The sequence below is a fragment of the Leiobunum rupestre genome, chromosome 6 (assembly GCF_980474605.1).
Source record: "Leiobunum rupestre chromosome 6, qqLeiRupe1.1.hap1, whole genome shotgun sequence".
In the NCBI taxonomy this organism is placed as follows: domain Eukaryota; kingdom Metazoa; phylum Arthropoda; class Arachnida; order Opiliones; family Sclerosomatidae; genus Leiobunum; species Leiobunum rupestre.
In genome coordinates this window covers 54543506-54615594 of record NC_143389.1, presented here as the reverse complement: position 1 = coordinate 54615594, position 72089 = coordinate 54543506, and the positions used below count along the sequence as shown (strand labels likewise).

The window sequence follows — 72089 nt, the reverse complement described above, 5'->3', positions numbered from 1 at the left end:
GTAATATTTAATTGTAAATAATTTATTTCACAAAATTTTTATTAAATAATTTGTTAAATAATTAAATTTTTATTAAATAATTTGTTAAATAATTAAATTTTTATTAAATAAGTTGTTAAATAATTAAAACTTATTAAACAATTTATTTAATAATTAAAACTTATTAAACAATTTATTTAATAATTCAAACTTATTAAACAATTTATTTAATAATTAAATTTATATTAAATAATTTAATAATTATTATATTTTTATTAAATAATTTAATAATTATTATATTTTTATTAAATAATTTCATCATTATTATATTTTTATTAAATAATTTCATCATTATTATATTTTGATTAAATAATTTGTTAAATAATTAAAACTTATTAAACAATTTATTTAATAATTAAATTTATATTAAATAATTTAATAATTATTATATTTTTATTAAATAATTTAATCATTATTATATTTTTATTAAATAATTTAATCATTATTATATTTTTATTAAATAATTTAATCATTATTATATTTTTATTAAATAATTTAATCATTATTATATTTTTATTAAATAATTTAATCATTATTATATTTTTATTAAATTATTTAATAATAATAAATAAATTATTTAAATCGTTAAATATTTTGATTAGTTAAATATCAAACAAAATTACAGACAAGTTTGTGATGGTTGAACACGCAGTGCCTACTCGCGAAAAATTCCTGGCGGGGCTACTAAATGATTATCTATATAACCTTAGATACAATAGGAACACATGTGGTGAGAAAGTTGTGGCGCCATCTAGTATATGTTTTACAAACACAACATATTATTATTCCTAACCGGTGTTTACGTATTACTTGAATCGCGTGGGACTTGAATAATTCAACCTGCTATGTAGCCGCAGTGGTACGGACAAATTTCCTGTACTATAACTACTAAACCTATTGCAAAATATATTTCGGCTCTGTATACGCCACAGTCGGCAGTAGGTCTTGCAATTCTTCAGACAAACATGTGTTTACGATATGTCGTGAGCCTTTTAGCCTGTCTAGGTTGGGTCACGGTTTTAATGCAAAGATCGAATCTCAGTGTTTCGATTCTGTCCATGACCAAAAATCGCCATGCCCAAAAGTTGAAAGACATTGGCACGTGCATAGAAGCTACCAGTATGGGGAATGAAACTGATTTCTATGATTTTGCGGTGAGTTTATCCGAGCTACATGTCACGTCTATATTTGACCAAATTGAAAAGCGTATTTTCCTTGCAGAATGGCGAATTCGATTGGGACGAATACACGCAAGGAATCGTTTTGGGTTCCTTTTACTACGGTTACGTCCCGGGTAATCTCATTGCAGGGCGTCTCACTGACTCTGTGGGCTGCAAAATATCTCTCGGAGCTGGAGTAGCATTGACGTCAGTTTTGTCGTTATTGACGCCCGTGGCGGCTCGCTGGAGCTACAAGGCTCTCGTGGCATCGCGGTTTTGGATATGGCACCCGATTTCGCAGGTAGCTAACGAATTAAATGCCAGGATGATACGGAAATGATCTTAACTGGGCCATATTATATTCCAAAGGGACATTATCAGGAATTTGCAGCGCGGTCTACAGTGTTCAAGGCGTAATATCACCCTTTGTCGTTGGGATATTGACGCAAAATAATGTACAGTATCGAGGCCCACCAAAAGTTATAATAACGTCCTTTGATGATAAGTATGAACGATTAGTGAAATCAAGCCACAACCGTGTTTCAAAGTTTAGCTACATAAAAGTACTGATATTTTTCGCGCCACGGTCTATTCGTTAAGTGCCCTTTTGTCGATGATAGGTTGCGTGTGCAAATACCAGCTCTGACCTGGCTGAAAAGTTATCATTTTAGTTTTTAACGTACATAATTATGTACTTTAAAATTTAATTTTGTGAGAATTGCTGATAATTTTGTTTCTATACATTATAACGTGTTTATTAGTTGTAATTTTCAGTTTTCTTTCTAAAACAAAGTACTGTAAAAAATACAGCTCCATTTTTTTCTTCGTCAAAGCGTTTTTTTTTCTGTAGATTTTACGGAAACATTGCAGGCACTAATTATTTATGTATATTTATTTGACTTGTGAAATAAAATGATTTCGAACTTATTCGGAAGTTATGGCTATTTATCATAAGAGGGGCGCCACTTCCTTTTAAAATTCTTTTGGTTGCCTTAAAGAAGTACTTTTTAAAATAAATTTATTGCCACAAAATTCTATATTTAGCGCAAATAATTTAAAGTATATATGTAATCTAAGTTTAATAAGTACTTCAGGGGGAACAAAAATGGGGCGAGGGGCCGATCCTTGATTATTAGGAAACCCTAGTATGATTAACATCAAATCTGTACCTTTGGCAGTATAAAACTTAAAATCGTTAAATAATAATTAAATTTTTAGACATGATTATTAGGACGTTTTATAGTATACCACTCAAAAAGTATTTATCCGTAATTTTACAGTGGGAAATCGGCCAACTTTACATGCAATGTTTGTTAATAAATGAAACAATGTTTGTAATAAAATGGTATTCGTTGTTCAACCCAATTTCATTCTTGACCAATACTCGCAGTCACTGTCAGCTTACCTGTAAGTCTATTTGTAAAGGGTATGAGACCGTTCCCTCCCCGCGTTCACTAGTCTCAGATAACTCACAAACACAGCGCGTAACATTTGTACTTTTTTAATACGTTTTGTAATTTGTAATACGAAAATACGTTTTGGTTTTATTTATTCGTATTTAGTACGTTTTAAAAATTTATGATATAAAAATACGTTTTGTTAGTTTTTGGCATATATTTAGTACTTTTTTAACACTTCAGTATCCCTTTAATTTATTTTTTTTAAATTCAAACTTCGCGCCAAATTTAAAAAACAACGAAAATTTGTTACATAGATGGCGCACTAAGCGGAAATCGAAAAGTACGTTTTTCCAAAAAAAAAATACTTGGAAAGTACGTTTTGTGATTGGAGGAAGTACGTTCAAAAAACGGCCGGAACAACACGTTTTTTAAATATTTTCTCGGTAAGACGTTAACATAGTAAAAGCATCTCCTTCGGTTCCATTCGGTTCCATTCGGACGATAAAAAGTTCTAATTTAATCATGGCTGATAAAACGGTAAGTAATTTATTATTCTATTAGTCCCTTTAGTTCATATGAATACGAATATAAATTATATAATCTACGATAACAAATTAACTTTGGTTTTTCTTTGTATTTCTAAATAAATTAAAAAAAAATCGCGTGCCGGTATCGAAGATTTTTATACATCAAAAGCAATGATCTAAATTTACGGCTGGCTTGGATATACTACGTTAGTACATGATATAGAAAACAAAAATTTTAATTTTATTATGTAAGAATAAGACCTATAGTGCCGATTAGATCAGATACTGTTTTTACATTCACCGCCAAGTAAAACCTGATATTATTTCACAAAAATATACCAAATTCTATACGATTTCATAGAAAGTTTTGTACGACGGGTTATAAAATAGTGTTAAATGTTTCTAAATTTAGTTATAAAGGCATGTTGCTATAGTGGGTGAAATATCTATCCCCCTTATGAAGTGAAGACACACCCCTAATTCGTTTTTTGTTCCATTATCTCGAGCTTAAAGGAAAAGTCCAGGATGGTTTATTTGAAAGATCATGTTTAAACATACTAAAAAATACAAGCCTTATCTTATCTTTTTTAATGACGATAAATTAATTTTTAAACGAGCCAGGAAGAAAGGGGGTGGGGAGAAAGTCTGGAAATTTAGTTTGTTTTTAGTTTTTTATATATGGTAATAATATTTATATACTTTATATTTTGTTCTTGAGTTAATATATTACGTAAAATGGTCTACATGGCTAGTTTAATAATATTGATTTTTTTTGTAGATGCATCGCAAGGATCGTCCCAGAAAATCGCACCGATGTTAATACAAAAGTCACATTTCTGACCCAAAATTTTTTTTCAGTTTGAGTGGATGTGATTATAGAAATGAAAAATAAAATGGATTTTGTAACAAAAATTTAAAAACCAAATAAAACTTTCAGTATAGTATACTCGTTGTATTTATATAAGAACAAACAATTATTAACAGAATATAAATCAGTGAAATTAAAACAGCTCAAAGCTCTGAAATGTACTATAGTTCTGAAAAAACGTAAGAAAAAAACACAAACACATGTAAGAAATGCAAAGAAAAACAAAATTTATAACTGTATCAGTAAAAACCACAGAATAACAACACAAATAAAAACAATAAAATTTACAGTTGTTTCTGTCAAAAACACAGAATACCAACACAAATTAAAACTAAAATTTACAATTGTTTCTGTCATAATCACAGAATACCAATACGATAAAGACAGTCAAATGTGCATTTGTTTCTGTAAAAAAAAACAGAACACCTACACAGATATAAATGGTAAAATTTACAGTTGATACTGTAAACAATACAGAATACCTACACAAATATAAATAGTAAAATATACAGTTGATACTGTAAAAATACAGGTTTGAAAAACAGAAGCCCACAGTAAAATCTGTAGTTGATACTGTAAGAAATACAGGTTTGAAAAACAGAAGCCCACAGTAAAATCTGCAGTTGGTACTGTAAGAAATACAGGTTTGAAAAACAGAAGCCCACAGTAAAATCTGCAGTTGATACTGTAAGAAATACGAGTTTAAAAAACAGAAGCCCAAAGTAAAATCTGCAGTTTATACTGTAAGAAATACAGGTTTGAAAAACAGAAGTACACATTAAAATCTACAGAACATTTTCTGTAATTTGGAAAAAACGGCACATCGGCTTATTATACAGTACTTTTCTGAAAACTCTACTAGCAGTCTTAACAGTAAAATTTACAGAAGTTTTCTGGCATCACGTGCTGCCAGAAATTTTCTGTAATTTTAGCAGAATTTTTTCTCTCAGTGTAATAAGGGAGTTTAATGTATTTTTATATTTCAAGTATGTTTGCTTGAGATTTTCATAGAAAGGTTCTTTTTTTTAATTGTTTTCTTAATTCTTCTCTCTTACCAATACTTGTGATAAGACCGTTCGAGATCCAAGGTTTAATTTTATGGATTTTTTTAAATAAGACTTTTTTTCTTTTCGCTAAATTTACGTAAAAGTTCATAGTTTTAATGAAGGCATTAATGGCTAAGTCGACATTATTACATTGATAAATACTGTACCACGGTTCAAAGCCTAATAGCATTTTTAATTTATCATAATCTATCACGACCGTTTCATAATTTCTTTCTTTCTCTATATGCGATTTAACGCTTTTAAAGTCTATACCTAAAACCGTAGCATGGTGATCAGTTATATTCGTCTCCAATGTACAGGAATTAATTTTTATACTTGGTATCGATTTTATAAAAATGTGATCAAGACAAGACTTAGAGTCACCCGAGTGTCTAGTGTAATCATTTATGTAATCAGCATAGCTGTATGAATTCAGAATGTCTAGGTATTCATTTGTATTCATATTAATGTCACCAATTAAGACTACATTTTTTACCATTCTGTAAGATGAAATTTCGGCTTCAAGTCCAAGAATAAAATTTTGTAGGTTAGAGTTTGGAGATCTATAGATAGCTAGACACCAAAAAGAGTGACTCCAGTCCGTTCTAGAGATATCAAACATTAAACAAGATACTTCCCCAATTTTAATTTCTACACAATTAACACTAAATGAATTTTTTATGAATATAAGCAATCCATCATTTTGATTTATAAATACCGTTGTATTATAAGAATTATAGCCAGGTAAGCTAAAATAACGGGGGTCCTTACCCTCGAGCCAACATTCAGTTAATATTATTATATCAAATTGTTTTTTTAATGGAACAAGTGTTAATAAAAAGGTATCAAAATTTTTTGTTAAACTTCTAATATTTTGCTGAAGTATAGTCAATCTAGAATCAATATTAAGTATCTTAGAATATTCATCAATTGTTAAAGTTTTAGTAAGTTTTGTTATAGGATCAAACATGTACATATATTTTTTAAACATTGTTTTTTCCTTTTTTGAAATAAAAATAATGTTATTTCAATACTTCTTCAAGTGCCTGCAAATTTTTTTATCCTGAAAGCTCGTTCTCCTTCTTTTTTTCTTAAAAAAACCTTTCCTCTTGTAATCCAATAAAAACTAAACTTATTCTTTAGAGCAAATTGTTTTGTTTCATAAAAAACCTTTCTGAGGGCTGGAGTTAAATGATCATTTACATATATTTTTTGATTTCCCAATTCTCTATGAATATCTTGAGCTAATAGACCTTTAGATCTTATTTTTTTAAAAGCGTCAACAATAAGATTTTGAATTTCTTCAGACGAACATTGTACAACAATAATACGTGGATTTTTAATTTCAAATTTTGCCGATGGCTTAAACGGGTATCGATTTATAGTTCTAAAGTCTTTTTTATTGGCCTGCACTCCTAATAACTCTGATATAGCTAGGACAATAGATAAGGTTGATTCATTCATCGTTTCTTTAACACCAGTAATATTAAACGTGGATGAACCTCCAATAAGCACTTGACAGTAAGTACAAAGTAGGAGATAGACATTCACCTTTCAAGATGAAAACATGCCAACTGTTTTGAGCTAGATACCTATAGGGGACCTATTTGGACCCAGAACCATGTTAAAAAATAATTAAATTAGCTTTGCCGAAATTCCGGGTGGGGACCAGTTAATGTAACGCAAATTATTTTAATGGAATTGGACTTGAAGGATCTTGTACGTATTCCAGGAAAAGAGCGGTATCGATGGGTCGTCCTGACCAAATATTCTCAGAAGTTTTGCAAATAATGACGACGACAACAACTTACGACTTTTCAATGAAACCAAGACTTCCACTTTGAAATATATTTCAACTAGCCGGGCCCTCAGCTAGTTGTGTGTTTCGAGGGACCCTCCCCCTTTTTCCCATGCGATAATTACCGTAGTACCCTTTTCCCCACAAAAATTACTCAAAAACTCGACGTTATCTCATTTCCAAACCCCCCAGCAACGCACCCCTCCCCTTTTCCCCCATGCCAGAATTACCGGGGCACCCTTTTCCCCCGCAAAAATAAAAAAAACTCGCCTTTTTCTCTCGTCGCAAACCCCCTAGAACCCCTTTAAACCCCCTGTACCCAATGGTAGATTTGCTCCCTACCCTCATGACGAACAGAAAAAATTAGTCGAACCACCTCAGTAACGAAGCGAAAGGCAGTCACGGTTTCCCTCTGTTTCGCGGACCGTTAATTTCCGCCCCCTCCGACCAACCCCCTTAAAAAGTCTGCTTTGCTAGAATCACACATGTTAAATTCAATGGGCTAGCACTTTGGCTAGGGCTTTTGCAACAGGCCCTTAAGCTGCAAAGTATGGGACCCATAGGGTCAGAATCTCCGTCTTGCCATATTCTTAGTACATAAATAAATTATTGCAATAATATGATTCATGCAGTTGTTAATAATCCATGTTAAATATCTGGTGTAAGAAAATACCAATTTAATCACCAAGATAATATGAAACTCGAGAATGACATATTCTATTAATTTCTGTTCTGAAAAATTACATTAATGGGTATTTTATTTTATGAATTTCCGAATTAACATTACTTTTGGTGCCTAAACTACCCAAATGTTTGATATACATTTCCTAAAATAAACACCTTTGAATCCCAGTTTAAGAATTTCTTTAAATCTTATTTCCACTAATTTGAATAATTTAAAAGAATTATGTTCGTCGTGTTTTGCTTACCTATTTCACCGTTGATACTTTCCGTCTATCAGTCTTTTTTTTATCTATTGCGTGTGTGTTTAGCGTATTGGATTTCAAGGGTAATAGTTCATTTATGAAGAAAATATCGAGTTGTTTACTTAGTAGTCTGGGTTTTTAACTGGGTCGTCATTACTTCGTAATTTATTTTAAACCTCTTTTCGACGGATTAAGATGTTTAATGCAGTTCATCAATTGGGTTCGTTTGTTTTATTTTTATATATTCCGTCTACGGTCATTTATTGACATACGAGCTGTCGTTTAGTCAAGGGGCTTTCTGTGCTTTGTGAATGATAAGTTTTTCGCTTTTTGTTAATTCATTTTTTATTGGTGTGGATATTTGGACATCTACGATTCCTAATGCCGTCATTGATTTCCTGGGTGTGCGAGTCATTATGTGATATTGGAAATTGGAAGGTATTGGTCTTTTTGATGCGGCATGTGTCACAACGTCAACAGGAAGTCTACGAGTCGTCCACTACCAGATGTCGAATATAGCTATTCTTAGGGCGAGTGTTGAAATAACATAAGCGTTAAAGATGCGGCAAGTATTTTGTAAGCGAGAAAAATACAAATACCCTCTGTAGATATTTCTTTCGTTAAAATTTGCTTCGTAATATATTTAACTGATTAAATTTAATTGTTCATTGTTTTAGTACGTCTAACTCGCTGTTGTAAATTTATATTATTCTGAATAAATTAAACTCGGTTGTTTCGTCTCAATTATTTTAATTAAAATTAAAATTTTATACCGGGCGGGATTGAACTGGGGTTACGTTTATAGTAAATAACTCTGAATTGCGGAGATATCTTTAAGGGTCATCTCGAGAAATTACTACCACAAGGGACAATTCTTCCGAAGAGAGGTATATTTTGGCTTGCCAACTTGTTTATTTCTCATTTTGTTGCTTTGGTAATTTCATAACGTTTTGGGTCTAAAGTTAGTTTTTTGTTCTATTGATATTGAAAATTTTTTTAATGCAATAACATTTATAATATTTTTAATTAAAATAAAAAATAATCTACTGTTCGGGATAGCACCGGGATAACATTTTTTGGAAGACGCTTTTGAAGGCGAAATATCATTGAGTACCGTGTCCAGTAGTTAATACACCCAAGGGCAAATTCTTCCGACGAGAGGTATATTTTGGCAAGCTTTCCAATATGTTCTAGTTACCTGGTTTTTGGAAATAAGGTAGCGAAACGCGAACGCGTTTATTTAAATTAATTTTCACTCAAGCCGAATTTTTAAAGGTGAAAGGTTTATTTTGTGGCATACAGATAGTACGCCCTTCAGGATCAGGGCGGCCCATTAAAGGAGCGCAGCTGTACACTGAATTTATTAAAATATTTATATATATACATCACTTACAATACACCGAAAGAAAGGAGAACTTTAATAAAATTAATAGCATAATAAATGTAGCATAAAAAATTAAATAAAAATTGACCTAGACTACCATGAATCTATTTGGTAGTTAACCATATTGGTGACCCCCACAAAACAATTCATCGTATTAGACTCAGGTAAGAGAAGGAAGAGCCAGAACCTGAGGCAGTGGTGACATTATGGGCGCTGTTTCACCAGCTTTGAGTTTATCTTCCATTTTGGTTCTCCACACTTAAAAGGTGGACTCCAATTCCCTAGCTCTACTAACCGTAGAACCTCCTCTATATGGGCCGATATACATTCTTCTCGCGTCAATCAGTGGGTATGCCTTCTACCACAGTTATAGGGCAATGAAAGATGACATGGTCTATAGTTTCTTCCGGGCAACCGAATAGCAAGCAGACAGCAGAGGACCCGTCGAGCTCCTGGCACCTTGTCCGCGCGAGAATTGAACCCGTACGGGCTCGAAACAGAAGTCCACCACAGCATGCCACTTTGGCTGGCTTAGACTTGTTCTTAGCATAGATCTATCGACTTTCGCACGGGCTGAAGGTACGGTTCTAATCGGCCCGCACCGAAATATTAAAAAATCGTTCTAGTTCTCTCTCCAATTTTTATGGTTATCTCTCCGATTTCTATGTACATTGAACCAACTGATTCTTTCTTGAAATTTATAACAGAAATGAACGAGGTTTTTGACACAAGTTTTAAATTGCCCTCTTACGTTACAAACGTTAAAAGGAATGTAATCTGCAAAGCAATCTTTATGGAAAACCCCTTCAATTTTCCAAATTACCCCGTACAATGGCGCCAAACATTTCTAAAGCCAAAGGCCAGAGCGGCAAACGATGGTGTTCCACATCGAATACTTGAGGTTATATTCCCTTTAAACGATTCATCACGCGGATAATTGATAAGTACTCTGTTTTCAGGATTCTGAAAATTCAGAATGCGCAAGTGCCCTCAAAAAACCAGATATAGACCACGATTCAACGTTAAATCACAGAAAAGATTAGACCGAAAACTGTTAAAAATACAGCACTAAATTAAAGAAAAAAACAATTGATCTGAAACTCTTTTAATTTAATAGTTGTTTAAAGCATGACTGATACTTCATGGTATTCTTGATTTTATTAAAAACAGTTAAAATTTACATGTTTCCGAAGCTTTCGGGTTCGAGACCCCTCGTCAAGCGGTATTTTGAAAACTGAATAATTTTACAGATTGAATTACAAATTGTGGAATTTTCGATACAGAGATTAACATTTCTCATACAAATAAGTTTTTTATGATTTAATTTTTAGGTCTCCCCAATTTTTAATACAAATTTTACCCTTGTCTAAATTTAATTCTCCCATATTTTTAATTGCTACTGCCTCTTTAAAATCTCTTTTTAAACCACCCAGATATCATAAATAACAATCAATTTTGGTATAGATTTATGGATGACATATTATGTTTAAAAAATAAATCTCTATTGATTGAAAAATTAACTGAAATAGCAAATTCTGTTGATGAAAACATACAATTCACAAATGAATCAGAAATAAACCAAACCCTTTCTTTCTTAGACATAAATATTAAAAGAGAAAAAAATGATTTCCAACTTTCGATATATCAAAAACCTACACACTCTAAAAATTATTTAAATTACAAGTCATCCCACCCAAATATCATAAAATTAAGCATTCTAAAAAGTCTAAAAGACAAAATTGAAACAATATCAGATAACCCCATAAAAGATAAAGAAATATATTCAAAACAATTAGAAAAATGCGCATACCCAAAAAATCTAATCGAAGATATCTTTAATTCACACATAATAAAACAACCTAAAATACCTAAAAATTATGAAAACATGCTAATCCTCCCATATGTAAAAGGAATAACAGAAAAAACAAATAGACAATTAAAAATATAAATATAAATTTAAAAAGTAAAAAATCAGAAAGAATACAGTCAATCCTTATAAAGAATAAACCTAAAATAGATAAAAATAACGAAACCGGTATTATATATAAATTAACTTCCGAATGTAAAAAATCTTACATAGGCCAAACTAAAAGAAAGTTTAAAATAAGAAAGGATGAACATAAAAAATGTATAAAAATGGGTGACAAATATAACGGAATTGCAAACCATATATGGGCGACAAAAGGGCGTAATATGGATTTTGATAACTGTGATATTATTTTTAAAGAACAACATTATTTTAAAAGAGATTTTAAAGAGGCAGTAGCAATTAAAAATATGGGAGAATTAAATTTAGACAAGGGTAAAATTTGTGTCGTGAACAGCGAAATAAAAGACGCGAACTTTTCCGACATAAAACCGGTAAACCTTTTTCCTCTTATTTCAAAACAGAACTGGCCGTTAATTTATTTTTACACGCGCAAAAAATAACACCTTTTTTAACAGCAACCAAAAACTCACTTTCACGCGCGCGTGCGCTATATATATATTTGAAAATGTTTCTCGTGCTCGTGTTGTATTAGAAGTTCTGTTAATTTGCTCTGTCTCGGTAACAGTGCCGGATGCCTTTGTTCGTATGGTAAGTTGGAGTGGCAAAGTCTGCCACCAACTCTAATAATCCCATCTTGATCGATGTACGGACGCATCGAAAGGATTTTACTTTTCCGTGGTAATTCTTTGTTTTGTTTAAGGCAAGCTATCTCTTCGTTAAAACTGTTGCTTTGGACGACCCGAATCCAATGGGATAGCGCCTTTTCGTTCTCTTCCTTCGATAAAGGTCCAGTAATCCTCAATTCTGTCGCATTTCGCGAATTGAAGACAAAACGTAGAATGTAGGCGGTGATATGAATGAGTTTTTTAAGCGCTGAAAATTTGGAAAGGAGCGTGAAATCCATTTGATGATGTGTTACTAACGAAATAATTCGTCTTTCCTCGGATAAACATTCATTTGGCTCTGAGAGTTCATGTAGTTCTTGCGTTGTTGCGGCGAAAATAAAGCACTGCGGTCCATGCCACCAGAGACCATGATTTCCCAGTTCGCTAGCGGATATTCCTCGAGAAGCGCAATCTGCAGGGTTGCTGTCTCCTGAAATGTGATGCCATTGCGCTCTCGGTAGTTTCTCGTGGATTTCTGACACTCGATTGGCTACGAACGTTTTCCAACGTTGCGGTGGAGCTTTCAGCCAAGCTAGGACGATTGTTGAGTCCGACCAGCAATGAACATCAGCTATATCCAATCTCAATGACTCCCTGATCAGTTGAATCAGAGAAGCCAAAAGTAATGCACCAGATAATTCCAGTCTCGGAAGTGTGATTTGTTTGAGCGGAGCGACTCTTGTTTTCGCAGCGATCAGTTGTATTTTGATTTGTCCGTTGTTATTCACCGTCTTCAGGTATACGGCAGCTGCGTACGCTTTCTCCGATGCGTCACAAAATCCATGCAGGCTAATGTCTGTAGCATTAGCTTGCGAAATGTGCCGTTGAACCGTAATGTTTTCAATTTCTGGTAAATCGGTTCGAAACGACCTCCATTTAGCTTGAAGTGGTTGGAGAAGTTGCTCATCCCAATTCAATTTTAGCTGCCACATTTCCTGTAACATCAGTTTCGCTCGAACGGTTACTGGTGCCAACAGTCCCAGAGGATCGAATATCCTTGCTGTATCCGAAAGAATCGTACGTTTAGTGATTGAACTTCTTGACGCTGGAGAAGTAACCATAAACGAGAAATTATCAGCCGAAGGAGTCCAATATAGGCCGAGAGTCTTGACTGATTCGTCGTTCTCGATGCATAGTGGCTTTTGTAAATCCTTCATGTTGGCTGGTAGTGTATCCAATAATGCAGCTTCATTCGACGCCCATTTCCTTATTTCAAATCCTGCTTGAGATGTAGCTTGAATGATTTCTGACTGAAGTCTTAAAACGTTCTCAATCGTTTCGTCGCCTGTCATTAGATCGTCCATGTAGAAGTCATTTTGTAAAGCCGAAGATGCCAACGGAAGTGTCTCTTTCACGTCATGGCCGAGTTGCTTCAAGACTTTAGTTGCTAGGTATGGCGCTGATGCGGTTCCATATGTAACCGTTAGCAAACGGTATTCGAGCAAGGGTTCGTGTGAGTTGTTTCGCCAAACAATTCTTTGAAGATCGGAGTCGTCTGGATGTACTCTAATTTGACGAAACATTTTGGCAAGGTCTGCTTTCATTACAATGCGATGTTGACGAAAGCGAATAAGGAGATTGACCAAATCATCTTGATGTTTTGGCCCCACTAGCAGATGATCGTTTAGGGAAACTCCAGTTGTAGATTTGGCAGAGGCGTCGAACACCACACGAACTCTCGTGGTGGTACTGTCTTCTTTGAATACCGCATGATGAGGCACGTAGTAAGATGGATTGGTTTCGATTTTTATTTCATTCGAGGGAATGAGTTCCATATGTCCAAGTGCAATGTATTCCCCCATGAACTTGCGGTACTCCTCATAGAGATTCGGGTTAACACGTAGACGTCGTTCTAAGTGAGAGAATCGACGGATTGCCATTTGTTTAGAATCTCCAAGTTTTGGTGCATCGTTTATCTTTGGTAATCGTACAGTGAATCTTCCTGTAGAGTCACGTGTATGTGATTCTTCAAAGTTCTTTTCACATTGAATTTCTGTTGGAGATAGTATTCTTCGAGGCTGGATGTCTTCTAGCTCCCAAAGATGTTTCAAATCTGCTTCCAATGTACAATGGTGGACCTTTATTTTCGAACTTCTTCCGGCCATCAGCAATGGACCGGAAACTGCCCATCCGAAAAGAGTATTAAAGGCACCAGGAAGACCTTCTTTCCCCTTGCAAATGCCATCTTGTAAGAGCTCTAGATACACGTCAGCACCTAGTAAAATATCCACTTGTCCAGGGCTATGAAAAGTTGGATCAGCAAGTGTTAAGCCTTTCAAGTGTAGACAATTTCCAGGATCGAACGGACTGTTAGGTAAATAATCCGTGACCTTTTTCAGGACGATTGCCTCGACGATGACCTCCGACGTGTTAATGATATTTGACTGAATATTCACCATGACACTGCCTTGAGAGGTGTTCATTCCGGTTGCTCCAATTCCGTCAACTGAGACGTTGAAACGTGTTCGCTTCAATCTTAGTTTCCTCGTGAATTGTTCCGTGATGAAACTGGCTTGAGAACCCGAGTCCAGAAGCGCTCGGGCTGGATAAAGTTGCTCGTCAAGTCCCTTGACTTGGACCATTGCGGTTGCCAAGATAACTTGGGTTGATCCAATTATTTCACGAGATGGGCATGAAACTACACCGGAGGTTGCCTTCGTCTTCGTTAATTCCTTCTCTTGATGTAGAAGTGTGTTATGTCGTGCGTTGCATTTCCTACAATGACCAGATTTGCAGTCATTGCTTTGATGACCGGTTCGTAAGCAATTGAAACACATGGCACTCCTCTTGACCATGTTCCAACGCTCGTCCGAAGATGCATTCAGAAAATTGGTACATTTGTATACCGAGTGTGTTTCGTTGCAAAAGTGACACGTCTCGCTCAGAGCACCATGATGAGCCTTTGTACTCGGTCTCTGATGTAATGGAGGCTTCGACTTGATTGCAGTAGTTGTAGGCGGAGCTGCTGCTAAGGCTCTGGCCCGTTGTTCAAGAAATGTAACGAGATCCTCGAAAGTTGGTCTTTCGGTCCCCCTCAGGGAAAGTTCCCATTGTCGGCGAGATTCTGAATCCAGTTTTTCCTTTACAAGATGAAGTAGTATGGAGTCCCAATGTTGTACTGGTTCTTTGAGAACCTTGAGCGCCCTTATGCATTCGGCGGTGGTATCGATGAGCGTTCGTAAAGCGGATGAAGATTCTTGGATGACATTAGTTTGACTGAAGAGACGTTTTACGTGTGCATCGATGATTTCCCGGGTATTGTTGAACCGATTGTTTAAGATATCCCAAGCTTCCAGATAATTAGCGTCAGTTACCGGAATAGATTGAACTAGGAGCGCTGCTTCGTTTCGTAATGATGACTTCAAATACTGAAACTTCTGAGCTCCGGTGAGCGATTCGTTGTTGTGTACGGTGGCCGTGAAGAGATCATGAAATGGAAGCCAATCGACGTAACCACCGCTGAATGAAGGAAGTTCCAGCTTCGGTAAACGTACATCACTAGCTGGTCTGACTTGTCTCACTGGAATGTTTGCTGCTCTTTCATTCGATTCAGTGACGAGTAGGATTGTCAGATCTTCGAGTCGAGCGATTAGGGGGTTGTATTCATCTTCGTGATCCGCGAAATCGTCGTCGTCGGGATCGACATTTGCAACTACGGCATCTTGAACCTCATCCAAGTCTTTCGAAAGTTTTTCCACCTTGTCTACATACAGCTTCAAGGCGACGTCAGATAGATTCGTTGCTGTTTGACCCACCGCATTTTCAATCCTGGTGATCTGTCCCTTGATAGCTGCTCTTCTCCTCACCAGAACATCCATGATGACTTATGTTGATTCGTTTACGATCGGGATATGATCGATGGTTTAAACGGTTTCCAACGGAGAATCCACGCTAATTTTCACTGTCTCTCACGGAAAGATAGCCGATTCGATGATTAGATGAGGAACATAATCAAGTTGACGAATGTATCCGGCTCGACGGACCAAAAAATGTCGTGAACAGCGAAATAAAAGACGCGAACTTTTCCGACATAAAAACGGTAAACCTTTTTCCTCTTATTTCAAAACAGAACTGGCCGTTAATTTATTTTTACACGCGCAAAAAATAACACCTTTTTTAACAGCAACCAAAAACTCACTTTCACGCGCGCGTGCGCTATATATATATTTGAAAACGAATATAGGTACCTGTACTATACAAAATTACGATGTGTACAACCGAACAATTTGTATTAAAAATTGGGGAGACCTAAAAATTAAATAATAAAAAACTTATTTGTATGAGAAATGTTAATCTCTGTATCGAAAATTCCACAATTTGTAATTCAATCTGTAAAATTATTCAGTTTTCAAAATACCGCTTGACGAGGGGTCTCGAACCCGAAAGCTTCGGAAATATGTACATTTTAACTGTTTTTAATAAAATCAAGAATACCATGAAGTATCAGTCATGCTTTAAACAACTATTAAATTAATATTTTAAACCATGGTAAATAAAAATTTTAACTTATACGATTGAAACTCTTTTCTTAACCTTTATACCTGTGATATTTATATTGTAACGAGTGGATTGTAGAGCGACGCTTTCCCGGACGTTCGCGCTGTCTCCCGAGACAAAGCTCTCCCCTCACCTCCCACATTTAGATTGTGGAATGACCGCTTCTCCGAGAGCCGCGCTCCACCTATAAATACAGAGACGTCAGCCGACGAAGAGCAGACCAGCTCACACAGGTGACATAGCTCCAAGATTTCTACAAGATCTCTCGAACACCAACGAACTCGTTCCGCTGATCAATCCCGAACCGTTGACGCCGACCGTTGCAGTCTCGCTCCCGCCAACAGTTACAGACCCATCTCAGCCAAGAACCGCCGTATCAAGTCCACGTCCAATAATTCCAAGTCTGAGATATCATCTTCGTCCACGCACTTGTAAACCAAACTACCTTTGCTAAACAGTTACCGTAATAAAGATAATTTTACTTATCAACGCAAAACCTGTCATTGCACTGGTGGAGGCGCCGCTTCGAACCCAGCGTTACCATGCCGCCCACTACAACCCTTCCGAAGACCAGCAATTAACAATTAATGTTAATAAACAATTACGTTGGGATATTTTTTAAGGACTCACGATTAATTTACTCTCTGGTGAAAATGTGATATCGCAGACCGTGTTCTAGTAAAATATTTTACCATAAATGTATTTATTTCCACTTAAGACAAAATTACTATTTAAAAACGACACAAAAAGTTAGGGGGGGGTTGGAAGAACGTAACTGGCGTACGCTTCAATAGGGCCGGAAGACGTAAGTCTAAGCAAACCAATCAGATACTGGGTTGAATTGGTTTCTGAGGAGCTTACTTTTAGAGAGCGAAGTGGATTTGGAGCGGCACTAAAAATGGTCAGTCTTCCTAAGTGTAAATAAATATCCTCTTGACTTTCTTTACGAAGTTAGGACGAGACTATACGGGCAAAGATCTTTGGCAGCCATTGTTCTGTTCCTCAAAGATCTCTCCCTGAACTCTTAACTTTTCAACCTCGTTTTTCAGAGGGGCTTAAGCTTTTTTTTTTGAGGAAAACAAGTAAGGCGTTGGATCGTACGCAATCCTTAGACGCCCTGCACCTTGAATAAAGCTATAGAAGTAAGAGAGAAGACTAGAGAAGGCCTACAGAAATGAGGTGAGAGAGGGACACTGAACGGGCCCGCAGCGATGCCGGAGGATGCACGTGGGTAAGAGCTGGAGCTAAATGAGAGCCACTAGGATGAACCGGAAGACCAATAAGGCAGCGTACTAAAGGGCCGCGATGAGCCGCTAAGCGGGGACACGAAAAAAGAAAATGTTCCAGGTCTCCGAGTAGTGCACATGCTGAGCTGGACGGGGAAGGCGCACGATCGAAGCGATAAAGCACGGCAGGAGTAGGGAAGCAATCTAACAGGGCCAAGAAGAAAGGACGCTCTACACCCTTAAAAAACGGGTGCTTCATAACACCTTTTTCTTCGCCACAAATATGACACCTTCCAGATACTTAATGTACACCCTTTCGCGATACAAAGTACACCTTTTGAAACGAAAATACTCCTGTTCGCAATAGAAACTACACCTTTAAATGTATGCAATTGCACCCTTTTTCGGCAGTAACTACACCTTTAAAATTATACAATTACAATGTATACCTTTTGGCGGCAGAAATGACACCTTTAAAGAGTCATTTTGCACCTTTAAGCATTAAATCATGCCTTTAAAGGTGGCAATACGCGTATTAAAAGGAAAAATCAAACCCGTGAAGGAGTTCAAAACCCTTTTAAAGAGTTATAGAACACCTTTAAATAATAAATGTACACTCTTAAAGGTGTAATTTGCACCTGGTGAGAGTTACATCTCACCTTTAAAGTGTACAATCAAAATTCAAAAGGTGTAGATGCACATTTTAAAAGATAAAAATTGCACCTGATAAGAGTTGAATCGCACCTACAGAGGTGTAATTAGGTTCTTTTAAAAAGTAAAATCACTCTTTTAAAGGTGTAAATGCTCACTTTAAAACAGATAAATTGCACTTGGTAAGAGATAAATAACACCTACAGAGGTGTAAATACCTCTTTTTAAAGAGTAAAATCACACTTTCAATGGTGTAAATGCACACTTTAAAACAGTTTAGTTGCACCTGGTAAGACATTAATCACACCTTTAGATTTTTAAATATGCCCATTTAAGTAGTAAAATCACTGTTTTATAGGTGTAAATATGCCCCTTGCAGAGTAAAAGCACACCTTTAATAAATAAATTAACCTATAAATCTGTTTAAATGACCTCTTAAAAGGTACATTGCACCTAATAGCTCACTAACAATTGTAATGGTTTTAGTATGCCATATTAAAGTGTTCAATAATACCTTTTATTGGTTTGAAAAACACCATTGAAAGATTGTTAAAGGAATTGTGTTTCTAATAAATACTATTTTACCAATAGAAACAGTGAAAATACAAAAAACTAGTGTAGTTGAACACAAACTGATATTTTTTTTAATTAATATATATATTTTTCATCTCACATGGTTTTAATTAAACTAATTCGAAGAAGTTGTTTTTCAATGAAGAAAGTGTTAAAGTTTACAGCACGGCAAAGTGATCGAGACCGTTTTTAAAAATTTCAGAATTACTAAAGCAACACAACAACGAACCGGCTACACCTAAGACGTAAATAAAACCTTGGAGGAGAGAAGTATTCTGGAGTGGAAAAGTCGGGCGCCACCTGCGGCTTTGTAAAATTCCCATCATGCACTTTTTGGTCGGACGTCATCAAGCCAGAATGATGGCAGATAAAGCTGACGTCCGACCAAAAACCGGGGTAGTCTGGGTAATTCTAACAGCAATAGGCGGGAAAGGACGTTCTTATTACCGCTATGGGATTTTCCACTCCAGAATACTTCTCTCTTCCAAGATAAAACTGCGACAAGGAACAATAATGTCAGGGTGTTTTATACCGAAAACCAAACGTGTAAAAAAAGGATTCTTATCTTATAATAATAATTTTATTTCATCGGGTAAAGAAAGCTATACACTTATTGTGCCCTGACAGGTATTGAACAAGCAATGGACAAGTAATTGAAAGTAATAAAACACTAGAGTTTACAGGCAAAAGTAAATAAAAGAGCAAAGATTACATAGACATAGCTACCCAGTACCCAAACAATATACACACACACATTAGCGCCATCCGCGAAACTTATCTAAACGTGCCTTAAAGGCAAACACCGACGATTTAATTTTAACGTCCGACGGAAGACAGTTCCAAGGGTTAATAACGCGTTGGGTAAAGAAAGTACGCCGAACCGTACTGAGGCACCTTTTTTTAATAATGGTGGGAGCTTTGCGCCCTGTCCATTTGAGGTCGAAAAATTGCGCTGCAGACACGACATAGTGACCATAGATAATTTTGAAGGTTTCTACAATGTCCGCCCGAAGACGTCTATCGGCGAGCGACATAAGGTTCAGGCGCTTGAGGCGATCGGGGTAGGAAAGACCGCGTAATCCAGCTACAAGTTTTGTGGCCTTTCGCTGCACACGCTCGAGGTTATCTATGTCCTTCACCAAATGAGGGGACCAAATACTGGAGCAGTAGTCGAGGTGGGGACGTATGTATGTACGATACAGGATTCTAAACGATTTAGGACTGAAGTGTGAGAAGGAGCGTCGTAACATGTATAGGGCCTTCATCCCACGAGCAGAAGCCACCTTACTGCGCGACGTCCCCAATAGATGGCCAGAGAGCATGACTCCGAGGTCACGAACAACAGCCTGGGCTTCAATATCTCTACCTCTCAGCCGGTAATGAAATTTTTGATTTTTCGCTCCACAGTGGAGCACCATGGATTTGGCAGCATTAAAGCTCATACCGTTTGAAACCACCCAGCAGTCAAGAGCGTCAATATCGCTCTGAAGAGCTTGTGCATCCGATAGTGAGGTGATCTTATGCCCAACCTTGTTGTCATCCGCAAAGAGTTTTAGGAGAGAGTCACGAACCACCGAGGGCAGGTCGTTAATAAAGATAACGAACAGGGTAGGGCCGAGAAGAGACCCCTGAGGCACCCCGCTAGTGACCTTAGTCCAGGAGGAGCTAGCACCACCAAGGACCACGCGTTGAACCCGACCACTCAAAAAGTCAGCAATCCAATTAAGAAGCATACACGGAACTTCAATAGCTTCCAGTTTACGAATGAGCAGGAGTGGGGGACGGTGTCGAAGGCCTTCCGTAAGTCCAGATCAACCGAGTCTCCATTGTCAAGCCATTCAGTTACCTCCTACAGGGTAGCAAGTAGGTTGGTAAAACACGACCGTCTTAGGAGAAACCCATGTTGGTCGTTGGAGAAGAACGAGCGCTTATCGAGGAAAGATACCAGTTTGTCCCGAGCATTTGTTTCCAGTTCTTTACAAGGGAGGCATGTAAGACTAATACCCCAGAAGTTGTCATACGCACTGGAGGCGGGTGATTTCCTGATCGCCGTAGCACTGGCTTGTTTCCAAATCGTAGGCAGGCGACCGGACTCCAGGGAGCGCTTGAATATGGCGAGGAGGGGGGTGGAAAGTGTAGACGAGCCCTCTCGCAAAAGGCGTGGATGAAGGTTGTCTGAGCCCAGTGATTTGTCTATTTTCAGACGTCTGAGATACTTACGGACAGTGGCATATGTTAGGCCAAAGTCCTGGGTGGTTAGTTCATCACGGCCAGGAAGGGTTGACATCTCGAGTTGTGAGAAAAAGTCACCCAGAAGAACTGCTTCCTCGTGAATTTCGTCGACAAAAACCGACCGGAAAAAGGCATTGAGTGTTTCAACAATCGCGGTTGGATCCCGAATAGTGTCCCCTGCTTGATCAACGACCACCGCTAGGGGTATTTTAGGATTAAGTGAGCGAGCCACATGAGAATAGAGAGCTTTGGGATTGGTTGGGACTAAGTCCTCCAGTGAGGCTTCATATATATATTTTGCAGCTCGGATGTGCGAAATAAGTTTGTTGCAGTGTTTAGAAAAGTTCTGCCGAGCCTCCAGCGAATTGGACGTACGGTACCGTCAAAAAGCGGCCCGCTTAGCCCATATTAAGGCCTCCGATTCCTTTGACCACCATGGTTCCCTGAGCAGGCCGGACTTCTTAGAGATCGGCATTTGCACGAGGGGAACGCTGACATCTCTAGCGTCGTTGACCAGTGAGAGGATCTGATTTACCATGACATCCAGGCATTCAGCTGAACGAATACTGCTCCAGTCCTTAGTCAACAGGGCAGCTCGAAAGAGATCATAGTCCCCACGGTTAAAGGAAAAATGAGCTGGAGGGGGGGACTGGGCCGGGATAGCGTTTTGGAGGCCGAGTGAGAACGAGAGTACATCATGTTCACCCTTACCAAGAGGCGGAAGGTGGGACAGAGCGAGCCCAACATCCCAGTCAAATGTGAGAACCAGGTCTAGGAGGGAAGGCTGGTCATTACCCCGTCGTCGAGTTGCGGACAAGACATGCTGCTGCAGTTTATAAGCGGAGACAGTATCCATGAGTCTTCGCTCAACAGAGCGCACCCCTCTTTTTGTAGTGAAAGATGACCAGTTTATGTCCGGCGCGTTAAAGTCGCCTAACACAACCAAGTGAGCCGCCAACTTGCTAGCCCTCTCAATTGTGCCAAGCAATTTTTTCAGGAAATCGAGCGAGGCGGATGGACTACGGTAACAGCAGAGTACTAGATAAAGGTGGCCATCCATTTTCAGCTGACATACTAGTATGTTAGGGGAGGTGAGGGAGCGATTCAGCCGGTGCCTCCGATATTATTAATACATTAATTAATAAAATTAATAATATCGGAGGCACCGATTCAAGGTAGCAGCAAGGGTAGACCGAAAGTACAAAACACAGCCCCCGCATTTGGTTGTGTCACAGTCAGCGCGGAAGGAATCAAACCCCTGAATTAGGAAGAGTTCGGAAGCGATGTTAGCGTTGAGCCAACTCTCTGTAATAGCTATACAGTCCGGAACGAGTTGCCAAGCAAGAGAGCGAAGTTCGAGAATTTTACTGATCAGCGACCCCGTATTTGTAGATAGGAAGCGGAGCGAGGCCCTGGAAAAGGGAATAAAGACTGGTGCACAAGGGTTAAGTAAAGTGCACGGAAGCGGAGCAGGAATTGTACTAGGTTGACTTCAGCAATATTGAGGTTGATTCGATGAAGCATGTGGCCAGGACGATGGTTGTGGCTGCCGTACCATCGGGAAAGAAGCGGGGTGTTGGTAGTTGGGTGACGAGCGTCTGTTAAAAAACCGAATGAAGGAGAGATAAAATATGTATAAAAAACTTATTGATAGCTTAAGCACGAAAAAATATCTTTATCGTATTTTATTTAACTAATCACCCTCGATGAAGATATTACTTGAGGCGTAATTGCTGATCATCTCGGACCAGCTCTGTTATATAGAATTCACGGTTGTTGATACGCTTTGCGCAATGGGGAAATTTGGGGTTGTGGATCATTTCATTGGCCCAGGCGTTGTAGATTTTCAAGCAAGAAGTCAAAAATTTACACTAAAGCCCAGGTTGGACTGAAACTTTCGACTTAACGTGATAATAGGTGTCACTATCAATCAAAAACATGATATTTATTGGTCATTATTTCTTCTTTAATTCGCATTTTATAGAAATTTTAACACTTCTTGCTTAAACCAATAAATTAAACAATAAGATAAATGAAAATTCCAATAACATTTAAAAACAGATAATTATTCACAAATATTTACAAAATATATATATTTAAATAAAATACATATATTTTAAACACGCAATTAAACATTTTGGCACGGTATGCGTTAATGAATATGCACATTATAAAACTAGATAGTTATATGTGCAATTATTTCATTTTTGATTGTAATTTAATCCATTTTTGACAGAAGCGTTATCTTTCTAGGAAAACCCTTCTTGGGATTAACTACACCTAACCGTGTAAAATGGTAAACAATTACACCATGTTTTAGTTAATAAAGAATTATGAAAAATCCCTAGTTAACGATGTGCTTAAACGTGTAGTATTAAATGTGTGATTTAACCCTACAAATGGGCGTATTAACACGTTTAAAGGTGTGATTTAATTCTTAAAAAGGGTGTATTAACACTTTTAAAGGTTCTATTTTACTCTAACAAAAGGGCGTATTAACACTTTTAAAAGTGTTATTTAACTCTTAAAAAGGGGTTATTAACACTTTTAAAGATGTGTTTTAACTCTTAAAAAGGCGTATTAACACTTTTAAAGGTGTTATTTAACTCTAACAAAAGGGCCTATTAACACCTTTAAAGATGCTATATAACTCTTAAAAAATGGCGTATTAATACTTTCGAAGGTGTTATTTAACTCTAACAAAAGGGCCTATTAACACCTTTAAAAATGCTATTTAATTCTTAAAAAAAAGCGTATTAACACTTTTAAACGAGTGATTTTACTGTAACAAAAGGTCTTATTTACACTCTTCGGTGTTAATTTGGATCCCGAGAGGTGTTAATTCAGATCTTAAAAAAGGCGTATTAACACTTTTAAACGTGTGATTTTACTGTAACAAAAGGGCTTATTTACACTCTTCGGTGTTAATTTGGATCCCGAGAGGTGTTAATTCAGATCTTAAAAGGTGCTAATTAGAACATAAACGGTGTAATCTAATCTTTTATGGGTGTCACTTCGATCTTCAAAAGGGTGTTTTTAACAGTATAAAAAGAGTAACTACACCTTCCTAAAAGGTGCTTCTAATACCATTTATGTTTCAATATTCGTAGTATATGGTGTAGAGTAGAGGTAATCCATTACAAGGGCGCTTTTAAAGGTGTCCCTAACAACCTTTTTTGTAAGATAAAACATCTTTATTATATGATCTTTTAACACCATACTTTTGCCCTAAAGGGTGTAGTGTAACTACCACAAAAGGTGTAATAATGGTGTTTAAACCTATCTCACTTCTTTATAACACCCTTTGGAGACTTTTTTCATTCCTTAACAAGAGGCTATACACCATTTTCACACCCCTTTCAAACCATTATAACACCCTTAAACACCTTTATTTTTAAGAGTGTAATGATCGCCACAAGCGGAGGTGCCAAATGGCTGGGTACTGCGGAGTCGGTTGGACCGAATACAGAAAACGTCCGGTAGATAGCGCAGAGAAATGAAGTGTCCAGGAGGTCATCAATGCACCAGAAAGAGTCCTGCGGCATTGTAAAGTGTCAGCAGGTGATAAAATATAAGGTGATACCAGGGAAGCAGTGGCGCCTTTAGCAGCTCTGTCGGCTAACTCGTTACCGGAAATCCCTACGTGCGCTGGAACCCACAGAAGAGAGAAACGGGCAGTAGGACAATATCGAAGCCGAGAAGCAAGTGGGAGTAATAAGGGATCGGTGCCGTCTGCGCGGCTAAGTATCGCAAGAGTAGAGCGGGAGTCTGAGCAAATCGTAGCGTCATAAATGCGATGATCCAGTAGCCAGTTAGACGCGGCAGATGGACAACTCAGAGGATGTGCGGAAAGAGTAGGTGACCTCCAGGCTAGGAATATGAAAAGCCAGCCCAGAGTACATATCATTATGACGACGTGAGCCATCGGTAAACACTACACAGTGATCCAATGGATAGAGAGACAATCGGCAAGAATATTTATCAGCCAACTCCATTGGGAAAGAGGATGCTTTCGTCCCCTCAATCCAATCCCCGTCAACATAGAACGGGGAACTGATCCAGGGGGCAAAATACGAAGCAAGGGAGGCACGTAAGATAGAGCGGTAAAAAATGTCGACCTTGTGAATAAGAGAAAGGGGCTTAAGCTTCGTACGCGCTATTCTAAGATAGTGATGTGCTGTTTTGGTTGGCTAATGATGATGTGAGTCTAAAAAGCGCGCTATTGATTAAGCGCAAATTTCGTACACGATTTTTAGAACTCACGCTTTAGATAAATTCCGAAGGAAGTTCGGGTTCCCTAAACGCGATAGAAATCAATCATGGCGGCTTTCGCGACATTCAAGTTACCGCTTCAAAAGTTAGTTGACTTTTGTCAAATATAAATGTAAGCTATTCCCGAACCGCATAAATGTAAATTAGGTTGTTAGCTTTTATTTAAGCTGATCAATTTTAGGAAATTACGAGTTTTTTCTCACGTAAACTGAACCTAAATAAAAAAAATATCGTAAAAAATTATTATAAAAAATTAGAGCAAAACTGCAAGAAAGTCTTTACATGGGTTACAACAGTGTAGCAGACGACTCCCCAAATGCCAACAACAATAACAACAGGACCAAATATAAGCTTTCCGTTAAAGAAATCTAGACTCAGTGTATTCTAATATGCTACCTATCTACTTTTCGACGACCACAAAAAGAGGGCGTATGGATAGCTTTTGATGATAATTTTGATCTAAAAATATTTAATTAGGTATAAGTAAAGAAATTTCAACAAAAACTACCCATAGCAAAAATTATCGAGATTTCTTACATCATCCTTCCCAGATGACTTTTGATTACACCTTTCCTCCACTTATTTCCCTTTCCGAAATTTTTTGAGTAGACAAGGTCGTTGGCTGCGAATTTGCGTTTGGAATTCTCTGGATTGATGTTTAAAGATGTCTTGTGGGCTTGTGACGTTGTATTTGTAACTTTATTAATCGCTCGAAGATTTGGTTGGTGGTTATACCTCTTCCCAGAATCAGATATGATGGTGACTTCCCGGATACCAAAGGCGTTCGTCGATAGTTCATGAGAATGCGATATCGACGGGTCTCAAGGCTTCTGGTAGGGAATTGCTCCAGCCCTGCATTGGTGATCTCTATTTCGTTTGTAGTTCCACAAGTAAGTTTCTTTAATCGTGATTTGATTGTTCGCACACTTCTATCCACTTGTCCGTTGGACTATGGGTGATGAGGCGCTGTTGTTAGGTGTTTAATATCATTTGCTGTGATGAAATTATCCAACTCTAGACTTGTGAAACCAGTACCATTGTCCGTCTATAGGGTCAACCTGATGACGAAACGTGAGATGCTGTTTCGCAAACTTTTGATGACTGCTTCTGATGATGTTGAACGAGTGACATCTGCTTCGATCCATTTACTATGTGCGTCGACAATGATTAATATATACTTACCTTCTAGTGGTCCGGCGATATCAACGTGTACTCGCTGCCAAGGCTGTTTCGTTTCCGGCCATGGATGATATTTGGATGCAGGCATTGTAGAATTTTCTTGACATATGGAAGAGTTCTAAACGGTTGTTTCTATTTGTCGGTCGACGTTCGACCATAAGATTCTTGATTGGGCTAAGGACGTCATTTGTACAATTCCTTGATGCGTATTATGCAGTTCGTTTAGCAATTCTTCTTGGCAGGCGTTTGGAATTATCAATCTGTTTCCCTTAAAAAGAATTTTATCAAAATTCGATAATTCACATTGTCTTCTCCTGTAGATTTCCAATTCTCCTTCAAGTTTCGTTGTTGGGAATCCGTTGCGCATAAAATTAAGTTACTTGGCTCAGCAGAACACGTTGGCCTACCACCAGGGTATTTGTTTGGAAGGAAAGTAAATTTAAAGGGTGACAGGCAGAAGAAAACCTAGGCCTTTAACGACGCACCGGCCCTCAAAAGATTAAATTCGATTTAATCGTGATTACTTTGAATAAATTCAATTTAATCAAGATTATGTTGATTTAATATCGTTTAATCAGTAATTATAATGTTTGAATCTGATTTAATCATGATTAAATGATAAAATCTGATTAAAATGATAAAATCTTGATTGAAACGTTTAAATCTTGATTGAAACGTTTAAATCGTGATTCTTAGGATTAAATCACGATTATAAGTTAGAGCGAGAGTCAGAATGATTATAATTGTGCGTGATTAGACAGAGCTGATTAGAATAATTTAATATGTGATTAGAATTATTATTTCGTATTTACCGCGCTCGATAAAATCTCGATTAAATCGTGATTAAAATAATTAAATGGTGATTAAAATGATTAAATCGTGATTAAAAAGATTAAATCGTGATTAAAATGATTAAATCGTGATTAAAATGATTAAGTCGTGATTAAAATTGTTAAATCTAATTAAAATGGTTAAATCTTATTAAAATGATTTAAGCCGTGATTAAAATTGTTAAATCTAATTAAAATGGTTAAATCTTATTAAAATGATTAAATCTAATTAAAATGGTGAAATCTGATTAAAATGATTAAATCCTGGTTATAAAGATTAGATCATGATTAGAATAATTAAATCTCGTTTAAATCGTGATTAGATTTAATAATTTTACTATTATTAAGATGCACCCTCGTACGTACCGAATGTTCTCGGTACAAGAAATTGGTAGAATATTCGCGACTTCTCTCGAACATATGCCAGACAGAAAACGTATCGAAATCACTAGAAAGAATGTTCGTGAATCGCGAATTTTCTCGAATATGTGCCAGACAGAATGACGTGTAAAATACGATGACGCGGGCTAACATGCTACCTAATAGGAAGCATGTTAACACGCGTCATCATAGGTAGTACCTATGCAAGGACAACTACTCGACGAATAAATTGCGTGTAGATGGATAAGCGGGCGTGTCGTGGGGGCGCACCCTCCCCTTGCCGTGAACCGCGCTTGGTGCTGGGCCGCCACTGCTTCGATCTCTGTAATGATAGTGCATATTGGGAAATCATATTCTTGTATTGACGTTATAGGCTGATCTATATTATTTGCCAGATTTATTTTAACGTCAGTCGACAGACAAGCTTTAGCGTTGTAACCAATCTTCTCGCATTTGTATCTTTTTTCACTTATAAAGGCACTTTTATGACTTGTTGACGTACATCTGTTACATTGGTTGGTGGTTGAATGGAATGACTTGATGGTTTCGAAGAATGAAACTTTTTGTGTTGATTTTGCTCTTGACTTTTGATTATGATTCTTTCTTTGACTCAAAATATGATTGGTGGATGAATGAGCGGTCTGATCTCCATTCTTAATTTTATGAGTATTTTTAGTTGCTGTTTCCATTGCTTGAATGATACGAGTAGCAGCTTTCAGTGTGAGTGTGTTATCTTCTGCTAGTAGTCTGCGTTGCATGGTCTCATCATTGATTCCGCATACCAGTCTGTCTCTGATCATCTCTTCAAGATTTCCTCCCAAACAACAATATTCTGACAATTTCTTTAGTTCAGATATATAAATTGCAACTGTCTCACCTGGCTTCCGATTTCTTTTATTAAAGTGGAGTCGTTATTGCCTTTGGGTTGAAATGGTCGTTCAATACAGCCACCAAGTCGTCATATGACTTGTCAAGAACCGTGAGTGGTCTGATAAGATTCCTCAATAACGAGTATGTGTTAGGCTCCAAGAATGTCTGAAGTGTGGTTCTCTTTCGTTTATCTTCAACCAAGGGCGTATCCAGGATTTTATTTCAGGGGGGGTTTTGAGGGAAAATTTCAAGGGGGGGGGGTGCTGACGGAAGTTTCACTGATTTTTATTAGGCACCCCCCCGTCATCAGCATTTCGGGGGGGGGGGGTTGAACCCCCAAACCCTCCCCCCTTAAATACGCCCTTGCCTATATTAAAGTAAGCATTTAACCGCTCAGCATATGTAACCTTAAATACAATAGGAACACATGTGGCGGGAAAGTGGTGGCGCCATCTAGTAATGTTTTACGAACACAACATATTTATTTTTCCTATCCTATACGTATTACTTGAATCACGTGGGACTTGAATATTTCAACGTGCTATGTAGCCGCAGTGGTACGGACAAATTTCCTGTACTATAACGACTAAACGTATTGCAAAATATATTTCGGCTCCGTATACGCCACAGTCGGCAGAAGGTCTTGAAATTCTTCAGACAAACATGTATTTACGATATGTCGTGAGCCTTTTAGGTTCTCTAGGTTTGGTCACGTTTTTAATGCTAAGAACGAATCTCAGTGTTTCGATTCTGTCCATGACCAAGAATCACCATGCCCAAAATTTGAAAGTCATTGGCACGTGCAAAGAAGCTACCAGTACGGGGAATGAAACTGATTTCTATGATTTTGCGGTGAGATTATCCGAGCTACATGACTGTCACGTCTATATTTGACCAAATTGAAAAGCGTATTTTCCTTGCAGAATGGCGAATTCGATTAGGACGAATACACGCAAGGAATCGTTTTGGGTTACTTTTACTACGGTTATGTCCCGGGTAATCTCATTGCAGGGCGTCTCACTGACTCTGTGGGCTGCAAAATATCTCTCGGAGCTGGAGTAGCATTGACGTCAGTTCTGTCGTTATTGACGCCCGTGGCGGCTCGCTGGAGCTACAAGGCGCTCGTGGCGGTGCGCGTACTGCAAGGGTTCTTCGAAGTATTTCATTACCACAAATATTCCGAGAGTATTATTTTAGCCTGTTTGATTTTCAGGGATTTGCGTACGTTACCATCGCGATAATAACGATAAAATGGTTTCCGACAAGAGGATATACTTTTTCAAGGTAAGCTCATTTTTGTGAAGTGGATGATGTGGATTCTCAAGTCATTGCGAAAAAGAATGACGAACGTTTTTAACAAATTCATGATATGCACCCCTGAAGGCGGTTTATTAACCCTAAAAGTTTGAAATATATCCCTTACGAGTGATGTGTCCATCGAGGATATTTACACGAAATGTATGTCTTCGCAGGCTCGAGCAAAAGCGTAGTCAGGATTGTATTTAAAATCAACTTACGTTTTGCCCCCCTACAGATTAAATTAGAAATTTTAGGTTTTGTACCCTCCATTGATCCAATTCTTGGCACCCCCCTCCAAATACGCCCTTGGGTTCGAGGCACTTTGTAAATAGCGATAATTTTAATCAAAATCGGGGATGTGTACTTCGCATCGCGGCAAAAACTTTGGCATTAGTATTTCTCCGACTAACGATATAAAACATATAAATTATTCTGCGTAGAGATATTTACTGATACATATTTTGTTGATGTATTTCACATCGCACTATTTTTTCCGGAACATCTTTTGAACAATGAGCGGCAGCTTTGTAAGGTACGTATTTTAACAAACTAACGGTGGCAGTTAGGGAGATAGATATTGTATATCTCGTAAGATATATTAATTTTTTTTCTAATACTTTTATATTAAATCGTCAATTCTTAAACTATAATAAAGAGTGAGTCCTGGTTTCTAACAAGTGTCTCCTTGTTACTTAATCTCGTTCACTTTAAAACATTCTGTTATATCAAAAGCGATTTTGGGCTATTTTCCTACTTCCCCCATTATCTACATCTGGTATTAGCCTAGCTTCGCAGCCTCGAATTTATTATGAATTTTGCCCGTAGGAAAGTACCATGACATCCTCCCAGGAAATCACCAAGAAATAATATTTCCGAGAGTTATTGTTTATTTAGTGCTTGTGGAAATAATGGAAACTTTTCACCTGTAACCAGAACGTTGTGTTTTTTCCAAGCCTTAATATGTCAAAAAACCTAACTGGTTAAAAGGGAACGCCATGGGGAACGCTTGTTGCTGCCGTCTAGGAGCAACAAACACAACACCCCACACAAGGAGAACGCAACCCGTCAAAAGTCGCGGATTTTCGTGTGTACATTTTTCATTGGCTAGACGCTTTAGCGCCTGCTGCCATCGGAAGGGGAAAATTCGGAAATTGTCTTCCCCGGCGTTAGCGTGTTTAAAGGCTAACTGCGTTCTCCTTGTGTTTGTTGCTCCTAGCAGCCGTGAAGGTGAAAAATTTCCATTATCTTAACAAGCACTATATAAAGCACTATAATAATACTTCTTGGCGATTTCTTGGGAGGCTGATTTATTGAAGGTTTATTTTAATTCATTACCTTGGTACGGCAAACTTCAGTCACGATAAACATCGAAGCTGGATGTACATTTATAGTGGCCGATAACCAAAACATGATTGGGATCAGAGATAGTATATAGCTAGCAGCTATATACTATCTCTGATTGGGATGCAATGTTGGCCAAGTCCGGTCACAAACTGAGTTTCTGCTTGTGAATGCTGAAAAACTTCCAACAATGTGTTACCCACAGAAACGCTTTGTTGGGCGGGTTTGTAAGAACGGCCAGTTTTTTAGCTCCAAATATTTTAATGAATAATTTTCGTATAAATCCTTTGGGTTACTCCAAACTATAACGTTTATATTAATATTAACATTAATGTAAGAGTACTTTCTTGTCCGTCAAACATGCCAGAAAATAAATTTAAGAAACCCCGATTCCTTCTCATACTGAAGACCTTGGAGGGTTTGTCCATGCTGTTCCCAAAACTTGCCTACTTCCGCGTCAAATCACATATTTATATAGTTAAAAAATAGAAAATTTGCAATAATATAATATAATATAATAAGGTTTAAGCGGCGTAGCGTGGTTCATTATGTGGATTGTTGTCTTCTCGGAGTATCCGAATGAAAGTCGTTGGATTTCTTCGAAGGAATTGAACAACATCATCGAGGGACAGAGCAAAGAAAAGTCAAATAAAGTAAACTATAGACTTAAAGTCAGAAATCCGTATTTTATTTTTAATGTTCTTAAGATAAACACGGTGCCTTGGTCCAAGATATGGAAATCCGTTCCGTATTGGGCTGTTTTGGTGACGGCTCTCTTATGCGGTTTCAATGGTCAAATGCTATCCATTGAGATACCGACATTTTCACAGTACTGCCTAATTAATTAGTTGTTTAATTAATTCGGATTCATTAATTTACCCCGAACTAGAATGGCTATCTTTCAACCGTGCCATCGTTATTGGAAATCGCGTTCACAATTCTCGGAGGATACGCGATTGACTTCATCTTGAAACGGCGCTTGCTGACAGCCAACAAATCGAGGAAACTATTTAAGTCTATTTGGTGTGACCTTTTTATAATTTATCTGAGTTCTATTAAATTAGGGGGCATTCTATCATCCGTTTGCGTATTATGCATTGTTCCATCCGGCTGCAATCTTCCCCTAACGTCCGCTTTGCTCTTCATGTCCAAAGGGGCTCCAGAAAGTAGGTGCTAACATCGCAATTTTGGAAATGGCTCCTGATTTCGTGGGTAACTAACCAATTATATACCAAGATAAGTAAAGAAACTTGACTCTGATTTATTCCAAAGGGACATTAACGGGAATTTACAACGCATTCTACAATGTGCAAGGCGTAATATCTCCCTTGGTCGTTGGGATATTGATGCAAAATAATGTAAAGTATTAAACTCATACGTAAATCTATTAGAACCACCATTGGAAGAGTACGAAAGCGCTATAAAATTTACTAGCGATAGAATTCCATTTGGCAACTATTTATATCGTAAATTTCGGTTTTGACAAGACTAAGTCTTAACTTATTTTTCGCTTTCTCTGATTTCAATTTAAAAAATTCTAGAAATAAAATAATTCTATAAAAATGTTACGGGATTCGAACCTGTGCTATTCCGTCACACCACGCGTGTAGAATTATAGTCAAGCCCAAATGTCTGGCGTGTCTGAAATGGATTTCTTTAGAACTAACGTTCATGAGATAAGAAATTGACTTGCGTAAAATATAATTTCAACTTACAGCTAAACAACGGTTTAAGAATATGTGCTGATCATGACTAAATACTTTATTCTCTTGTGGGAGTTCAAGAGACTTCCGAGTCCAAGCTCCTGCCGAAGGCTCATATTTTTTGTTGTTGTGGTTGTAGCAAAAGATGGATCAGTGGGCGAAAATATTCGCCATCGCCGCAGCCTTAAATCTCTCCAGTGTACTGGTGTTTTGCATTTTCGGATCGTCGGAGCTGCAGCCTTGGGGGATGGCTGACGAAAAAAAGCTGGTTACCGCTACTAATGAAACTGGCTTAGTTTTAGAAGACACAGTAAAGTGTCAAAAAATTGATAAATATTCCAAGTCCGTTGAAGTGACGTGGTTTTAAAAACCTTGAATAAATCCTTAATTTTTATATAAATACCGTGTCATTTTTTTCACTTTCGTCTCCTGATAAAGGTCTACACTCTAAGAAATAGGGGTGTTTTAAAGATGTTAAGAAAGGGTTACACCTCGTTCACACCGTTTTAACACTTCCAAAACGGAGTTACTTTTTAGAGGTGTAAAAACAGTGTGACTTAACACTATACAAATGTTTGTTTCACACCGTTCTAACACCATTTACACTCAATTTGATGAGTCGAACCCAGATTCAACACCTTAATCAAACAATTAAACCCGTTTTAGGCACTCTCCACAGTTTGTGAAACAATATATCTTCTAACATGTAAACGCACTTTTAATCAGTTATGAGGCATCTTTTAAGCGTTAAATCACACCTTTAAAAGTGTTAATACGCCATTTTTATAAGTTAAATAACACTATTAAATCCCAAATTTCAACATCGTGCAAAGCGTATCATCATCCGTGAATTCTATATAACAGAGCTGGTCCGAGACGATCAGCCATTACGCCTTAATGTTAGTTCCTATGTATATAGTTATTTAATTCATACTTGTATTACCTCCTTACTCTATGACCTCCTCTGTAACGATGCTCAATCAGAAGCCCGCCTCAGAGGCTTTTTGAGCATGTAGGCACCCATATCAATAATTATGGAAAAGCATTATTGATTCATCTGGTTTAGCTCGCATTACATTACAAGTAAATACTTATTAGAGCAAGCTGACAAATTAAAAAACCTACGTTTCGAAAGGTAAATAAACCGAGGGGTCGGACATTTGCCTGTTTTGTGTACGGGATTTTGGATTTTTTAAAAATCCGGGATTTTTCATTGTGGATTTGTCATACAAAGTCTATGGGAGCAAAATTCTTGGATTTTGGATTTGTGGATTTTTTTCCAAATTTTGTACGGGATTTTGACAAATGTCGGACCCCTCGAAATAAACCTTTTATTTATAACGTTCTTAGTACTTTATAGGGTGATATATTTTCATCTAAATACTTTTTTATTGTTACTTTATTATTCAAATAAGTGAGTTTGTGGTATTTTGTGCTGTCAACCTGTCAGCATCAATAAAGTTAGGAAGGTTTAGCCATAGATATCGGCAAAAGTGACATAATTACCAAAAGTGTGACAATCCCTGTACTTTCGTATGCTAAAGGTTTGATGAATTCTCGACTCGAGATCGACCGCATAAAAGACTATTATTGTCGCCCTTTCTAGGTAGATAGCGTCTCCACAGAACGACGAAAAATCAAAAAATACAGTAGCTTTGATCAGTGCTACTTAATTCTGCCGTTCCTCACGAGGAGGCGTTATTTGTTGGTTTTAACTTCCTTCCCTCCCCAAGGCATACTTTCCCTTCTCCCCTCCCAACTTGTATTTCGCTCGTAACATTCATTAAAGGGAATATAACCTCAAGTCTTTTTAAAGGTTTTTTTTATGTTTTTTATGTTAACAATTTAGGCGGGAAATTTCTAACCATCGCCAAAAATATTTGAAGTCCTAGGAGGGAGCGGGAAATGGTCGAAGTGTTGGTGTTCCACACCAAAAAACCTAAGGTCGATTGACACCATAGATATAGGAAACGTATATAAAGGTCTAGATAAAATATTTCCAAGGGAGTGAATACGGAGGTGACAGCTAGCAGAAACGCGTAATTTCTGCAGGCTATCCTTATAAGGCACTATCTATCGGTAAGAAAGCTCGTGCTATCGTCGTGAGAGCCATTGTCTCCTGCTTAAAATTTATACTAAAAGTCACCAACAGATGGTGTCTAGAGACTACGGCCTGCGGAAAGGTCAAGCACTTAGTACTAAAATGCTAAGAGAGCTCGCGCTCCTGGTCACGTGCCTTCCTCGGTGTCTGCTAGGTGTCAATTCCGTATTTTATGTTAGGCTTAGACGCCCCGAAATTTATCTAGACCTTTATATACATTTCTTATATCTATGATTGACACACTTTTGGTAATTATTTCACTTTTGATATCGGTTTCTTAAATACTTTTAGTGGCCTCTGGTTTACCCCCTTTGTAATCCCTTATGTTATGCAAGGAAATATAAGTTACCTAACTAGTGAATTACATAAAATAAGTTGTTTATACCACGTACTACATGTAACTTACAGCTCGTTTTCAATATTTCGTAGTAGATCAGCTCACCTCTGAAAATATTAGCGGCTTATGATATTAGGTATGTAGATTTTTTATTAATAAAGTAGTTAAAGTCATTTATCATGTATTTTAGATAATTTATCGTACAACCTTATAAGAATTATACGATTAACCCAACTATTTAGAGCTCCGACTGACTTACCCAGCTAGTAAATATATATATGTAAATATGAATTTATCTGAAAATTTCAAAAATTACTGACGTTATGTTAAAAGAGGGCAATATCATAGGCTAAAGGTACGGTTCTAATCGGCCCGCACCGAAATATTATAAAAATCGTTCCAGTTATTTCTCCGATTTTTATGGTTATCTCTCCGAATTCTATGGTCCTGATTGACTTGTTTTCTGCAGCAGTAAATTATTTATCTCTAATGTGGATGGTAGCACTGCATTCCTTTTTTAACAAGAGAAATGGCGGCTTCAATGGATAACGCCGTGTATTCGTGTGATGGTGAATATTTAGCTTATTCAAGTGCAGACGGGGTATTAAAATTATGGGAAACATCAACTGGTATTTTAAAACAAGAATATACCCCTTCTTCGCATCTTTCTTCAACGTGTACATGTTTGTCTTGGAGTACCAGTAAACGATCTTTTGTAAGTATAGGCCTTTGCTTTTCTCACACAAGTTAAGCCTAAAATACCATGTGCTTATTTCGGTACTTAATGTGACGAGTTATTGTATTTATTTATGTGTGCTATTTTGAATAAAAACCCTTGTTTTACTTCTTAGAGTACTCCGAAGAAGAAACGAAAAAAAATAGAAAATGGAGATGTTGGTTTTGACAACAAACCAGATCTCATTGCAATGGGGACAACTACTGGAAATATTTTATTGTACAGTTTCCTTCAGGGTGAACTTATGTGCCAATTTGTGAGTGAATGTATTTAATAAACAATTTAAGCTTATATGTCTAACAGTCATGTTATTGCTGTGATATTTTAGGAAAAAGGCCATAGTGACGTGGTTAATGATATTTGTTGGAGTTCAGATTCATCTTCCTTATATAGTTGTTCAAATGATCAGCACATAGTCCAGTGGGATGCGACAAAGTCTAAAGTTAAACAGTATGTGAACTGGTTCAGTTTTATCTCCTCGATCTTTCTAATAATTATTTTCCTTTTATAGCAAATGGAAAGCTGGTCGTCATAGTGTCTATTCTCTCTGTTTAGTTGATAATAATAATTTAATATCCGCTAGTTCTTCTATTGAATGGTGGGACTTAACAACTAGGGAAGTAATTAAGGTAGGAAAAACCTAAATTTTATTTTTTAACTAAATTGAATTTAATCGAAATCCTTCTGACAGAAATTTACAGGACACACAACAGAAATATTCCGGTTATTACCTATTAGGTTTTCCAATAGTCTGTCTGCTGAAGGAATGTATTTTTTCTCAGCTGCTAAAAATGACAGAGTAGTTAGTTGTTGGTAAGTAAATTTATCGATTCAAACCATAGTCACAACAACATAGCTCATTAACTGGTTGATATTGTTCAATTATAGGCAACTAAGTAAGAATGATGACACAAACTCTTTAGTGTCATTTACAGTCCTTGAAGAATTACGTCAAATAGATGTGTCTAAAAATGCTTCAAAGAGCAATCCCATAGCCCTAACAGCGCTAACTCATAGTGGAACTTTGCACATCTTTGAACATCAGTTGAATGGGTATAAACTTTTAAAAAAAATTACTTTTAAATATACAGCTAAACCTACAATTTTTTTTATAGACAGTGCAAAAAACTCTTAACACCAAAAGTCACAATTCACATAACAACAGAAGGGTCGAATGATTTCAAAGTGAAACAGTTGCCTATTTTAGCTGTTTCTGTTTTATCAGATGCTAAAAATTTGAGACTTCTTGTGGCTTATGGTTCCTTTGTTAGTCCAAAATTTGAAGAGATTGTAAGTTTTCCATAATTCTATCATTTATTTACGATATTAATTTAAAATGGTTTTAACACACGCAGTCCATCTCTGGAACAGAACCTGAATTATGGTTAGTTCGAGAAGATCCCTTAAAAAACCACTCTACATCTTTGCAACAATCAGTGTCAAAAGTAAAAAGTTAATTTTCCTTTTCACGTTTTAAATAGGTTTAATTACATATTTTATTTGTTTTTCAGGTTAAACAACCGGAAAGGCCATTAAATTCCAAAATATTAGCTCCAGGTCACATGGCACCATCGGGACCTGTGATAGAAACAACGTCTGGTACTGTTTCAAGGAAAAGAAGAGATAGTTTTAAGAAGGAAACTCAGGTTTGTATTATTTTGCAATATTTCATTGTTTTCTTTAAACTTTTTTTTATAAATTAAATTTACATAGTTACCGATGGAAGCCCGATTACACGCATTAACGTTAGAAACAACTTCGGCTGATAGCGTACCAACCACTGAAAATTTAGTGCACTTACTGTGTCAAGGATTACAGAGTAGCAACCTGCAAATTTTAGATGTAAATTCCTTTTTTGTAAATTTGAAATTAAAATCAGTACAATTTAATCGTTTTGAGTAGGCTGTTCTTCAAAGAGGTGATGAAAATGCCATCAGAAGTTCGGTTCAAAGACTTCCGATTGCCAGCGTCGTTCCTCTATTGAAAGAACTTGAAAGAAGACTTCACGGGAGGGCAAGCGGTGCTCCATCTTATCTAAAATGGTTCAAAACTGTTCTGTTAACGCACACTTCGTATTTATCAACGTGCAGCGAAATTGAGGAGCTTTTAGGTCCAGTAGCTCGACTATTTGAAGGTAGAAGCGAATCGTTTTCTAGAATGTCCAGTCTTCGGGGGAGGTTAAACTTAATCCTATCACAGGTATATTTTTGAATACTTGTCATTTTGTTTACGCGTAGTAATTTTGTGAAATTTTCACCAGATTTCTTCTAAAGAAACTGAAACTGGTTCATCAAGACAAGCCTTATTAGTTTATAACGAAGAATCTTCCGAAGAAGAAGAAGTAGACGATATTATCGGTAGTCATTCAGACTCTGAGGTATACTGTTTACTTAACGTTATTGTTTTTCTATACTAAATGTCCGATTCTTCCATTAGGACAACTGGTCTGATTTAGACATGGAAGTTGAAGAAAATAATGCGAATATTGGGAATGAATCGTCTTCATCTAGTGAAGAGGAGGATAATTAGGTTTTTTTTGTAAGGGGTTTTAAGGGGGGGCTTGATCTTGTAAATTGCTGAAATTAGCTTGAAGAGAAAAATAAAAATACCCCCAAGTTTTGCACCCGTCCATTGAAAGACTGTTGTTTTATACAAAATAGTGTGATGAGTTGCAAAACCTTTTGACTAAAAATGGGGAAAATATGAGTAAATTGTTGAAATTTTATCTCTTTAAGATAAATCATTAGTTTAAGATACGGGGAAAGTCAACCATGTACCACCCTGCATAATTTGCAATATGTAAATTAGATAAGTGGTATTTTGTTACTGTTCTTATCTGTTTTACATTTTGACCTTAAATTGAGTGAAGAGTGAAGAAAAGAGCATGTAAATTCCATCAATAAATATTTTTATGTAAAGTTACGTTCTTTTTTAAGGTTTCTTTTATTTTTGGGAGATTTAAAAAGTAAATTTTTTGTAATTAAAATTTAATATTAGACCGGTGAAGCCTGCAGTAGAAAATGCTAAGTGCATGATGTTTTTTAAAAGCTTTTTTGTGTCAGACACCTAACAAATAAAACAAAAATATAATTAAAAAGTAAACAAGTGGACACATTAAATCCAACAAAAGAAATAAAACAACGTGATAATTTAAATGTAGATTTGTGGCGTAAATAATGATTTAACTTCACATTTATTAGCCCAACGAAGATTAACCCAGTTGTCACAAGTTCTAAATTGAAATTTTAACATTATTCCGAGAGATGGCGACAGATCTCCAAGAAAATACAAACTTCTTTTCAGTCTGCTTATAGTCATATTTGGGGAAATTTTCTTGGCGCCATATGCAACTTTGGTTCACGCATTTCGCATAAAAGTAAATACCATTTTCCTTTATTAAATAATATATCATTTAAATTTAATAGAGTAGTTTTTCATATTGAGACATTTCTAGGGCGGTGCATATTTCTTAATTTCTTTTAGCATTTTAAGCCTCGGCTTTCTTAATTATGAAATAAAATTTATTTAGTTAGGTTATCTACAAAGCCGCAAAGGTCGCCGGGAGTAGTGGCTCACTCCTGTAATCCCAGGCGTCCGGGAGGCAGAGTTTGTGGATGGCCGTATGAGGGCGACCACCAGTCCCCCAACGGGTGGTCCGAATACTTCGGCCACGGGTGTCCCCACGTATCCCCCCCCGTTGGCGTGGCCGTTACGCATATCTCGCCCTGATTAATCAGTTATTGTGTGTGTGTTGGTGTCTAGGGCCTCGGGTCGACACCGATGTGTGTGTATCTAAAAAAAAAAGCCGCAAAGGCCGACTTATGCGTAGACATACATAATTGCGGGATTGACATTAACACGGTTTATATATTTACACAGGTTAGACTACTTCGGCTCAGAGATGGACGCTTATGAGCTACTCCCGCGTTTAGAGAATTTGAAAAATTATACTTCGCGCCTACAGCGCCGGCTTGTGTAAAGTTTCCGAACTATAATCAACTATTGTTAAAATAATTTTTATATTTAAAAATGGAGCGCCACCTATATTTTAAATTTAAATTTATCTTAGATAATTAATAAATTTTAAAATACATATTATCAAATTATAAATGCGGTAGCTCATTAGTGTATTTATAAATAAATTAATTAGTACGGTTTATATACATTAGAGGGCGTACCAGTAGCATAGTAGAAAACAGGGTTGCCTGTCAGAAGAACTTAAGAGGCTCAAAACACTAGCACGTGTGAAGGTACAAGTAGTCTAACCTATGTAAATATATAAAACGTGACATTAAACAGAATATTAAATTAATTTAAAAAAGTAGAAAAAATGACATAGAGATCCAGACAAATAATTAATAAAAAACAAAAACAAACATTAAGAAAACTACGAACAAACAAAAAAAAATGATGAGATCATGACAGATAAATGTTCACATAATAAATAGCGAGATTTATGATAATTAGATTGAGTAACAATATTAGATGACAAAGCATTCTAATCAGTAATGACACTATGAGAAAAAGAGCTTAGTCGAGTAGTAGAATAGCCACGACTACGGGAATTGACTTAAGGGGAGAAAAACTCATTAAAGTTAAGACCCAAATTATTGTAAATGAATTTGTGTAACAGACAAAAGTTATTGAATTTATGACGCAAGTCAACAGGCTGAATACAAAGGGATTTTAAACTAGATGCAGGTAAATTTTGCAAATTAGTATCAAGTTTAGTTATGCGATTCTGTGACTTTTGTAGAGCACACAGGTCCGTAGTTAAATGAGGGGTCCAAATAGGGGAGCAATTTTGGTGTCTAAGGTCTTTGGCCGACACCATAAGTTTGCTCTAAAAAAATAGGGGAGCAATAATCAAGAACAGGGAGCGCAAGGGAATTGTAAAGCTGCTTAATCAAGAGAGGGGAACGAAAGTTTAAATTACGGTGATCAAAATGAGCCTGGCAATAGTCGAAATACGTTTGGTAACCTTATTAGTGTGCGTAGAGAGTTTGAGGCACGGATCGATAATACTACCTAAATCCTTCTCAGAGAGTCGGACACCGTCAATGTAATAGAATAGAATAGAAATTATTGAACTGAGTTACATAAAAAGCGCAAGCGCTTATTGGGTCAGCATCGTTTACAAAAACCATCAAAAGAGAGACAAAAAAAACGAAAAATAGGAACGGATTAGGTCCATCCCATACGTTTGTCCAATCTATTTTTAAAAGCACCGACTGAAGAACGCGATTTTACAGCAGACGGGAGAGAGTTCCAAGAGTTTACCATTCGATGGGTGAAGAAAGTTCGTTTGGATGACGTGACACATCTGGTTTTAAATATTTTTGGAGCATTTCTACCGCTCCAAACCACTTTAAAGAATTTATCTGTGGGCAGATCATATAGCCCATGCACGAGTTTAAAAGTCTCAACTAAATCAATCCGCAAACGTCTGGTTGCTAGCGATTGCATTCCGAGCCTCTTCAAGCGTTCTTCGTACGAGGAACCATCTTGGTAGCTTTACGTTGCACACGCTCAAGACACTCTATGTCCTTAATCAAATGTGGACTCCATATACTGGAACAGTATTCTAGGTGCGGGCGCACAACGTGTTGTATAGAATCTTGACAGATTTCTCATCGAGACTAGAAAAAGAGCGCCTTAGTAGGTAGAGAACACGGGACGCCCTTGCCACTGCCGCACGAACGTGGACGGTGGGGCCTATAAGACTCGAGACTTGAATACTCAAATCACGGACCTGGTCAGTGGGAACCAAAGGCCGACCGGACGAGTGGTAGGTAAAGCGTGGATTAGGTTTACCGAGGTGCAAGACCGTAGACTTAGTAACGTTGAAGCTCATGGAATTGGTGCTGGTCCAGGCCTCCACGGCAGTGAGATCCTCCTGAAGTGTGCGGCAATCCACTTGAGTACGAATGCGGCTTCCTACTTTGTTGTCGTCTGCAAACAGTTGAAGAGACGAATGTTTCACAGCCATGTTGATGAAAATAACAAATAGCACAGGGCCCAAGACTGAGAACTGGGGGACTCCGCTGGTGACTGGTTGCCAAGCAGACGTTGAACCACGGTGGCAAACACGCTGGCTACGGTCAGCCAAGAAAGAGAATATCCAGTTGATAAGTGTCGGCGGAACTTACAGATTGTGCAGCTTGGACAACAACAATGAGTGCGGGACCGTGTCAAAAGCTTTTTGAAGATCTAAGTAAATTAAATCGCAGTCGTGGCCGTCATCCAACGCGTCATAGACCTCGTCGAACGTTGCCAAGAGATTTGTGAAACACGACCGCCGGAGAAGAAAACCATGTTGTGCGGCAGAGAAGAAACCGCGGCTATCCAGGTGAGTGACAACCAAGTATCTCACAGAGGTTTCCAGATTCTTGCAAGGAATGCACGTGAGACTGATTGGGCGGAGGTCTTCCACTTTGCGACTGTTAGGCGTCTTTTTCAGAGGAATTACATCAGCCTTTTTCAAAATAGACGGTAGAATACCCGTAGACAACGATTGCTCGTAGATAACGAGCAGAGGGCCAGCCAGAATTGAGGCACCTTCTTTTAGGAGACGAGGATGGACTCCATCCGGACCGGGATATTTATCGATTTTAATACGCGACAAAGATCGCTTGACTAGGCTGTATGTCAACCCAACCGGATGGGGTTCGATGGAGGCTTTGGGCTCAGAAAGCGGAGTGAAATCGCCGAGAAAGGCTGCTTCAGGGTGAGGCTCAGGGTGAAAGACCGATAGGAAGAAGTCGCTCATGAGACCAGTGATGGTAGTAGGATTACCAGACACCTGGCCATCAGGAAGTTCCAGGACCACAGGAGGAGCCCTGTGCTTTGAAGTCCGTCCAACGTAGTCGAAGAACGCCTTGGAGTTCGAACCGACCTGTTCGACGAGGCGGGATTCATAACTATATTTGGCTTTTCGAATATGGGAAACGAGAGCATTGCGGTGAAACGAATACTGATGACGAGTATCGGAAGTTCGATGGGTACGGTAACGATGAAATGCCCGACGCTTGGCCAGGATTAGGGCCTGAGTATCTTTGGTCCACCAGGGTTCACGACGAAGTTTATTGGTGTTGCATGGCGTAGGAGTAGAGACTGGCACCGCTTCAGCTCGTGCTGAGAGGATAATGTTTGTGAAACAGTTGTAGTTGCGATCAATGCTATTCTTAGGAGAGATAAGAGACCAGTCTTGGAGGCGCAATGCGGCTCTATAAAGTTCGTAGTCCCCACGGCCGTAAATGTATTTAGGCTCCGAAGGCAAGGCCACGTCTGATCCGTCAAACAAATTATATGCAATTTGAAATAACAGAGTGGCGTGATCACTTTTCCCAAGTGGGGCATTAATTTTCAAAGACGAGACATGATCCCAGTCAAAGGTAAGGACCAAATCCAATATATTAGCCGATACCGAGTTGGGCCATCGACGTGTTGGTGCAAGAGGGCTTCCCGACAGGTCTGAATAAATTTGAAATCAAACGACCGCATGCCTCGCGAAGTTACAGAGTTCATCCAGTCGATAGAGGGAGCGCTGAAGTCCCCAAGGATAACCACACGATCACCCAATCGACAAACTCTGCTGATAGTGTTCAATAACAGTTTATCAAAGTCGGCGGTAGCAGACGGGGAACGATAGCAACAAAATAGGAACGAGCGTACAGGTCGGAATTGACAGACTAAGATGTTGCGTTGAAACTTCCTCCCAAGGAAGCTCTCACATACATGAGACAGCCGCCTTTACGAGAGGAAGAATCACAACGAAAAGAATCGTATCCTTGAAGAGCAAAGGCGGTGTCAGTAATGCCCTCGTGAAGCCAAGACTCAGTGATAGCAATAATATAGGGGCTGTCACGAAATACTACAGGTCGCAGTTCGGTTACTTTGCTTAGAATCTATTCAGCGTTAGTGGATAAAAACGTAAGAGCAGTAGGGATGGTATCCGCGAGGGCAGGTAACACCATAGGAGTTACGGGAATGGTAGGTACGGGATGGAATGTTGGTGCAAAAGGCGATAATCCGGAAATCAAGATAGTTGAAGGCGAGATGGGGATCGTAGACGATAAGGCAGGAAGGGGAGAAAAACGGTGGAGTCATTCTGAGTCAGCACCCTGGGCGCTGCTAGAAGGTATCCCGTTTTCACCGTCAGTGGTGCGTAGAGTGTCCATTTGAGACTGTTCGGCTGTCGTGGGAGGCCTATGAACCGAACGAGCCTTCAGGCTCTGTTTCAGACTATCCCTCTCCATCATTGTGCGATCCGGAGAGATGCGAACTTTTGCGTAATCATTCGAGTCAAGAAGGGAGCGAAGCTTTTTAGCGCCCTTCATGATGTCCAATTTTTCCAAGTTTCCAGATACCGTGAAACGGAGTGGGCGTACGCGACCCTCCACGAAACGGCCGAGGCGTATAACCCGAAAAAGCTTTATCTTTGGAAGTCGAAGGACCTCTTCAAGGAGAGAAGATACAGCCCGCGAGTCATCAGCCTGCTATCCAGTGGGTCAGAGGAAGCAGACTCGGGAATATTGTGGACGAGGAGATTGTTGGTACGCTTCTGCCTCTCGCATTGTGTGTCAAATTTTGTGTTGAGATCCTCCCGGAGTCGAGGGATTTCCTTCACAGTACTTTCCATCTTAGTTAATCGGGAAGCATGCGCGGCAAATTTTTCGGATGCAGTCTTTTCATTCGTGGAAATAGTTTTCTCAATGTCTTTCAGTTTCTGAGAAAGATCACCAAATTCTTTCTGGAAACCAGGATTGGGGATACCAACAGTCGAAGAAGACGACTCTTCTAACTTATTCAAACGTTGTTTAAGCGCTTCTAATTTCATAGATTCCTCGAGTTTAAGATCCAAAAAAGCATTACACGCTTTGCAGAACATTTTGGCCACGCCGAAGACGCCGCCGCCGCCGTATATTTTGGGTCAAACGCCGCCGCCGACCCATATCAGATCGGCGCCGGCCTCTAAGCGGGAGGTAAGTAAGAGGGGTAAAATAAAGGCGCGAAAAAGAGTGTATACCTAATTTTATGATTAAGCATAGTGTCATCAGCGAAAAGAAATACCAAAGGGACTAACACAACAGCAAGCAGAGAGTTAATAAAGATAATCATAATTCATAAGATGTATTTAACCCCACACTATAGTTTCTTCCGAAACGTCTATCGAAAAATCAGAGTGAGCCTACGAAGGCACTTGTTTCACGCGAATAACATTAGTTGTATAGGGAGACGGTTACGTCTTTCGTAAGAAATATATAATTTACTTCTGGTGTAAATAATTTTTAAAAAGGAAACTATGGTATAGAGTGTTGTCGTCTGATACGATTTTGAAAACTTGTAACGTCACAGCTGTAGTGTTAATAGTGGCCGCCATGTCAGTTACCGTTTTTTATCAATAGGCAAATTACAATGGTGACGTCGCAGGGTTTCAGACGACAACACTCTATAGGATTCGAGCTTAGGAAATATAGCGCCATCTGCCTTAATATCCGTGAACTAAATATATGAAGAAATAACAGACGACTTTTGAAATTCAATGTTTTTCGCATTGAGTTGGGAATATTAATCTAGAGATCCAATCAAATCTGCTCCCCGCGAAACCAGTTTTTGAAAATTACGAATGTGCCGTCTCCTCTAAAATGACGAGAAAACGTTATCATATCACCCGTGGCGCCATCCATTTTTTTTTTGAAAAAAAAAATATTTTTGCCGGAACGAACCATTGAGAGATAGACGGCGCCACGGGTAGAATGATAAAGTTTTCTCGTCATTTGGGAACAGACGGCAGTATTCTTATTTTTTAAAAACTTGTTTCGCGAAATACTGAAATCCGACGTTTTGCTTAGACCTCTTGATTAATATTCCCAACTCGGTTTTTCGGATGAAACTTTCAGCTGTTGTGCAGAGATAATTTTGAACGAGCAGACAGCTTTCATATATTCAATTTAAAACTCGGTCGGTCGGTAGGCGGCGATACTTGTGACCAAAATTTAAACTACGCACGAAGCTTATACGAACTCAAAAATTGTAGAATTTTTGGCTAAATTATTTCACAAGCATTATGTAAAGGGACAACTTATTCATAAGGCAGACTAAGCAAAGTGCCTAGGGCCTACGGAAATTTTAGCAGAAATTAGGGCCTACGATTCCATATAATAGGGCCTACGAAGGTTTGGATAACACTTTCGCCTCGCAGCAACTAGGAGCCAGGTTCGATCCCAGCTTGTGAAAACTCGTAACTACTCCTTCTGCGTTGAGTTTGTACGTTCGCTCCTCACTCGGAAAGGGGATTTTCCCCCCGAGGTAGAGGTTAACGGTAATAGTTTGTGTAGGGAGCCGTAACCCGGCGACCAGTCGCTAGATGACTTGGCTCTAAGGTGGCAGTGGCGTAGCTAGCATGGGTGACACCCGGTGCGAATATCAGGGTGTGCTACTTATTAGTCTCTAGTTGGTGTAAGATTTGATTATTTTCACGGTCTGGTGTCACCCTCAAATCACGCCCAAACGGGTGGCACCCTGGGTGGACCGCGCCTCCTCCCCCCTAGCTACGCCACTGCTAAGGTGGTGCCTTGGGTATTATTATTGTCTCAACAAAGTCATACTCCCTAAGTAGATAAATAGATTCTTTGTGCAAATAAAGATTTCCTTTAACAATGGTTTTCATTTGGTTCCTATTTTCAAATATTTTCTTCGAGTTGTCCGACATTCGTACAAATCCCGTACACTCTAAAGAAAAATGCTCTCAAATCTCAAAATCAGTTTCGGATTTCTGTAAACTGTAATCACTTTGAGATTCAAAATACCATTCGCAAAATTTGCAAATGTCAGACCCCTCAATGTTGTTACTATTTAACCCGATTTTGAAAGTTAAAATTCCTTATTCCCACTAATCATTTACCAGATTTTGAAGGTATTAATGATGTAAGTGATAAAGTTAAGTCGTTTGATTTAGTACAAAGGTAGAAATTCCCTAGAAACGAAAACCTACAAAAATTTTCATTATTGCTTAGATTGAACGACACGCGATGTCAGCACTGTCCCCAATTCTCCGCTCAAAAATAAAGAGTATTAGGAAAGGATTTTTTTTTAAATAATCCGTAACAAAATCTCGCGTGTCAACCACCGTTCGTGTCTCCGCAACGACTATTCCAGATAAGAAGTAGCGGTCGTCGAACACATTCGTCCTCCCCATATATTACTTAGCGCGCTCTGGTATTACAAGGGGCTTAGGTCTTGTCCGAGGGGGATCGTGCGCGCGGGAAAAGCGACTACACGGCGGATGAGATCCAGGGGGTGGGCTTTTCCCCGTCGCGTAATCACGCGTGTTTATAGCGTTTTCCTCGTTCCTCCCACTATTCTTGTTTCGCAGCCTGACGTTAGCTCCTAGATACAGTGTAGTGGAACAGCTAGAGACGTCACCAGCGATTCGTGGCATACGTGCCCGTTGTTAGGCCTTTATTGGAAAAGCGGCAAAGAGGGGAGAATGCACTCCCGATATGGACCCCCCCCCCCTCTACTCTTCCCGGAGCTTGTCATCGGAAGTTGTCGTCGAATCGTTAGGATCCAGCGGCACCCACGCCACTCTCTGATATTTTTCTCCCGCGAAATTGACTATGATGAACGACAGAGCGACATCCCGCCGCGATTCTCTCAGAGATGAGGACCCGGTTGCCCGCAGCCTGGCCTCACCTAATACTCGATTTAGCCTCGATTGCCCGCCTTACCCGCCAGAGGGCGTACTATCAGGTAGCCTCGTCTCGGTATTAGGATGAATAACGAACTAGCCTGTCTATGACTCTCCTTATTGTTCCGGTTAACGGCGTTAATATTTAGTAGGGACAGGTGATAGGGGCTTATTTCAGCCTCCCTCCCGGGTTCGGTCTCCTTAACTAAGTAAATGAAATAACGAAGAGGACTTACGGGGGATTACCTTCTTTATATATTGAGAAGTCACCCGTTTCGGCGCGTTTATTATTTCCTTTTTTAGATTGAAAACTTCCTTTTTCATCTCTCCCCTTTTAGAAATATAAGAGGATTTTGAATTAGAGTGGAGGCTCGTGATTTATATCAGAATCCTTGAGAAAAGCTTTTTCTTTGGAGGGCCTTTTCTTAAGAGGAGCCAAATATTGTTTACCTCGACTTAATATGAAGTTATTGGAAAGGGGCAGAATTAATATCGTCAGAAGGGTTTCTCATTTTGGTTTTATCTTCGCCGATAATTTCAAAAAATTCATAATTTAAAAAAACAGTGTTAATTTTAGCTCAGATTTTAGATCAAGCTTATAAAATAATTTAAATAAATTACAAATCCCGTACACTCTAGAGAAAAATGGTTTTAGAAATCTTGAAATCAACTTTAAAATCCTAACATCTCGGCGAAAAAGAGTTATAAAATCGCAAAATCAGTCTAATAAACCACACTAAAATCGTGCTCTGGAATCTCAAAATCAGTTTCTGATTTCTGAAATCATTTTGAAATTTCAAAAATTTCGTACGAAATTTTTTTAAATGTTACTATGTTAGACAAACTCGGCTTTTTTATATAAACCCGGTGGCCGGTTCACGAAAAATGGGCACAGCCTAAAAAGGCCCTCTGTCCACAAAGATAACCGCTCAAACTGGCGGTTCTCTTAAAGTGCAGTTGTAAATCAGAATATTATCGTCAAAATATTTTATGTGAATTTACAACATTATCAACATTAAAAAAATTTACGGCCTTTACTCTAAACTCCAAAGTTATCGTACGCTCATGCCGAATTTTAGAAAATTACGTTCTATATTGACTTAGAAATAGCGCCATCTGTTTTAATATTTGTCAACTAATTGTGTGAGGAAATAGCAGACGACTTTTGGATTTAAATATTTCTAGACTGAAGCTTTCAAATCTTTTCCCATAGGCAAACAACTTCCACTCATTAATTTAAAACTCTATCGGTAGATGGCGATACTTTTGAATAAAATGTAAACACAATGCGCCGTTCAAATTATGGTACTCCCCAAAAATTGGGTCAAAATTATCAACTTGTACTACAATTATCGTACGTCTGGCAACGCTGTTTCCCGGGAAATATGATATTTAAAGTAACAGAGGGCTATCCGTAACTCATCTTGTTTATTTTATCGATGGCGGCGAAATCGGTAGCTACGCGGATCGCTTTCTGGGCAAACTTCCCTTTCTTTATTAAAGTAAGTCGGTTATTTGGATTTTGCCGGTTATTTGGAGATATTTAACTGTTTGCGGCGGATATTGAAACAGCCGTGCACGGATAGATTTCAAGCTGTCGAATGCGATTGAAATCGAAACTCTCAACTCTTTTTTTAGCCGTCTGGGGATTTGCCAAGAGTGTATTGGTCAATGGCGGCCGGGAGCCGGATCATAATAGCCAGAGAGGGCTTCACCTTCCCCCGATCGACAAATACAAATCGCCCTCCAGCTAAATGGAGAACGACAATGCTTTTTATTTGACCCCTTATTCTTGGGCGTTTGAATGTAAACACGCGATTTTGTACATCGGAGGCCCTTAACGGAGAGTTCGACACCGAGTGCCCTAGCGCCGACTTGACCGTCACCCTGCCTTCTGAAGAATCGTCGATTTAGCGCTACGCTAGATTGGCCCGGGCGTAGAATGGATTTGTACTTGTCCCCGGGCTGGGTTCAAAGCGAATCTTTTCAACGCTTCATCGCGCGCTAATCCCGAAATTTTGGGGATCAATTTCGGTTTTTAGGACCTCTTTTTTTTTCTATTTTCGTATTTCCACCGGATAAATTCTTCTCGCAAAGCGGTGCAAAGCAGTGTTGCCAATGTTTGAAAGTTGAAATTCCCATTGCTGGGTAATAAATTTCCCACAAATTCCCACACCCCTATTTAGCACCGCCCCAAACGAAAACTCAACGGAAAATATGCCAAATGATGCCATAATTTTCAAAATTTCTGAAAAATTTACTTTTTAAAATTAAATTTTATTGAAATTAAAATGTTTAAACATTTTGTTTGTTAGGCCTATGCATTGATTGATTGTAGTATTAGGAGGCACCTCCTTTATATTATTTATAAAACCCTAGATTCACGAAAATACACTACTCTAGATAATTTCGGGCTTTCTATTGCTAGCCAAATTAAAAAAAAATTGGATATTAATACCCGCAGACATGAAAATTCCCACAAAATCAACGTTTTTGAAAAAAAATTACCCTTTTCCCACAGAGCCAAAATGGACCTAAAAAATTCCCACAATATGGGAAATTCCCACGAAATGGCAACACTGGTGCAAAGTTATCATGGATTTTTTACAACTCCGAAACCATTCGGTGTAAAATTGGCCACTTTGGAAACCAGTTTTTGAATAAATTTAAAATTTGTAGGTATTGTATCTAATTCTAAAGCTTGGTTTCCATTAGTGGTGTCTTAATTATTTTTCTTTACGCGCCTTAAAACATTTGTACGTCCTAAAGTTGAGTGACGCGCCGTTTTGCACGCTGGGGGAAACCAAGGCTGATCATTTTTTTGCGTCGACTGTCACTTTCGTGGGGCGTTAGACAGTTTTAGCAACCATTTAAAATTAATTAATGTGAACGTCTGCAATGGTACATGAAATGTTGACCAGGGGGATCGTCAAATGGAACACGCTAATACGCTATTAAATATTTGACAAACTTACGTATGTAGAATTCTAGCTTTTTTGTTAATAACCTGGGTACTCGACCGCCATCATGCGGATGCTTCCAATAATTAAACTTATTATATTATTTCATTGTAATATTTGGTGACGGACGGAAATGGCTGTCATGAAATTATCCAATTGGCGTCATCATTAGTTTCACTTTACCATTGCAAACATCATTTCCCGATATATATCCTAAAAAACTTATGGTTTTGAAGGAACAAAAATAAAATCAAAAAACAATTCGGCGGCGGGATCAAAATTTAACGGCGGCGGCGCTAGGCACTAGTCATATGGATTAATTAAATTAAACCCAAAAAGTACCCTTACGGCGTGCTGCTGCAAATCGGAAATGTAATTTACATCCAGGAGCAAACACACCAGCTTGTCCAATGCAAAATCGTAAATTAATATAAATTATAGATGGCGCTTTAATGTCATATCCGGCGTCTCTGTATGCAGAGGAGGTAAATGAACTAAAAACACACCGAACTAACGCCATCTTTGCCATGATGTTTTAATCATTAAAATATACATTAGTTAATTAATTCATGGAAGACACACTTCAGTTGTCCAAACATTTATTTCGTCTTCATGTATTGAATTTTTCAAAAAGACTGTCTTGCTAAACGAAATTTAGAAATGAAGCTTTTTGAAATTTCGTGTGTTGCTAAAACTTGCTATGACAAGGGATAATATCCTTCCAATAAAAAAATAAAATACATTAGATTTTTAAATACCCGAAGTCTTACCAGATGGCGCTAGCTGTCTGAAACGTAGAATTTTTAAATTATCTAAACACCGCGAAAAATATTACGTTTTCGTGTTTCTTTTATGCCTAATTTTTCCCAAATAGGCGCTTCAATAAATGCCGCTCTTTTTCTTCCCCCCCCCCCCTATGCGCATGTGCGAGTCACAGAATAAAATAGCCACGTGTTTATTTTAGTTTTATTTGTAAGGCTAAAGTTAATAACATTATTTTCTTTCAAGAGGCGCGTGCGAAATTGCACGAGCCCTTCAATATTGAATTATTAAGCGGCGCGCGCTTTAAAATATCACGTTCTGGATTTCGGTAAATAGCTGAACAGCTTTTATTTAAGCGTTTATTAAACTCTTGTTTCTAGTTAAAGATTTTTTTAACTAAATCAGTATTTATTCCTTTTCCACCAAAATGTTTAAAGACGGCGCCATCTAATATAAATAAAAGTATTAAAATCGAATCTTTAAGGGTTTCGCATTAGATATTTGTTTCCTCGTAAGCAATTTATGAATCGATTTATTCTATAACGACCGTAAAACTATATGATAACTGGCTTTCCCCTCTATAACCTGTTGGGTCACCTACATCGAATTTCCTTTTAAAGCAATTCCCCGGTAAACATTTCACGGTGATATCCCGGCCGCCACAACTTGTCATCATAATATATAAACACGTATTTTCATATCGTCTTCGAATTTCGCTAATATGGCGTAAGAAATACATCCGCGGAAAAACATAGACCGGAAACGCGCGGAGGGGTATTTAACCGGGCGTCACGGCGAAGTCAGTCTTTCTATTGTATCGTCTTCACTTTCTTGATCTGTTTTGACATGTCCCGGGATCATCCTTATTATCATAAGGGGGGGTGTGTTTACCCGCGATATCCAGGGCACCCTCGTGATGCGGGTTACGGGGCTGTATTTAAGCCTTGTCCTCACGTCAAGCCTACTCGATGACAAACCGCGTTACGCGTAACATTCAAATTTTCTTCCCTCGACGCATTATCACGGCCTTCTCACCGACGGTTAAATAATATTCTTTGATTTTCTGACAAGTATCACCGCTTTACCGTTTCACTGACAGAAATCGGGGCTTTGCGTGTCTGCATTTATTTAGATTGTGCTCGTAATATTTTCCATATTTTGTGGGGATTTTAATGTATTTTAGCATGAAAATATCGACTGTAGAAATGTTTTGGGTTTTCCCCGTAACCTCCGTTGATTGACATTTCCGGTTTACAAGTCACCCTCTCCAGTTCGACCACGTACAGGTGCTGATCTGCCTGGACCTTTTCTGATTCCGTTTCCTATTTGGTGGGAAAATATATTTTTTTGGTTATTTTCACCCAGTATTATTATTATTATTATTCGAAATTACGATTGTGGAAATCCGTACGCTTGTTTAATTTAAGGCTAATTACTTACATTAAGTAATGAGGAATTAGCAGGCAATGGAAGAGGTTCTTCAACTGCTGAGTAGACGCTTTGTATTTTTATAATAATACTCAGTTGCAGGTTAAGAAAGGCAAAATATCTAGTACATTTGGAAGAAAGATACTAGCACGTATTTCCGGTAAATTAATGGCGGTAATCTCAAAATTGGCCTGTTTACGGTGGAATTTCTAAGTATGCCTGCGCGTTATATAATTTTTTTTAAATACCGTCTATTGCGTTATACTTCAAAGTTAAAATTAATTAATTAACATAGATACGATTTAAAAACAAATGTAATAATTTATTTTTAGTGAGGCATACCTGAAAGAATTCGGTTTGGTGAGTCCAGGGTAAATATAGAAAAGGTAATGCCGCGATTTGATGATTGTTTAGGAGCCTAGTACATAAAAATAAGCTGTAATCAAGCTTAAAAATAATTATCTACATGAAATATTCATTGATCACTTTGAAATTTACGCAAGAGAAATTTCTAAAATGGATTAATATAATCATATGTAACGTAATTACTCATAAGTATGCCACTGTACCTTTATTCCATTCAAAAAATCTTCACTAACGGTTTGTTTCACCACGAACCAGTAAAAGGTGGACTAAGTTAGAGTGTAATTTTGGGAGTCACTATTGGCTACTAAAATATGTATTTAAGCCAATCGAAAACCTCTAAATTGAGAAGGAATTTTCGGTGTCGGAATTTTAGTCAGCCCAATGTAGCTTTATTGAAATTTATAAATCCGCTCGGTTTGTGCGGATGAAGTTAAATAGAGAGTAATTTAGAAAAATAAAAGGTTAGGGAAAATGACCAATAAGTGATCGCTTTCCGAAAATGGAGCAAGTCGTCGAAGTGGGATATTCCACCAGCGTTATTAAAAAACATATTAAGCTTAGAAAAGTTAGGCCTAGTCTCAAAAGAATCTGCAAAGAATCCAACGGGCCAACCTTATGAATGCGCCAGCAAAGCTCAACCTGAATTTCAACTTTTTTCCAATAAACCTGCTTCTTTTATTGGACAATGCAAATTTAATTTAGAACCTGAGTCTCCGAGAACTTCATTAATTTTCAAATTAATTACATTAACAGAACTCGACACTATATTGTACTACATTTTAGCTCCTAAGCCTTGGTTGTTGTTTACTAAAATAATAGCCGTTGCTTTATCCATCGACAAATAACATAGGGACTCATAAGGCAAGCATAGAAATGTTTGCCCTTTTCTGTCTTGCCTAACTATAACGACGCGCCCTCTAGCGCTGCTCTCTGGAGTAAGAGATTTAGGACAAAATGGCAACGTCCAAACGAGTCACAGAGAACGAGAAGTCGCTAATAAAAGGTAAAAAATGTTTTTTTGAGTAATTTTGATACAGGATTAATTAATTTTGTGTTAGTAATAATACATTTGGAATAGTAAGAAAATTAAATGAATCTTTCTAGCCTTGTGTTTAGAATATTTGTTTTGATAATTGCTTATGACTTCGAGGCCTTGGCTAATAGGTTTTGTTTTTTCAGATATTCTTAACAACGATTTTGAAAACCTAATATGTGAAACTATTAAACTTCTACAGGTATTAATTTTCGCCGTTCATTCCAAATTATAACCTTGAAAAACCAAGTTTAATAAGTTTAATTAATTAATTACCTTTCCAATTAGTGGAACTGGATGTTGATTTAAAATAGTTGGTCCAGATTGTCCTATGAAATGTAGTGAGCAAACATATTTGGCACTTTTCTTGTAGTCGAATTTATCCCAACCGCTGTTCAATAACCACGTTTAAAATTTTGTAAATTGTTTTTTTAGGGTTTGGAAACCTATAGTATTTAATCCCCTCAACTTCGCCTCTTGAATTATTCTTTCAGAAATAGAGCTAGTAGCATACTTATGATATAACAGTACCTTTAGGAATTCAACAGAAAATATTCGAAATTCCCGCCGCCGATTTACCGTAAAATCAGGGTAGGAGTAGTATTTTTCGCCAAATGTACTAGATATTTTGCCTTTCATAACTGCAATTGAGTATAGTCGATACTACGTTACAAAATCCTAATTTACTTCCTTCACATTTTTCTAATGTTTCTAATTTGAAACATAAACGCGTGCTTGTTGAAATCATGGAATGGTATGCAGGGCCGGACTGGTAGTGGCTAGTAGTGGGCCCCACCGGCTATGCAATCGTCTGGGCCCCATTTCCCATTATTGCCAAATTTTTCCTCTTTGGCTCCGATCTGACCAGCGAACGCCGGTTAGCGGTGCGGGCCAGTCCGGGCCTGATGTTATGCAACAAGTGTTTTCTTTAACCAGTTAGCTTTTTTAGACATATTAACGTTTAACGAAAACATGACGTTCTATTTACAGGTGCAAAGTTTCCATTATTCCAACAAGTACTATATAAATAATAACTTATTATTTCTTGGCGATTTACTTGAAGATGTTTTATTTTTATCGGAATTTTACTGACCAATAAAAAGAAAATCGTAAAGACTAGGCATACGGATTTTGAAATGACGTTTTAGCGCGCGACAATTCAGATACATGTCTTGGGCACACAGCCTTCTTTGCGTGCTTTTTTGACCATAACATGTAGAGGTATTTTCACGCGCAAAATGAATTTTAAAAGCCGTCGATTCTTCAGGATTTGCTAATTTTTCTAATTATTTGTCAGTGGTGTAGTAGTTTAATTGTGGTAAGAAAAATGCACGGACAAGGCTACTATGACAATTTTATTAACACGGCATGATGTTTACTCTTGGGGCCCCCGTGGGAGGGGGGTTACTCCAAGTTGTTCTTGACCCAGCGATGTTTTGTAAAGAAATGGTTTGTGTTTAGGTCTGGGAAAGAGACTGAGATTTCTAGGAATGTTTTCGCACGTGCAAAATGTTTCAGGCGCCGTTTTTTGCGAGGAATTCCAAGGAGCCATGGATCCTAAAGGTTTTCTTTATTATTATTCTTTATGTCCCCTTCTGATCCCCCTCCGGGCATTGAAGAAGAAGGGGTTTTTCGGCGGCGACGACCTCAATGGCCTCTTGTGTACTTTTATGCGTGCCATTCTTTCGCTCTTCGGCCGATATCCACAGGTGTTCAAGTTTTTTATCTTCTGGATTTTTTTCGTCCCAAAAATTCTTAAAAATCAAAGCTATACTCTTATATTAAATTTAAATATACAGTTCTAGTTGGTTGTATAAAATCGTCTGTATTTCAGACGACGTGTTACCAGAGTGTAACGAGAACGCAGAGAGGCGCGATACTAGATTGGTCTTCATAATAGGTGACTTCTTTTCGCCTGTTCTCGGACTAAAAGTGTACTCTTCTTACCCTTAAACGTTTTATTCGCCTGTTCCGGGGATGATAATTACTCCGCCCCACAAACTATTCGCTTGTTCCGGAGTATTTGGGCTGCTCTTTTTGCTCCTTCTGAAAAGGAGGTGTAAAGAGCGTAAATCGGATTTGGTCGTCTGCTATCCAGAATTTATCTGCTAAAAAGGCCACAGGCAACCATTTTGGAATAGCGTTTTTACGCCGACTCATACTATGGACGCTTCAATAAAAGATACTCGGTTTTTACTCCCGTTCCAAATTCATCTGGGAAGGAATATTTCCGGTCGGTCGGTTAAACTGTTAGAATGGCTAGCCAAAAAGTCATATTGAAGCCAATTGGAGACGCGTTTTTGCCCTCATGATAATTTTGCGACAGATAAGAAACGCGTCGGCTCACGTGTATAAGGAACATACTAATGTTAATTTTCGATAATATATTTTAAAGTAAAATATATAATGTTACTAAAACTAATTATAAGAAGATAATATTATTATTATTATCATCCTCTTATGGTATAAATAATTAAAATTATACGGAATATTTTTATATTACCGGGCAATTTTAAGGCTTCTCATGGAGGCAGAGTTAATTCATCTCATATAAAATTATCTTTCGGAAAAAGATGAAAACTAATTCCTTTAGAACTAAACGTATTACTTTTGCAGTACGGTATGCAACAAGTGTTTCCTTTTAACCAGGTAACTTTTTTGGCATGTTAAAGCTTAGCAAAAAACCGATGTTATGTTCGAGAAAAGTTTCCAGCTTTATACTATTTCAACAAGCACTATATAAATAGTAACTTATGAATCCTGGCTGTCGGAAATATTACTTCTTGGCAATTTCTGGGAAGATGTTTTATTTAAGCGCCTATTCGCCACCACGGAATCGGAGTAAAATGACGTCACAGCGTTACTCTTCTTACCCTACTCCGAAATGCTGGAACAAGCGAAAAGAAACCACCTAATATTCAAATTTTGCATGGTGGGTTGAAATTTTTGCTACTGTTTAAAGGTCCAAAGAATCATTTGAAAATTAGTGTTACTCCTCTCATGACTACTGCTTACTTACTTTCCCGCTAATCAAAACACGAGATTCTGTAGCTTCACCCTCAAAATTCAAACGGTTCTGTGGCCCTTTAATATAAGGATATATGTTTGGAAAAACCTTTCGTTTCGGTTTGCGTTTTAAAGGTCAGTTTCAACCGCTAGTTTTGGTGGAATGGAAGATGTTGGCGGTGTTGTAGTCCTTGTTTTGAGTTAAGTAATCCAATTTTGCAATTATACTTTAATTAATCACCCCTTTTAAAATCGGTGTTTCCAATGTAAAGTGCGACGTACGGTGAATTTGAAACGTTTTCCCGGTTGAGTGTAGGGACATCTATCGGTAACCTTTATCATAGGCCAATGAAAACTTTAAAATTATTCACGTGACTTTAAATCGTGGCGTTATCCGCTTTATATGCATTTTACCGTTTTTACGTTCGTTCGCGTACCGACCACCCAAGGGACATGTATCGCTGGTAGTAATTTAATTATTATTTATGTCTCGAATGCGATGCGGCTGTTTTAAGAGCGCGCCATCTCACGGCAAGTAGATGCAGTTTTAAAGGTACAAAGATGAGTACGCGCGACATCGAAAAATGTATTGTAGAAGCTGGCTCGCGCACGACTTTTTATTTTTATTTTGTAAAATAAAGAATTTTGAAGCGCTATTTTCGATTTGCTGTAAAAAAGGCGCATCACTTAAGGGGGAAGAATACAGTAAAAGCCTCTTTTTCGTTCAAGCTGAACGTTTCTGTTTTAATAATTACATAATTGAATTATCTTTTTCTTATTAGTCTGAACCTTACCCTAGTGCTTAAAATGATTTTGATAATTCTAATATTAATAGTTAACGAGATATAAGGTCTTAACTAAAGGGTAGTTTGGGCGCTTGCCCAACTTGTTTAGCTCCGGGGGTCCGAATTAAAACGTAATAACTTAATTATTTTAAAATTTAAAATTGTTAAAATTATTTTAAGCACTGAACAAGAGGCTGTTCTACACTTAAATATTAATTTTATATGTTAAAATACAAAATTACAAGAGTTCAGCTTGAAATAGGGCGAAAGTAGACAAATGGCCACTGTAGTCTTCCCCCTTAAGAGACACCTTTTTTCAAGGTTGATGCAAGTACTTCTTGGGGTAGATGGTCTGTAATTCGCGCCACTAATGGTTGCTTTTATTGTTAGACATTATTTTTCGGATAAAGTGATGTCCTAGATCTTTTATTGGTCCATACCTTTTTAGAATTTTTAGGAGAGCGTCAGCTTGGGAGAACGTACTTGAATGTCAACAAACAAGGGCGGCGCCGTAGTTCAGGCGACAAATCTCTTCGATGTAAATACACATTACTCGAAATCGCGCGTTAAAATGGCAGAATGTTTTTACGTCCCCCTGGTATACGTTTGCCATTAATTCTGCCGAGCATAAAACGATACGAGCTTCTTCCATTGAAAAGCCGATATCGAAAAGCAGCGCGGAATATAGGCCTTTTCACTCACAATACAAAATGTCGCTGGCCTTTTGACTGGCGCGCCATTTATATCCCCTCTAATGGTGCCAAAGAGAGAGAGAGGAGCCATGTTTATATTAAAATTTTTCGTGGTCTACGGGGGAAAATCAGGGGCCAACTATTGCCTTCTACTCTAATCAGGAGTTCAGCTGTGACAAATGTCACACACGATGGAAGGGCCGCGAATCAGTTGACGTTCGTGCCGAGGCTTATTTTCGCGTCGCCCGTACTCGTCCGTTAGGGTTAGCGGGAAGAACGAGCTAAGCCTCGTCTGTCGTCGCTAAAAAAGAGGGCGAAGTAAACCAGGGGAGTTCCGCGGAGACACAATGAAGGCGTTGAACGGTGCTGTAATGGATGAGCCTAAACGGGGGGCTCACGCCGACAATCTCCGCGTGGTTTCTGTTTGGGCACAATAGAAGGGAGTGATATAGGGGCCGCTAACGCTTTTTATTTCAGCCCTCCCCCGGCCGACGATCTTTCTCCGCAGCGCGCACCGGTTAACGGCGAGGCTTCGGCTTTTCTATTCAATATTTGGCGCGCGGGTCGGGATCGCTGTAAAAAAGAACCGAGCCGAGGGAGCGATAATAAAAAGAAAATGTCTTTCTTCCCTTCCCTTTTTCACGTATATATCCCAGCAGAGACTCCCATTTCTCTCGCTCGCTTTGCACCTTTTAGCGACCGAATAAAACGCGATGGCAAAAAGGTTTTCGCGTCTTTCTCGGTGGGCGGGAGAGAGATTGGGCTGTTAAAAGCGACATCGGTCGGCGGCGGTGGGAGAGACGCGGAAAAGTGGGATCCATTAAATGAAATATTGCGCGCGCCCGCCCTCTTTCCCTCGACGATTCGTATTCTATCGGCTTTCCTCCCGCCTCGCACCTTTCCCATTTAAATTTTGAACACTAGATCGAGACTAAAAAGTTAATTCCCCCTGTTTTTTTTCACCCTTTTCCTGATTTGTTTATAATAAACCTCTTCCCTCGAAGGGAAGTTTATTATAAGTTTTGGCTTATACGTTGTGTTCATTTATGGGATAATTGACGTTCTATCATCAGTAACAACAAGGTAAGATTGTAGGCTTCGAGCTTAAGTAAAATAGCGCCTTCTACTTTAATACCTGTTAACTAAATGCGTTGTGAAATAATCGACGACTTTTGGATTTAAATGTTTTTAGTCTGAAAGTTTCAGCTGTTGTTCAGAGATAATTTTGAATTCGCAGACGACTTTAAAGGCCGACTACATAAATCTTCGGTTTACTCTGTCTTTCACTGGAAGTAGGCTTACTGCAATACATGTGTGCCATGCAGTCAGCCTACTTCCAGTGAAAGACAGAGTAAATCGAAGATTTATGTAGTCGGCCTAGCGTTTTCCATTTGATTCCTCGCGATTCGCTCCGAATCTGTCTCGGATGTCATAGATTTCGTCCCAATCGACTAGAGTATAACCGCAAATGGAAGATATTACCGCGGTTTGTTGTTTTTCGTCTGCTAGTAATTGGAATTATCCCGTCTTGGTCTGCCATTTTGTCAAAAATCTAAAAGGAACACGCAAAAAATTTGCTCTCATCTCGATCTCGATCCGTTGATCTGTCGAAATCGGCAGTAAATGGAACACGAGAAACTTAATCGGAGCAGATCTGAGCACGCTAATGGAACATAAAATTTTGATCAGAGCGATCTAGAGCGCTCGAGAGCAGTCAAATGGAAAATGCAATTACATATTCAATTTAAACCTAGGCCGGTAGATGGCGTTACTCGTGAACGCAATTAAAACTACCTATAAAATATTTTGCGCGAATAAACCATGTTTATTTCTTGGGTTTAAAACCTCTGAATGTCACATTTCACATTTTTAGGCCTTTGAAGGGCGGCCATTCCGTTGATAATCGTGCGAAGTGGCCCGCCTATCATAGAACTACACTAGGCCAGTGCCGCGAGCAAAATAATACAAATATTGGCCCAAAAGAGGGGTCTTTTTTACTCGCCTCGGGCCGACCCATTGCCCGATCTATCACGCATGGGCGCCCGGCGAATATATAAATTCACACGCATTCAATTTCACATGAATAAAACTTCTCCCCTATTCCAACCTCTCTCCCCACAGAGTGAACTCGCAGACAATACCGTCTCCCCACTATCGCCTTCACTGTCTAGAAATCAGAGTACAACTCCCCGCTGTGGATAGGGTTATATGGCGGCCCCAGCCTGTCTCCCAAGAGTTGAAAAGGTGGCAAGGCCTATTTGTCTTTCCGAGCCATAAATAAATTATCCCGGTTGGTTCCGGTTTGGATGAAACGATTCAAAGACTAAACGCCGTGAAAAACCGGGCCGCGAAAGGAGTTGCCAAAGTTACCTAATAAATTGTTTAACCTCCACCCCCTGGAAGTTAAATTGACCTATTCCTAAAGTTATAGACCGTAGGACGCCTTTAAAATCAAATAGCCTAGTTGTAGACTTTGTAGTCTGCTACTATTTTTGCGTCATCTTTTGCAATGACTAGGTGGATCGATGGTGGGTCACATTAGGGTGAAAAGTCAGTAGCTCTCTCTATTCTTACTGCCTTATGCAAAATTCGAACAGAGGGCATTCCTCCAATCTTAGTGGCCGACATGATTCGTTCAGAGAAGATAAACTACTAAACTCACTGCGTAAAGTGTGAGGTGTTAAAAATTGGGTGCGCATTGTCCAAATTATCGTTTAGTAATTTGTCATTTATGGGTTCCACGTTGATGGATTTGGTTAATTCTTATTTAAGGTACTTGAGAGATTGTTGTTCGTGGTAAGGGATAATAGGGGATTTTGTAGAATTTTATACTTAAAGGCCGACTACATAAATCTTCTTTTTACTCTGTCTTTCACTGGAAGTAGGCTGACTGCGTGGCACACGTGTATTGCAGTAAGCCTACGTCCAGTGAAATTTAAAAACAATGATATTGTTAACAGTATTAAAAATGGCCAACGTTTTGTTTACAAGTTTTTTATTTTAACTTTGCTATAATAGCGCCATCTATATAACTACAAATCCGTGATTTCAATAGCTAGAGATTCGCGTTAAAATATTTGTAGAAGGTCGTTCGATATCATCACGAGCTTAACAAGTCAAATGGAGAGGTTAAGCAAAACGCTCTAGACGTTTGAACGAAAATTCAGTTCTAAGGTAAACGAGTACAGTTCGAATAGAATATTAACACATTTTAAACATTTGTTTCACACGACGGAAATAAAAAAAATTAAACAAAACTGAAACGCGCCTTACGAACATAGTTTAAACACAAATTATATTGTATTCGTGTACCCATTTCGACTTAATTATACAATGCTTAGGCGCGTTTTGAGGTCGGCGGAACGAATAAATTAACCGGCAAAATTTCGATTAACCATAAAAAGTTTGGTTAACTGTTTTTTATGAACGTTTTATATGAATAAACAACGATTTAACATGCAAAAATATTCGTTTTTTTCGTATATTTTTTGGATAATTTGCGGTTATGAATAAAAATAAATAATTGGATAATTTCTTATTCAAACGCCGATCTCTAGGCGCGTTTCAATTTAAACCGCAGTATTTGCGCTTTTTAAAAAGTGTGCCGTTCGAAAAATCATATCGATTTGTAGAGCTGGAAAATTGTATTATTTTATTTAAACCCTGTAAATATGAAATGTGACTACCGTTGTGTTTTTTTAATTTTTAAATTTTAATTTATGTTTTTAATTCGGTGCTTGCTCGAGTCACAGATCACGGGGAAAAACACAACTAGATGCTGTTTGGCAATACTCGTTGCCCCACCCACAAGTAAGCTACGAATATTTGCTTCCGGAGTTTCTTCAATTTCCACAAGAAGTCTAAAATAATCCTTCGTATAATTCTTCTATTTTTCTAAAAAAAAAACCTCTTTTATTCGGTAGTTGAAATAAACTAACATAATAACGTTTACAAAACCTTTTTTTCGTGTCAAATACCGAATTCCAAGATTTACCATACCTACATGTATACATGTATTATATTATATTACATTAAATTACATTATATGGGAAATAGCAAACATTAGTGACAACCAACAATTAGATTTATAATTTCTATATAATTGGTTTTTAAAATATATTATATATTAATTTTGAAACCCATCTTAATCAGTAAAGTTTTAAAAGTCAACAGCTAAAACTTAAACGTCAGACATCATACATTGGAATGATATTTCAAGAAATATGTAATAATAATATTGCAAAATTATAACCACAATTAAATTAAAACATACGCAATGTAATTCTTCAGCTAGTTCCGACTTCCGAAAGATATTATATTGGTTTATTTGTTTAAATTCAGTTAAAACCTTCAGAAAATTTTAAGAAATGTTGTAGAAGTCAGATATTTTTAAGATAATATAATTTTAGCTGGAAATATAATAATGATAATAATAATAATAAATATACCCAAGGAACCGCACACAGGCCTAAGTCAACTAGTGACTTGTGAAGCCAATTACCTGTGGCCGGGTTAATTTCGTAGGTGGGTAGTGGCAAGCCATTCGTGCGACGCTAACCAACAGTTCCCTACACTCACTATTACCGTTAACCACAACAAGTTTTTATGGAAAGGGGAATACGAAGAACTGGGGGCAAAGCCCCTCTAACCAGCAGGGAGAGAACTTACAAACTCAACGCGGAAGGAGTTGTTCCGAGTTTTCATCCAGTGCCACAAGCTGGGATCGAACCCGACTACTCTTGCTGATCAGCTTACTAAAATGTAGTAAAAAAATGCCTTACTTAAAAGGGCTGGGAAAATCTCTAGAAATGTCCAGGGAAATCCTGAAAAAATTTGGAAATTGTAATTTTTGCTAATAATATTTCGAACTAATGAGAACTATATCATAAAATAATAACTAACACCGGTCGCAATTTTGGTCGTGAGATTTTCGCTAATTTTTCATTATTACGCTTTTATCGTTGTTCTAATACTATTACATCAGGAAAATATGGTTTATTAATGAGTAATTACCATAGTTTTTTTTAGGCGGGGTGTGGTGTACACTTCCGCGGTTTAGTTTCGTGTTAGGGGCAGATCACTTCCATTTTGGGTGCGTCTTAATCATAGTAAAATGATTAAATCAGGGTAATCGTGATTAAATCAGGGTAATCAAGATTAAAAAATCTAATCACGATTTAAACGAGATTTAATCATTCTAATCATGATCTAATTTTTAATTAGATTTAATCATTTTAATTGGATTTAATCATTTTAATTAGTTTTAATCATTTTAATTAGATTTAATCATTTTAATTAGATTTAATCATTTTAATTAGATTTAATAATTTTAATTAGATTTAATAATTTTAATTAGATTTAATCATTTTAATTAGATTTAACCATTTTAATTAGATTTAATCATTTTAATCACGATTTAATCATTTTAATCACGATTTAATCATTTTAATCACGATTTAATCATTTTAATCACGATTTAATCGATATAATCGGTCGAATAGATAATTTATCATTAAAATCAAAACTAAAGTACGATTTAATCATACTTATCACGATATAATTTTTTAATCAGGATTTAATCATTTTAAACCGATTTAATCATTTTAATCAGATTTAATCATTTAATCATGATTAATCAGATTTAAACATTCTAATCAATATTAAACGTGATTTAATCAACTTAATCGTGATTAAATTGAATTTAATCAAAATAATCACTATTAAATCGGATTTAATCTTTTGAGGGGTGCGTCGTTAATCAAGGAAGTGACCTGCCCGTCGCCTACATGGATACTTATCTGGTATTAAACTGCCAATAACGAGAGTAGGGAGTGACGCGTTTCCCGTTCCGGAATCATGAATAGAGTATGAAGTCCCATATTTATGGTGGATCACTCTGTTACAGGGGCCCCAGGGCGTCCTAATTAACAATCAAGGTAAAAAATTAATCATTTTTAATCTTTTTCCGCCAAAGCTACAGGTTTAATTTTAGTCATATTTAATCATCTAATCTCGAATTTCAAACAACAGATTTATCAGACACTAGGGTAACTGGCGCTAGTTCCGTTAATAAAAAGTCGTACTAGTAAGTGTTAGCAGATAATTTTTAAATTTAGAATATACACCCTTAAACCGATCGTTTAGTGTCCCTTTAATCGTTTCAAGTTCCTTTAACCGGTTAGTGTCTCTTTAATCGGTCAGTGTCCCTTTAATCGTTTAGTGTCCCTTTATTCGGTCAATGTCCCTTTAATCGTTTAGTGTCCCTTTAATCGTTTAGTGTCCCTTTATTCGGTCAATGTCCCTTTAAGTGGTCAGTGTTCCTTTAATCGTTTAGTGTCCCTTTAATCGGTCAGTGTCCCTTTAATCGTTTAGTGTCCCTTTAATCGTTTAGTGTCCCTTTATTCGGTCAATGTCCCTTTAAGTGGTCAGTGTTCCTTTAATCGTTTAGTGTCCCTTTAATCGGTCAGTGTCCCTTTAATCGTTTAGTGTCCCTTTAATCGTTTAGTGTCCCTTTAATTGTTTAGTGTCCCTTTAATCGTTTAGTGTCCCTTTAATCGTTTAGTGTCCCTTTAATCGTTTAGTGTCCCTTTAATCGGTCAGTGTCCCTTTAATCGTTTAGTGTCCCTTTAATCGGTCAGTGTCCCTTTAATCGTTTAGTGTCCCTTTAATCGTTTAGTGTCCCTTTAATCGGTGAGTGTCCCTTTAATCGCTTAATGTCCCTTTAATCGGTCACTGTCCCTTTAATCGTTTAGTGTACCTTTAATCGATCAGTGTCCCTTTAATCGATCAGTGTCCCTTTTATCGTTTAGTGTCCCTTTAATCGATCAGTGTCCCTTTAATCGGTCAGTGTCCCTTTAATCGGTCAGTGTCCCTTTAATCGATCAGTGTCAAACTTATAGTTAGCTGACTCGAGGGTGTGGCCAGTTTTCGCTGCCATAGTAACGCGTTTAGGACCCCAATGGTGGTAACGTGATTTGAATAGCCGTGTTTTGTCTCGAGATCTGTGACGCGAAATATTCAGATTCTAGGCGGGGCTTAGTTAAGACGTACGCTTACGAGCAAACCCCGAATTACTGCTAAGTTACCGCTAATGGGTAGCAGAACGCGTAAACGGAATAGACATTCGTCAATCAACCCTATCAGCAAACTATATAATGTCGCGCTACTCGAAATGGAAGTCAACTAGCGCTAGATGACACTTCCCCGCAACGGGTCCCGCGGTTGAGTAGCGGACCTCTCTAAACTGGAGTGATTCCTCATCATCGCGCGCACCGCGGTACAGGACGGATGAGTGTGTGATCCTCGGGGTCCCCTCTTCAAATATTCGAGAAAAGAGAGGGGACACTTTTGGCGACGAGTGCTTCCTCTCCAACATTTTGAAGAGTCCCCGACTTCTTACGTATCGGGACCCTTCATCCAGCCAAGTAGATCCGGGCTCTGAGTCGATGCTATAAAGGTACAGAAATATGGGAAATCCACACTCGTTCAACTCGAGAGAGATTAAAAAAAAATGTCCCCTCACCTTTCCGCGACTATATCTTCGATCATAATACATTTCTGAGCCTCCTTTCGGTCGATGTGTGCGCTCTCATAATTCACGGCGCTCATTTTTCTCGTAGCCAGAGAATTTGGAATTTCGGAACCATTGAAATTTCTTCCCCTGCGTCCCCGTTTCCCGAGAGTCTACTGGCAAATATTATTTTCCAATTCCTCGATAAAAATGCAGGCGGCGCTAGGTATACGTTCCTGAGCGGAACTGACGGTAGGCGCGAACCTCGAAGGAAGCGTAATTATTCTCATCCTAAGTTCGAAATCCCTCCCCGATTCGAATACACGAGTAGCGAGCGTTCCAGACTCGTTTCGCGGACCCGCAAAGTACACAACAGATTTTTTCCATCCGAAATCGTTCTCTCTTTTTAACGCGTCGTCCCCTAAGCCTTGGCCTAGCTAGATTCGTAATTTATTATACGATATATTGTGTTCCGATATATATCTTTGGTGTGGTGGTGTTTAGAAGAGGGTTAGCTTCGCCCTTACGTACGGAGGGTATCCCTTACGTATTGAAAGGTCAAAGAATACGGCGAAAGCTCTATAATAGGCTCGAACAATCTCGGCTAGTTTTTGACAAAGCCAAAATCCCTCTGTAAATATCCCGCATATTTTCTAATGGATGGGAATATGGCAACCCCCCTCCGAATCCGTGTCCTTTGATTTTCATTGTAGCCGCTCGGGATCCCGATTAGGTATAAAGTCCGCAGCTGCGAAGTTCGGTGTCCCTTTCCCCTCCGCGCCGTGCTATTGTCCCGCGGGACACCGAGCCAGATGGCTTCACGCCTCTCGTAATTCGAAATTTAAATAAACCACCATCGCGGGCCGATTTCTTTATGGATTGTCGGTGGCTCGCCTGTTTACGCTTGTTGTACTCTGCTCTTCTTTGGCTCGCCGTTCCCCGCTTTACAAACAACGTCGTTGGACCGTGTTCAATGCGTTTAGCGATTCTTAACATGTTTTATTTGATCTTACACCTCTCGCGTTATTCAATTTGTTAATAATTAGGACCCCCGTTTTACAATTTAAAAGTTTACAAAATGGTTCTATAGAATTTTATAGAACTCTACAGAAAGTACGAAAGTTATCGTTTAGATAAAAAATATTTTTCAGTTTTTTCAATGTCTGTAGAAAATGATTAAAATTTATATAGATTATAAAGAATGTGTAATTGTTCTATGTGGTTTCGATAACATTTTTGTAAAAGGACTAAGGTTTTCTATACCCTTACCAAAATGGGAGTCTTACTTTAGTCACCAATTAGTCTCAATGTAGGATCAAGGATTTTCAAGTATTATGTAAGCATAAAAAACTGATACCAGAATTGTGGGTCCTAAATTAAATCTATTTTAGTCTCAATAAAAGAGTTTTATTATTATATATTGAAATGAAACTCATTTTAGTCCCAGTTAGGAAGACTCATTTCTATAGACTTAAAAGCAGCTTAATTGAGAGTTGATTATGAGTTACAATATTATATTAAAATAAGAGTTATTTAAGACTTCAATTTAGTATCATATGGGGAGACTAATTTTTGTGGACTTGAAAGAGGCTTATTTGAGAGTTAATTATGGGTTACAATATTAGATAAAGATAAGAGTCATTTAAGACTTCACTTTAGTCTCATATTTGAAGACTCATATTTGGGGACTTGAAAGAGACTTAATTGAGAGTTTACTATGGGTTAGAATTTTAGATAAAAATAAGAGTCATTTAAGACTTCACTTAAGTCTCATATTTGAAGACTCATATTTGGGGACTTGAAAGAGACTTAATTGAGAGTTTACTATGGGTTAGAATTTTAGATAAAAATAAGAGTCATTTAAGACTTCACTTAAGTCTCATATTTGAAGACTTCACTTAAGTCTCATATTTGAAGACTCATATTTGGGGACTTGAAAGAGACTTAATTGAGAGTTTACTATGGGTTAGAATTTTAGATAAAAATAAGAGTCATTTAAGACTTCACTTAAGTCTCATATTTGAAGACTCATATTTGGGGACTTGAAAGGGACTTAATTGAGAGTTGCTTAGAGGTAACAATTTGAAGTTAAACTAAAAGTAATCGTAAATTTCATGTTAAACTTTCGACTGGATCCTCTTATCTAGCTATTTTGGTAGTGTTATCTAAAATGAGTTTCACTCACGTGCCGCGCAATTGATATAAATATATGTACATTAGTCCAAACAATACACCAAATATTTCATATGATCTACTGTATTATACTTTTAAATTATACTTTTAAAATTATATTGTAGTAAAGTCTAAACAATGGAACTCATCATGAGTTCAACTAAAATGACCCCTTAAGATTAATGGTAATGGATTTGCAACTTGAATCTTGAAGCTTAGTTACAAAATGGTCATACGGGATTGGCCTGCTATATTTGGTTAAGCTAAACTTACTTGAAACCCTCACATACTTAAAATTAAAATTTTTCTTATAAAATAACAGTTTCAAAATTTTAAGTCTATTAGAAAATAATTTTATTTTTTTAAAGGACACCCTAGCGTAAAAACTACCAGCTATATAGCGATCGCCATGCAATAATTTGTAAAGAATTTCGCTATAGATTGCAGAAGACTGCTCACATACAGGGCACCCTGGATGTATATTAGTTTTACTGATATCGGCAGATTGCCAAATACAGCTAGAATTCCTTTACCCAAATCGTGACTGTCACTTTTAAACTTAAAAAGGTTTTATTTAAAGCTGCTACAGTTCCAAATGCAGCCTCAAATCAGATTTAATTCATACTTATTCTGAGACTAACGAGAGTCTTAATTACGGTTGCAAAAAATCTTGTAAAATCAAGTTTTAAATAAGTATGCAAGAATAAACACATTTAAGACTTGATTTAGACTCAAAACAAGTATGAAATAAGAAATAAATAAGGATCTATGTATTTGGAACTGTGGCTTTAAGACTTGATTTAGACTCAAAACAAGTATGAAATAAGTTATCAATAAGGATGTATTTGGAACTGTGGCAGCTTAAATTAAGTCTTAAATGTGTTTATTCTTGCATACTTATTTAAAACTTGATTTTACAAGATTTTTGCACCGCAATTAAGACTCATTTTCTCAGAATAAGTATGAATTAAATCTGATTTGAGGCTGTATTTGGAACTGTGGCAGCTTTAAATAAACCTTTTTTAAGTTTAAAAGTGACAGTCACGATTTTGGTAAGGGTAAGTATTTCTGTAGAAAAAATCGCGATGTTTTTACGATTTCGAATGTCTATGGAACCTACTACACTATAGATTCTATAAATATTGCATTAACTAAAACAACAACGTTTTATTTTTTCTATAATAAATTGCAAACAATTTTAACAGCATTTTAAAATTAAATAAATTTGAAACTATATAGCACTATTTTAAAAATAAATAAATTTTAAACAACTTTAACAGCATTTTAAAAATAAATAAATTTTAAACAATTTTAACAGCATTTTAAAAATAAATAAATTTTAAACAATTTTAGCAGCATTTTAAAAATAAATAAATTTGAAACTATATGAGCACTATTTTAAAAATTTAATACATTTGAAACTATTTTAGCACCATTTTAAAAATAAATAAATTTGAAACTATTTTAGCCCCATTTTAAAAATAATTAAATTTGAAACTATTTTAGCCCCATTTTAAAAATAAATAATATTGAAACTATTTTAGCCCCATTTTAAAAATAAATAATATTGAAACTATTTTAGCACCATTTTAAAAATAAATAAATTTGAAACTATTTTAGCCCCACTTTAAAAATAAATCAGTAAATAAATAAAATTTAAACTATATTAAGCACAATTTATTTTCATTGTTTTTCTCAATATATGAAAGTTGAATAGGATCTTTGAATCAAAAACTTGGTAATAGAATTTCGGAATTATAATTGATAGGAAATAACACGAAACCAAAAATAAATTGCGGCACACATAAAATCCTGGATAAAATCTCGAAACTTTGAATTAGGAAGCTGAGAGCGCGTTAACAAAAGTAGTGGTTCGTTAACCCACGAACAAGGCTCCCCCCCACGAGTTAAGTCCTTTGCGGATAAGTCTAGAAACTTTTCGCTTTATTAGCTTTTATATCTCACGCGGTGGACCGGCCATTCTCTCTCTCTCTACTCTCACTTTTATTCTTGGCTCAATCCTCTCGACCGTGCTCGGACTTCGCTATGAAGGGTCACTACCGTTGACCACTACCGCCTTTCTACCTCCCGCGCTGTGTTTATCCTCTTTTAGGCTAACAAAGGTCCAGGGACTAATCAAGGGTTTCCGCGTCCATTCTACCGTAAGAATTCTAGCCCCGATCCTTCTCGTAAAAAGGACCTCCTTTCGACCACTGGCCACTGGCCACTCTTTCCCTTCGTCCTTTTGCACGCGCGCGCGGTAATATACTTGATTCGCTTCCCCCCGATGACAGTTTCAATCTGGGTCGCTGTTAAGAAAATTTAAGCGGCAATCGTACCCGCCAGCTGATACCTCGATCCGCGCGCTTTGCCCTAGCTTCCGACTGTCCGCGAAGTGTCAGATGGTACAGTTGGTCCTCGGACGTACGAGAGTCCAATTTATCGAGAGGGTATAACGGGGGCTGAATCCCGTTGACTTTTGGCTCGGAAAACGGTTGGAACCACGCGGCTTTCCCACGAACTACGGTTATTACCCCTTTTACTTTTGCGCATACGTCGTGTACGAATTTATTTCATTTCTAAATCCCGGCTCTTTCAATTTAGTGGTTATATTTAACGGGAGAATATTAGGCCTATTTTTGTCTCGTTTCTACGTTAGTGGTATTGACATACGCCAGTTGGAGGGGTTCTGGTGACGGGCGAAGCGTGTCGCGCTGGGCGTACGTTCCGACTTCGGTCCGTTGGTCAAATCCAATAGAGGCTCCGTTTTTACGTCGGGGTGGCGCCGGGGCTTGTTGACACAATGGACACTGTCCGAGGCGGAACTGGACGCACTTCGTTTGCGATTCCAATCAAATGGTCAGTGCGTGCGGCCCGCTGGGGGCCCGGAAACCCCGAAGTCCGCTCTCTCGTCCTGCTCGTCTCTGGATTTCAACTGCTGTTCCTGCGCGCGGTACCAGAACGAAAAATATTAGTAAAGCTCAGATGTAACCATGTTCCTGTCACGTAGTCGTTTTGTAAAACAATCTTAAGGCGTCACCGTCAGGGCTGGACTTAAAGCACTAGACACGGTATAAATGAAATAAATGCTCTGACTACAAAAATTAATCGAAATCTGGGGGCTCATTAGTCAGTTTACCTAAATATTCATAAATAATGGCGAATATGCTATATAATAAATTCATCATTCATCAATCCCATTTTATTTAAAAAAAAATAGTGATCGGCCAAAGTCACGCAACTCAACTCAAACTCAAGTAGGGGTGTGCCAAATATTTGGTTAGACCAAATAATTCGATCGAATACCAAATCGAATAGCACTTGGGAAAGTTCGCGAATATTCGTCTTTCTTGATCAAATAGTCGAATATTCGAAAAGATTGGAAAAAAGTATTTAGTATTTTCAAATAGTTTGCCAACTGGTCGAATAACCGCGGTTCTTTTTCTAATTTGTTGAGTTTCAAGGCCTTCAGAGGAGGACGCTGTGAAATTTCCGAACTAGTGCTTATTTCTGGCACCTCTCTTTAGGCCACTAGCGGCAAGGACCATATAAAGAGTAACTTGCACGTCCATTATTGATACCGTGTGTATTAAAACTTCTTAGCGAAAGGCAGAAGCTATTTATTCTAGCGCCTATTGGCTAGATTATTCGC

The 72089-nt window shown here is 37.8% G+C and overlaps 2 protein-coding genes across 2 annotated transcripts; one reads left to right on the top strand and one right to left on the bottom strand.

Moving 5' to 3' along the window:
- The first annotated feature begins 35742 nt into the window (after positions 1-35742).
- On the top strand, positions 35743-38922 carry LOC149942607 (WD repeat-containing protein 43). Its single transcript, XM_090178854.1, has 13 exons — positions 35743-36010; positions 36147-36287; positions 36360-36481; positions 36543-36660; positions 36723-36844; positions 36920-37084; positions 37147-37321; positions 37387-37476; positions 37543-37677; positions 37745-37873; positions 37934-38230; positions 38292-38408; positions 38468-38922. The coding sequence occupies exons 1-13, from the start codon at positions 35825-35827 to the stop codon at positions 38558-38560; spliced, it is 1890 nt and encodes a 629-aa protein (XP_090034980.1). The 5' UTR covers positions 35743-35824; the 3' UTR covers positions 38561-38922.
- Positions 38923-41615: 2693 nt separating this feature from the next.
- Positions 41616-42020, bottom strand: LOC149942606 (uncharacterized). The gene has a single exon (XM_090179483.1). The coding sequence runs from the start codon at positions 42018-42020 to the stop codon at positions 41616-41618; it is 405 nt and encodes a 134-aa protein (XP_090035609.1).
- Between the last annotated feature and the right edge of the window lie 30069 nt (positions 42021-72089).

What these genes read in the sequence shown, in the direction of transcription:
- LOC149942607 (XM_090178854.1), top strand. Translation starts at nt 35,825, where the DNA reads ATGGCGGCTTCAATGGATAACGCCGTGTATTCGTGTGATGGTGAATAT. An exon ending in GTACCAGTAAACGATCTTTT is followed by an intron (nt 36,011 to 36,146) that starts GTAAGTATAGGC and finishes TTTACTTCTTAG; the next exon opens with AGTACTCCGAAGAAGAAACG. An exon ending in TTTGAACATCAGTTGAATGG is followed by an intron (nt 37,085 to 37,146) that starts GTATAAACTTTT and finishes TTTTTTTTATAG; the next exon opens with ACAGTGCAAAAAACTCTTAA.
- LOC149942606 (XM_090179483.1), bottom strand. Translation starts at nt 42,020, where the DNA reads ATGGCTGTGAAACATTCGTCTCTTCAACTGTTTGCAGACGACAACAAA.